This window comes from Mustela nivalis, assembly GCF_964662115.1.
Source record: "Mustela nivalis genome assembly, chromosome: 14".
NCBI lineage: Eukaryota > Metazoa > Chordata > Mammalia > Carnivora > Mustelidae > Mustela > Mustela nivalis.
In genome coordinates this window covers 82656635-82716246 of record NC_139033.1, presented here as the reverse complement: position 1 = coordinate 82716246, position 59612 = coordinate 82656635, and the positions used below count along the sequence as shown (strand labels likewise).

The 59612-nt window shown below is 46.2% G+C and overlaps 2 protein-coding genes across 14 annotated transcripts; one reads left to right on the top strand and one right to left on the bottom strand.

Annotated features, from left to right (window-relative positions):
* Positions 1–2944: 2944 nt before the first annotated feature.
* VPREB1 (V-set pre-B cell surrogate light chain 1) lies at positions 2945–4025 on the bottom strand. The gene is made up of 2 exons (XM_082697737.1): positions 3642–4025; positions 2945–3557 (listed from the first exon to the last, which is right to left on the bottom strand). Exons 1-2 carry the CDS (start codon positions 3817–3819, stop codon positions 3151–3153), a joined length of 585 nt encoding a protein of 194 aa, XP_082553863.1. The 5' UTR covers positions 3820–4025; the 3' UTR covers positions 2945–3150.
* On the top strand, positions 3008–58310 carry LOC309847437 (melanoma antigen preferentially expressed in tumors-like). 13 transcript variants are annotated; one of them, XM_082697684.1, is made up of 7 exons: positions 3038–3160; positions 11184–11253; positions 18172–19235; positions 21549–21851; positions 22254–22844; positions 23740–24604; positions 26603–27463. In XM_082697684.1, the coding sequence occupies exons 4-6, from the start codon at positions 21562–21564 to the stop codon at positions 24263–24265; spliced, it is 1407 nt and encodes a 468-aa protein (XP_082553810.1). In that variant the 5' UTR covers positions 3038–3160; positions 11184–11253; positions 18172–19235; positions 21549–21561; the 3' UTR covers positions 24266–24604; positions 26603–27463. The 13 variants fall into 13 exon arrangements, with proteins under 13 accessions (XP_082553811.1, XP_082553810.1, XP_082553819.1 ...); XM_082697692.1 differs by having other exon boundaries at positions 3044–3160; positions 18172–18197; XM_082697685.1 differs by lacking the exon at positions 11184–11253 and having other exon boundaries at positions 3008–3160.
* Positions 58311–59612: the final 1302 nt, after the last annotated feature.

Below are 59612 nucleotides of genomic sequence, written 5' to 3'. Positions count from 1 at the left end.
GGATCTGCGCCAAGCAATTCTGTGCACAGGCCACAGTTCTTAGCACCCCCAGGTTCTCAACTTGTGTCACAGCTGGGGGTGCTGTAGATGCTTAGGGGTGGCAGTGGGGGTGAGATGTAGTACCAGATCCCAACAATCTGGGAACCACAACCTTTCTGACATCCCTCTCCTCTGTTACTGATTCAGAAAGTTCCCCCAAATGTTCCCTTCCCTGATTGGCCTAATTTGACCCTTTCCTTCCCACATGCTCCCAGCAGATGTATATCATCACCAGCTTCATATGCAAGGCATCAGAGGGGTGTGTGTGTGTGTGTGTGTGTGTGTGTGTGTGTGTGCGCGTGCATGTGTGTGTGATAGACAGACAGACAGAAGGACAAAATGTGACCAGTCACTGATGTGACATGATTTCCCTTCTTAGGGAATCACAATGACCCCAGCCATCTCCAGGAGTCCCAGAATGGCAGGGTCTTTGGAACTCAGGAATCCCTTTGGTCGTGCCATCAGTTGCTCATTCATCTTTTTGCCCAAATCTGTCAGCTCCTTGTGTTTATCAGACACATCAAACACATGGAATGGATCCTGCCCACCAGGATTTGCAGAATTTGCAGATTAGTTAAGGAGAGAGATTTGCAAAATAAACTTAGATCTGTGTGGTAGGCGCTTAGTTAGGAAACCACAATGTTTACACATGGCAGGAAGCTGGTAACTGCGTTAAGAGGTCAGGGAAATATTATTGCCTGAGGAGGAAGTTTTGAGATCCTCGTAGAACCCTGAACTGGGACGCCAGCTGGAGGACACTGTTAAGGGTCAGGAAGTCCTGCCCATCAATGAACCGCTTGGAAAAAGCGTTGGAGGCAGCCAAGAGGATTAGGTGTCGGATCAATTGCAGATACTTAATGTGGCAGAAACACTTGAGGGGGGCATGTATAAGACATGGGACTTGGGACCAAATCTGGGCCAGCCTCCAAAGACTGCGTCATGATAAAGAGTCTGAATTTCCCCCTTCAATCTGTACTTTCCTGCCCAAGCCACAGGCAGCTGTTGATTACTGGAAATGTGGCCAGTCCAAATTGAGATGAGCCACAAGTTTAAAACACACACTGGATTTTAAGGATTTCATACAGGGAAAAAAAAAATTTAAACCATCATAGCTAATTTTTATATTGACTGCATTCTGCAATGATAGCATTTGGGATGTACTGGCTTAAGTAAAATGCACTATTAAAAATCATTTCAGGGGCGCCTGGGTGGCTCAGTGGGTTAAAGCCTCTGCTTTTGGCTTGGGTCATGATCCCAGGGTCCTGGGATGGAGCCCCGCATCAGGCTCTCTGCTCGGTGAGGAGTCTGCTTTCCCCTCTCTCTCTGCCTGCCTCTCTGCCTACTTGTGATCTCTGTCAACTAAATAAATAAAATCTAAAAAAAAATCATTTCACCTGTTTTTTTAAATCTTTTTAAATAAATGTAGCCAATAGAAAATTAAAAATTACAGATGTGGATTGCATAGGTGACTTTGAAGGTGGGAGACAAGCAAAGGTTAGTTAGAGAGGAGGAGTGCAGGCAAAGCTGGATCTGGGAGTAATGAGGAGGAACAGAGGGTACAGGCTGAGCAGTGGGGACAGGCAGAAAGCCAGATAATGATCGAGGTGAGAAATGACTCAGGCTAAAGGAAAGGACTTGACAAAGAGGAAGGCCAGGCCTGGTGACTGATAAGGAAATAATACAATAATAAGAAGAACACAGTGCATTTGAGGAAGTAGAAACTCAGAGGGTACCTAGGACATGGCATGAGCTGAGGCCATTGTTTTACACTGGTGGAAGGGCCAGTACTGACATGTGCCCACCTCTCTGGGGGACCCCTTGGGAAACGGACGTTCTCACCCATATTTGGGATCATAGGACGGATAGTCTGCCTGGCACCTCTCTGAGTAGGAGGCATGTGCCCCCTAAGTACCTATATAGGGGGTCCCTTCCTGCAGGGTACATCCTGACCTACCACCCAGGGACTCAGGTTGCTGCACAATAGGTCAGGCCTGTAGGCACCCACTGTTTCCTCTTCACCCAGTAAACCTGTTGGTGAGGCCTCTCCCCCTGCCTCCAGGTTTTTCCCCAGGTCTAGAGGTTTCCATAGAGTTATCAGGCAGGAGGACTTGCGGTTGACCTTGATTGCCCCACCAAATGTGTCTTGACTGAGACCCAGCAGCAGCAGAGCTTCTCCAGAGCAGGGGTCAGCAAGGTCTGGTACTATCTGGCGCGGCCCTATGTTTCTGTAAATAAAGTTAAATAGGGACATAGCCATACCTATCCATTTATGTGTTTGTTATCTGTGACCGCTGTCACAGTAATTTGGAAAGCCTGAATTATTTACTATACGGTCTTATATAGAAAATAATTGCCAGCCGCTGCCACTCTCTTGTGCAAAAGAATCCATGCGTTTCTCTCACCTGCATCAGTGGTGTTTAATCAAGGTAATTTTGCCACCTTGGGGACTTTTGGCAATGTCTGGGGACATTATGGTTGTTGTAATTAGGGGTGGGAAGGCGCAGGTCTGGGCATCTGTTGGGTTAGGGGTCAGAGATACTGCTCAACAGGACAGCCTCACCACAGAGAACCGTGTTCGAACGTCAGAGGAACCGGGCTGGAGCACCTGCTCCCGACCTGTCCCTTGGCGCCCACGACCCCCCAGAGGCTTGCTCACCCTGTAACCCCTGCACGATCCAGCATCCCGTCCTCAACAGGCATGTTCCCCAGGTGCAGCCCCTGCCCCCCCAGGACCTCCCAATGCAGAGACTGGGGTCACGTAGACTGTGAGCCACCGGTCTCCTGGGACCTTCACCCTAGGTTGGTTCTTGGGTGCGTCCCATTCCTTCTGACCTTTCACCGAACATCTGGGGCCTCCCCAGGACAGTTCAGCACACCAGGTGCACCAAACTCAGTGGAAAAACTGTGCAAGACACAAGCGAGTTTAATTCCCCCAATCTGGCCTTCCGGGGGCAGAGGGGAGGGGGACAATAAGAATTTGCAGGGTTTCAGCAAAGCTGCCAAACAAGAAAAAGCTGAGCCAGGACTCTTCTCCTCAGCCCTGTGAAGCTCATGGCCGCGGCCCGCCTTGCCCACACGCACCTCTCCCTAAGGATGCGTGCCCGTCTGTCTTTAGATCACGGTATGTGAGTCTTGGGGTGCCTGGGACCCTGGAGCAGCAGGCTCCTTTTCTTCCCTCCTCATCACCCTCACCTTTTCCATGCCCTGGGCCCCCACCGCACAGTAATACATCGCCTCGTCCTCAGGCTGCAGCTCTGCGATGTTCAAATACCCCGTGTTCTTGGCCACATCTTTGGATCCGGAGAAGCGAGGGGGGATCTTGGGGCCCTGGTCATTGTCTGAGTGGGAGAAATATCTCAGCACGAATCTGGGAGGGTGACCGGGCCTCTGCTGGTACCAGTAGATGCTGTAAACATTGACGTCATGGTCTCCGTTCAAGGTGCAAGGCAGGTGGATTGTGGTTCCGAGGGACGAGGACACAGATGGCGGCTGGCTCAGCACTGGCTGGGAGCCACAGCCTGGGGACACAGAAGGCATGAGTATTTGGGGCAGGCGAGGGCAGGGGATGGGGCTGGGGGTGGCAAGCTCTGGGGTGTTCTCACCTATGCAGTGAGCGAGGAGTACCAGCAGGGCAGGAGTCCAGGACATGGTGTAGACGTGCTGGGCTCTGTCTCCTTTGTGCTGCCACGGTTCCTGGGGCCCTCTCAGGGCTGGGCCAGCACCCTCCTGTGCCCTCCCAGGGGTGGAGCCATTGCAGACCTGCTTCCTGGCCGCCACCATCCCGAAATTTCTAGAATTTGCAGTGTCGGTTGGGGAGGGTCCACAGCCACCTCTGTGGCTCTTGCCTTGGCCCCATGGAAGCGTCCGGGGAGGAAGCACCTGCTGGAACCTCACGGGCCAGTGCCCAGGAGGCCAGCCTGCAAGGTTGGGTGTCTGAGGTAGGGTAACCTCAACGTCCTCCTGAGGGAGCTGAACCCCCCAATAATATGATTCTTGTCTGAATTTACATGCCTGGTGAAACAGTAGAGAGAACACAACCTTAGGGTGGTGAAAACACCTGCTTTGTACAGCAGAAAATGCTGTGGCCCTGGGGTGAGTGTGGTACTCTGTCCCCTTCCACATTCCTGCTGCTCCCTTCTGCCAAACCCAGTCCCCTTTCCTCCTAGAATGAAGTAGCTGTGGCTCACAGCTTCTGAGAAAGAAGCACCAGAAGGGACTTGCTGTTGGGGATAGGAGTGCCCAGGTGGGGCCCAGGGCAGGTGGGGGCAGAGGTAGAGCAGCCTTTTCCCCCCCATCGGGTCCTCCAGTGGCCTGGCCCGAGCCTTTCTGACCTCTCTCCTCTTCACAATAGTCTCCCTGGGGAGCAAGTATGTCAGTGTCCCCCTGGTCCTCAGCCTCCTCCTTGGCCAGTCCCTGCTCCTGTAGAGGTTCTGTGTGTCCCATCCCTGCCCCATCCCTGCCCCACCTGCGTTTGACCCCCATCATCGAGTACTTCCAGAAGGCCTGACGCCTACTCTCTGCTCTGTGCTGCCCACAAAACCCTCCCCACAAAGCCCTCAGATGAAGACTAATGTCCCTATGTTAATCAGAAGCTCTCCAGAGAAATAGAACCAATAGGAGATATATGTAAGAAGAGATTTATTATGAGAACTTGCCTCACTCAAGTATGGAGATTGGGAAGTCCCGTGATCTGCCAGATGTCTGCAAGATGGTGGACCCAGCGATCCATGACCCACCATCTTGCAGACCTGGGAAAGTCAGTGGTGTCACTCAGTCTGAGTCTAGAGGCCTGAGAATCAGGGGAGCCGGTGGTGGAAAGCCCAGTCCAAGGGCAGAGGAACACCAATGTCCCAGCTCAGCAGGAGACGGGAAGCAGAAAGGGACCAATTCCTCCTTCCTTCTGCTTTCTGTTCTAGTCAGGCCCTCGATGAACTGGAAGATGCCCACCCACATTGGGGAGGGTCTCCTGCTTCAGTGAATACACTGGTTCAAACGTTAATCTCATTTAGAGATGCCTTCACAGACACACCTAGAAATAATGTTGAATCTGGGCATCCTTTGGATGAGTCCAACTGACACATGAAATCAACCATCACGCTTTACCATCCCTTCTCTCCTCGTCTCATTCTAGAACTTTCTCAGCAAGACATAGCCACAGAGGGAAGTCAAGGAAGTGAAGTGGGTCCTCAGTTCTCATGGGACTCTTTTTTTTTTTTTTTAAGATTTTATTTATTTATTTATTTGAGAGAGAGAGAGTGCACAAGCAGGGGGCTTGTGAGGGAGAAGCAGACTCCCCACTGAGCTTGGAGCCCGATGTGAGATCATGACCTGAGCCCAAGGCAGACGCTTAACCTACTGAGCCAACCAGGCACCCTCTCAGGGGGCTCTAAGGCAAGGTCTCTCTTCTGGTGGAGGTAAAAGAAAGAAAAGAAAAAAAAAAGAAAAAGAAAAAGGGTTACTTCAGGGGGTGGGTCACCTGAGCTGTTGTTTCTCCTCAAAAGGCATAAGTAGGACCAGCCCCTGAGATGAGAACACTTGCTGAATTCTAGAGGGGGTTGCAAGGTGTTCCACGCCTGGAATAATTTTCAGGGCAGAGGGCAGAAAAACTCCTGACTCTGAATTAGTTCCCCATGGGACTGGCAGTCTGCTAGCTGGCTCCTTCTGGTGTCCATGCTGAAGGTCTTCTGGGTCATACTGACAGTGGGGACCAAGAGAGCTCCCAGCCAGAGGGAAAGAAATCCTCTCCCAGGGCAGGAAAAGAAGCAACGGGGTTCCCCACCAGTAATGTGCCTACCCACACCCTGCAGTTACAGGTGTGGTTGTCTGGGGTTTATTATGAATAACAAAGACACCTCTAGAGCTCTCATCTCCTAAGAAACTCCAGGCAGACAGTGTCTCCTTTGCTGTCGTGCCCTCTGCTCCCTTGTGGTGCATTCAATATATTTCTATTTCCGAGAGAGAGAGAGAACGAAAGAAAGAAAGGGAGAGAGAATGAAAGAAAAGGGAAGGGTGGGGGACAGAGGAAGGAAGAAGGGAAGGAAGGAGCTCCAAAAGTTTCAGGAGCTCTGTGCCAGGAACTGGAAGAAGATCAAATATATATTTCTTATCATAAATCACTGTATCACCGGCTGGTGCTCCTAACTAGGGAAGCTTTATTTACTGCTATTTTAGGAGAAATTGGGATATGGGTTTTTATTTGACCCCTTCTTCCAGGTAGACTCTTCTTTGCGAGTCTTTGGTCAAGAGCAGCCACTGTGAATATCCATGGTCTCTGTCCCCGTGGAACTTAGAGTCTAGTAGGGAATCAGCAAATACAGTTGACCCTTGAATGACTCTGATTTGAACTGTGTGGGTCTACTGATATGTGAATTTTTAAAAAAGATTTTATTTATTCATTTTTTAAAAAGATTTTATTTGTTTATTTGACAGATAGAGATCGTAAGTAGGCAGAGAGAGAGGAGGAAGCGGGCTCCCTGCTGAGCAGAGAGCCTGATGCAGGGCTCCATCCCAGGACCCCAGGATCATGACCTGAGCCAACGGCAAAGGCTTTAGCCCACTGAGCCACCCAGGCACCCCTTATTTTCCATTTGAGAGAAGAGAGAAAGGAGCATGAGTGAGGGATGAGGGAGAAGAAGGGGAGGGGGGGAGGGAGAAACAGATTTCCTGCTGAGCAGGGAGCCTTGTGGGGATCCCTCCTGGGCCCCAAGATCTCGACTTGAGCCAAAGGCAGACACCAAACTGACAGCCACCCAGGCACCCCAAATGTGGATTTTTAAAATAAATAATAATAATAAAAGAAATAATAAATAAAAATAAATAAATAATAAATAAATAGGACAGTACTATAAATGTGTTTTCTCTCCCTTATGATTTTCTTAAAAACCCCTTCTTTTCTCTAGCTTACTTTATTTTTTACTTTTTGAGATAAGAAAACACATTTATAACAACTCTGTATTGAAAAGAAAACCCCAAATTGTGCACAAACCTTGTTCGAGACCCAAAACTTTACACTTCGAAAATGACGTGAAGTCCAAGGATGCTTTGCTTATGGATGAAGAACACTGGGCCTGGTTGGGAGAGCAGGAGAGACAAGAAAACCTGCTGGGTGAGCTTGACAGTAACCCAGAGGCAGGGGTCACATATGGAGAGGAAAAAGATCATATCTCAGATGAGACTATGGGCTCCTTTGTTCAGAAAAGTTTTTACAAGGAGATTTCCCAGTGCAAGGTCAAAGACAAGGTCAAGAGAATGATATTGAGCATCACCAGTACCTGCACCTTGCTGATGATGGTGGTTCCGGAGATGACGATGAATCTTCTTCAACAATTTATTTTTCCCACGACACTGAACCAAAGAACGTCCACAAAAATACAGGAGAAGAAAAAAAAAAAACCCACCCACAGTGTTACTTTTGTAGTGAATGGAAAATAGGAATCAGACATAGCCTTGGAGACCGCCAGTTTGCCCTGGAGCACTCAGGGATCAGAACACCAGAAGATACTTACAGAATATTTGTCGATGCTGCAAATGGAGGAGCCGGGGGCACAGCCCTCAGATGTTCCTCCTGAAGCTGAGATGCAGAAAGACTCTTTGATGTGGTGGTGGTGGTAGAGAAAGTTAAGCTGCTCGGCATTACGACCCATGGTTTGTAAGGAATTCTGGCTATGAAGAAGCCGTTTGCAGAGAGGCCAACAAGGTCTCTTTGGAGAAGAAAAATGAGGAAATCCTCAGCAAGAGCTCTCAGCCTCACCTGGAACAGCATTTTCCTGGCATTATGGCCAAAAAAGAATTTTTACCCTCTTCCTTGACATCACATCCAGCTGCTTCAGCGCAGGTATCTCCCGTCTGTCCAGAGAAAAGAGACCCCACCTCAGAAAGGCTGGGGGAAACTCCAAAGACGGTTTACAAGTTCAAGGCTGCCAGACTAAGTTGGAGACACTAAGAGAAATGCAACTGGGTCTGCGAAGCCTGGGGTGTTTGCTCAGAGCATGCAATCCATGCAGGTTTTAATGATGCCTGCAAGGAGACTCCTGGATCAACCAATCACAAAACTACCTGCTTCTCATCAGTGCTATGAAAAGAGCACAAACACATTTTATAATATTCCCATCCTTGTCTTCTCCTCAGATGGAACTGCAATATTCGTAGTATTTTTCAAGGGAGTTTGATCTCAATCCTCATTTTTGTCTTTTAATCCAATAAAATCTTTTTAAAGTTTTTAAAAATAATCTTTTTAAAGTTTTTATTATATTTTTTTCTTTAACTTTGATTTCTTTAAGTAATCTCTATACTCACCCTGGGGTTCAAACTCACAACCCCAAGATCAAGAGTCACATGTTCTTCCAACTGAGCCATCCAGGTGCTCCAAGGCTTTTTTGAAAAACAGTAGTTACTTTGCTAATCTTTACTCAGTATTGATCATTTTAGAGAAAATCTTAAAGCCGAAGTTTCTATATGTTGCACAATTACATTTCACTGTTTGCCAACATTTTAAAGATGTTTCCCAATGTACTATTACAGTTTTTGCAACTTAAAAATCCAAGTAATCACTTCAAACCATGGTGAGCTCGAAGAAGAAAGCTGGTACAGTATGGTGACTAGAGCTGAGGATACTATATATTTGCAAGTTCCCAAGAGAGTAGGTCTTCAAAGTTCTCAACACAAGAAAAAAATTTGTAACTAGGTAGGGTGATGGATAGTACCTAGACTTATTGTGATCATTTCACAATATATGCAAGCATTCAATCAGTATGTTGTACACACAAAACTAGTATGTCAATTATACATTAAAAATTTTTTTTTAATTTTTATTTATTTATTTAATTGATAGTGAGAGAGACAGCGAGAGAGGGAACATAAGCAGGAGAGTGGGAGAGGGAGAAGCAGGCTTCCCACCAAGCAGGGAGTCTGATGTAGGATTCGATCCCAGAACCCTGAGATTATGACCTGAGCCGAAGGCAGATCCTTAACAACTGAGCCACCCAGGTGTCCCCCCCCAAAATAATTTTTTTTAAAAAAAGCTGGGTCTCAGTGCGCCTGGGTGGTTCAGTGGGTTAAGCGTTAAGCATCCAACTCTTTTCTTTTTTTCCCAAAGATTTTTATTTATTCATTTGAGATGGACAGAATGAGTGAGAGCACGAGCAGAGGGGAGGGTCAGAGGGATAGGGAAAAGCAGACTCCCTGCTGACCTCAATCCCAGGACCCCAAGATAATGACCTGAGCACAGGCATTTGCTTAACTGACTTAACCTGCCCAGGTGCCCCTAAGGGTCCAACACTAGATCTTAGTTCAGGTCTTGATCTCAGGGTCATGCATTCAGACCCCGCCATAATTAATTAATTAGTTAATTAATTAATATTAAAAAAATTAAAATCTGGGTCTCTAAAGAACTACTCTTATTTAGAAGTAAGAATATACACAAAGCTTAAGATATCACTAAGGTTTATACTGAATTTAAGCTATGAAATAAAGGGAAAAAGAAAAGAATCTGGGGACACCTGGGTGGCTCAGTTGGTTAAGCGGCTGGCAATACATCACTTAATCAAGAATTTGGTCCATGATGAGATAAGGAAAACCCTGCACCAGGACATATAGTAAAATTAAGGGTTAAAAAAAGAATAAAATCTAAAAGTTTCAAGAGAGAAAAAGATCACCTACAAAGGAAAAAGAACCAGGCTGACTGCATACATGCTTTTGTATGCAAGAAAAAAATGGAGGAATATTTTCAGTGTAATGAACAGGGGGAAGTTCAGCCTAGCATTCTATATCCAGCCAAATTTTATGAACAAGAGAGCATAATATTATTGCATAATAGAATCCGTCTACATCCTAAAAGCCTCAGAAATGTTGACACCCTTGTCCTGAAGGAAGAAACAATTGGCATGTAAGTGGGCTAAATTTCTCATCTAGTTAAGGGAGAGATGTAGAAATCAATTTTAAAAAATTGAGATAAAATCCACACAGCATAAAATTCACCATCTTACGTTCCCACCAGCAATGCACAAGGGTTCCCATTTCTCTATAACCTCATTCATCTTTGTTATTGTCTAACTTTTTGACTCTAGTCATCCCACTGAAGAAGTGGCATCTCCTTGTGGAATGGCTAGTGATGTTGAACATCTTTTCATGTGCTCATTAGTCATTTGGCTATCTTCTTTGGGGAACTGTTTATGCTAGTCCTCTGACCACTTTTAAGTTGGGTTGCTTGTCTTTTTTATTGCTGGGTTCTAGGGATTCTTTACATATGTTAGACAATAGACTCTTACGAGATTTGCAAATATTCTCTCCCATGCTGTGAATTTTATTCTCACTTTCTGGACAGTGTCCTCTGATGCACATGGGCTTTAGTTTTCATGAACCCCATTGATCTGTCTCATTGTTGCATGTGGTTTTGGGGTCGTGTTTAAGAAATAGATTTAAGGCCACAAAGATTTGCTCCTATGTTTCCTTCTAAAGGTTTACAGCTTTAGCTTTAGGTTTTGATCCAACCGAGTGCCATTTTGTACATGTTGTGGGAGGTTCGTCCATGCAGAATACTGTGCCAAACTTCGTGTCAAGCTCTGATTTTATCAAGTAGATGGTGACCATGTGTCTCAGAACCACTGTCACTGAGACTGGCTGGGTCAGCATTAACTGGGTCCAGGGCCCTGGAGGGAGGGAGACTCAGAGACCAGTCCGGTCTTCCTGAGCTGAGAGCCACACTAAACGCAGAGGAAGGCAAGAGAGAAGCCCAGGGTCTGTTTCTTGAGACTCCATCTGCAGGTCACGTGGGCAAAGAGAGAGGAAGGTGAGGAGGAGCAGAGAGGTCAGGCCCTGGTGGAGGTACCACACAGCTCTGGCTCACAGTCCACAGCAGGGGCTGGTCTCTCGGATCCAACTAAAACTTACTAACACCTAAGTGGGGACAGAGATGCCGAAAGATGCTGCTTCCTGATTGGCCAGTCTGAGCATGGTCTGGGGGAGGGGCTTGGCTTCCTGGAGCCGCCTCAGTAGGGGTGGAGGGCAGGGCAGGTGCTCCTGGCCCCATTAGGACCCCGTTGGTCCTGGCATGGCACAGCTGCAATCAGTCACACAAAGACTATGTTGGTTCAACTACCTTAGAGTCCCCTGAGAGGTCCCCTGATGGGAGGCGGTATTCTTTTCAGGACGGCTGCACGGCGCCCCCTGTCGACCAAGATGAGCGCGCACCAGCACCAGGCTTCAACGGGGCTTGAGGTAGGTAGAATTCTGCGGGCTGTGCACTTGGGAGGGTTAGATTGTATACTTTTATTACAACTCACCTCTCCCTAAAATTTAGCAGTTCCTTCCGTGGCGAATGTAGGCATGAGACCAAGGCAGTCTTGGCAATACCTATTTATCGCCAAGGGAAATTGCAGTAACGTTCACATCATGTTATAGTTAGTTGTTGACCAACTTCCAAACACAGTTTACACTTATCCATAAGGTTAAATTCTGGTAATTATTAGATTAGGCCTGCTGCTATAGTCTCATATATTTGTTCATTCTAATATCGTGGTAACTGTGCTTCGATTACGATTAGATTTATTTGTGATCCTGGGTACTCATCAATGTTCTCCAGACAAAGACCTCAAGCATATACCTGTAGCCAGACAAGGCTGGATTTATTGACTTGTTGGAACGTCGGACACTGGATATCCTGGGAAACGGTGGGGTGGCTCAGTTAGAGGGTGTTAGGAAAGAATTATAGGATTTGGGTTTGCTTTCGGGAATTTTGGAGAGGATTCAAGGAAGAAGGACTTTGTTGGGTGGCTGGATGCTGTCAGGAAGGCAGGGTGATTCTATCATTGAAGAGTGTCCTAATTCTAACCTGAGAGGAGGAGCATAAGACATGTATGAATCTAGAGCAGGCACTCATAGGAGCCAACCAAGGTGGGCGTATGGTCATTTTGTGGTTTGAACAATAACTCATGTTTTGTCTGTGTTCAGATATCACTGCAGTATGATCTTGTTTTGTCTTGATCCATCACTGACCTTGTCTGACGCTGGTGTTCTGTGAAATTGTTTATGTTCTTGAGTGCTGCAGGGCTGGGCCAACTCCCAGCAGCCCAAGACCTGGCTGATAGGACCAGGCAGGGTCCCAGCTGTCAGGAGCTCACTCCCTTTCTCTTGCTCACATATATATCTAGGGGAAAAGGGGGCATGAGGGTAGCTCAGTTGGTTAAGCATCTGACTCTTGATTTTGGCTCAGGTTATGATCTCAGGGTTATGAGATTGAGCCCTGAGTTAGGCTCAAGATTCTCTCTCTCCCTCTGCCCCTCCACCCCTGCTCAAGTGGGCTCTCTCCCCTCTCTAAAAAAGGAAAAAGATAGTGGTTTTATGAGTATTTTAAATTTGCATCAAAGTTATTGTTATGCAGTGCCCAGCCAATCTGTCACTTTTTTTTTTTTTTAACTCTACCGTACGTGTAGAGATCTATGTTTACGGCTATCTAGTACTCCATTAACAGGATAACTGGGTCTCACCCATACCTATTACACTGGAACATCTGGGGGTTGAAGCCAGGCATCAATGTTTTTTAAAGATCCCTGGTGACTTCAAGACACCACGAAGTTTGGAAACCCCTGCCCTGTGTAATACTTCTAGAAATCTTACTGCTTGTTAGAATCACATGGGAGTTTCTCTTAAAAATCTGATGCCTAAGAAATGGAACCATGGTCACATTCTAATTCTTTATCTGAGTGTTAGTCACACAGCAGAGTTCAGTTGGTGAGAACCCATCAAGATGTACACTTGTTTTCCATTTGCTTGTCTGTAGGCGAAACTTCAGTATTTTCAGTATTTCAGTACTCAGAAATTTTCAGCATTGTTATTACCATGAAGGCGTGCTTTTGGCCTTTACCCTTTAGCCTTCTGGGAGCTGCCCATGTATATGTCTGTATGTTTCCATGAGATCCATTTTCCCTCTCTTGATTGTGGTTTTCTCATTTCCCAGACCTTAATCAACTGCCTTAAAAATTTATTGTCCCAGTTTATAATCTGGCATTTACAATTGTCTCTTTGATCTTTTTGGATGGAAAATTTTAGTTTGATATTCACTGACTTGCTTCCCCTTTGCTTAGTGCCATGCTCAAGCAGCACCTCCAGGTTACAGAAAAAAATGTTCGCCTGCAGATTACTCATTATCTTTATAGCTTTACTCTAATCCCCTTTGGGTTTCTTTCTTAATGCCGTGTGGTACAGAGTCTGTCTTAATTTTCCTCCCTACGGAGAACCAATTTTAACAATAGCATCAATTAATCATTTTCCTCCCACTGGTTTTCAGTTTTTTTGTTTTTGTTTTGCCTTATACACCAAGTGTATACTTGAAGTCTCTTTTCCAGCAGGTCTCTGAAACTTGAAGTCTCTTTTCCAACTCCCTGACCTTGATCATGTGCCAAGTTCATGCCACAGTTGGTGCCTGAAATCCCGAGGTACCTAGATTAGGAAAAGTGTCTGAAATTTAGTAAGTCCAGGGGAAATCAAAGACCTTAGTTCCCCCATCCCCCATATCTTGCTGGGCAGAGACTGATAGGCTTTGGACTAAAAATTGAGAGGAAAAGCTGCATTGGAACTTAAGGTCATGAGAAAATCAGTGTGGCAGGTAAAATGGCATGCTATTTACAACATCCACCTCAACTGGAAGAGGTGCATCTGAGAGGCTCCTGCTGGTGCTGAGTGGGGAGATCATTTAGAGTTTTTCCTTTTTTGTTTTGTTTTTTAAGATTTTATTTATTTGACAGAGAGGGAGAGAGTGCAGCAGAGGGAGAAGCAGACTCTCTGCTTCTCTTGTTGAGCAGGGAACCCTATTTGGGACGCGATCCCAGGACTCTGGGATTGTGATCTGAGCTGAAGGCAGACACTTAACCAGCTGAGCCACCCAGGCGTCCCTAATTTGGAGTTTCTTTTGGGAGAATCTAGAGATGTGAATGGCTCCTGCCAATAAAGGAGCATGTCCAGGCTGACAGGCTGGGGAAAGGAAGGGGAGATTGGCTCATGGAGCACTAGTGGAATGAGGTTTCGCTCACTGCCATTACCCTGGGAACTTCTCCTCTGTCCCCTGTGAAGACAGAATACATTATACCTGCAGACTATTGAAGTTGGATTTATTCTGGTGAAGGAGAGAGGTTTGGGGTTCTGGGTAAGAGCCAAGGTCAGAGGAGGGTGCCCAGCCTCAGCTGCTGCAAATTATTTTAGTTGAGGTTTTTTGGTTTATAAGAGGTAACCACGAGGATGCCCACAGAAGGAACATCTCTTGGGTTCTGCAGGGAGCTGGACAGGTACTCAAGAAGGGTGCTTCTATATCTTCACCCAAGGTGCTTCTTATCATCTAATGTTTAAACATTTTCTTTCTCCATGTCCTCAAAGGCCACAGTTGGGGCTCCAGTGAGCTCAGTGGGAAAGGGGATGTTCGCTTTGAAACAAAATGATTCAGAACGTCTAAGGCCATCAAGAAACCAAAATAAAACCCAGGGGTGATGGTTCTAACAGAGACACTCAGGCCTACAAAAAGGAGGGGTCCCTGACATAGGGAAGTAAGGAGTGTCCTGGTCCTGGTCCTGGTCCCAGATCCTGGGAGCAGCAGAGTCTGTGCAACCTAATTCTAGAAACCTAGAGGATGTAAGAACAGGTCTGAGAACTCACAGATGGGGGTACAGGTGCCCCTACTGTCATCTCTCCCCCACTGGGGGTGAGAGTGTAGCCTCCAGGCTAATCTCTCTGATCCCTGATTTCAGTCCTGCCTCAAGCCCAGGTCAAGGCCACAGCTGGGGTTAAGCTGGAAGAGAACATGAAAGCATCATCTTCACAAAAATGAATGAAAAAGTGAGTGATTCCTTTGTAATCTATTGACCACATCATTAAGAATGCCCAGAAGGGCACCTGGTGTCCTCATGATCCTCAATAGGTCACTGTAGGGTGGATCTGTGCACCCCTATTTCCTGGGACCCTATCTCACTCAGCCCTCCAGGTTTCCAAGCCCCAACTGGTGATATGACCCGCAGACTGCAGTCCGAGGCTACTTCTCGGCCCTTCCCAGCACACTCGCCAACCAGGAGACAAGGGGTGAGCCGAGCAGGACCTAACCGCCACCGCACATGTGATCCCAAATGACAAAACGAGGTCCCGCCCACGTGAGCAGGATGAAGCGATCAGGCCCCAAGATCCCTTTAAGGGAGCAGGCCCCGCCCCATCTCCCAAGTTCCCCTTAGCAGGAAGCAGGACCCACCCTGACCACGTGACCCATAGAAGGCGTGGGGAGCTGGGCCGGCCCTGCTTCTCCCGTGATCCAGCGTGAGGGGGAGGGGGCCCTGCCCACGTGACCTATGTGAGGCCGCCAACCCTCTTCTCAGCCCATGCCCCACGTGACTCAGGAAGCCTTCCGCGCCCTTGTGACTCAGAAAGCTGCCCGCGCCTCAGGAAACTTCGAGAGATGCAGTTAGGCTCCGAGTATTGCCTTCCGGTCCTTTGAGAGTGCTTTCAATCCCCAGGTCGCCCTTTTCAGCTGTCTAGTAGGCTCTGGGGTCTGTGGGGCGTCAAAATGTGGAACAGGAGCCCAGGGCTCCCGCGCCAAGGAGGCCTCAGGAAGCCGGAATGTGATGCTGCCTGGGCCCCGGGCTTCCTACGTTCTCCTGCGGTTGAGGTGGCTGCGCAGGATGCGGGACGCTTCCTGTGTCCTTTGCTTGATGGGGGATCTGGAGAGGTTCCAAAGGAAAGTCGAGTGGGCGGACTTCCAGGTGGGTGCAGACTTCTTATCCCAGGGCCAAGGTAGCAGTTCTTTCTTGCTGTAACCACTTGCGCTGCCTCTTACCCTTGACCAAAGAACGCCACGGGTTGGGCGGGGGGGGGTGCCTTCCGGAGACTGCCCCCAACGCAGTGGAACAGAGTGCACCCGAGAGGCCCAGTTTCCACCATTGGGACCTACAAGGGTGGGCTGACCCTGACACCTGGCCATGCCCTGCCTCTGGACGCAGCTCACCACCTGCTGGCATTAGGAGCCGTCACTGGTGGAAGGGGGTGGAGCTCAGGTAGCCCAGGCACAAGATGGCGGCCCCAAAGTTAGAGCTTGAACTGGTGGTGAATTGGGATAGGATGCCCACAGAAGGGAGTGCACTAGGCAGCGCACTAGGTGAATCATTTCGGAAAGCATGACCAGTTAGTAATTAGGAAAAGAGAACTGTGGGATTGAATGAATGGTTAGTGCTAGGCAGGGTTGACGCCATAGGGAAGGATAGAGGCAGAGAGCCAATTGGCAATTGGAAGCCACCCTCAGGATCTCCTTGGTAGCAAACAAAGAGGCCTTCATCTTGGGGGGTGGAGGGGGAAGGATGTGGAGGGGGGGGCGGGGGGCGGAGCTAAGGGTCTGGCTGGGATTTAATCTGCAGGGAAGTAGAGTTCCAAAGGAGGTTGAATTCCCAATCAGGGCAGGTCTGCTATACCAAAATCATCCTGGCTGGGAAGGAATGGCACCCTGGCCTATTGATAGAGTTACCTGCATTGAAGACCCATGATCTGAAATTCACAGATTCTCCTTAACGCTCTGATAGGAAGTAAGTGAGCCAACCCACCCTATTAAAAACTAAAATATTGAGGTGCCTGGGTGGCTCAGTTATCTGGTTAAGCGTCCCACTTTGTCTCCGCCCTGGTCTTGATCTCAGGGTGGTGAATTCAGGCCCCATGCTGGGTGTGGAGCCTACCTGAAAAAAAAAGTCCCCCCCTAAAAAAAAATCCCACTAAATCTTCTATTTGAATACATTGCAGGGGCATTTTCACTAAGACAAAATATGCTTTTCTTGCTGTCTTTCCCACTTTCCCTCCTGGCATGTAAGTGGGGCTTGTCCCAGCATAACACAGCAGGAGATGTGCTTAGGCTAAGAAGGGAGATAAAGGAACCACACCTTAAAGGACCACAAAAGTCTATGGCAAGGGGACTCAATATTTTCTCAAGGGAATTTATACACGTTTACTCAGTATTTTAGTTACCTGATGGTGTGCAATAAGTAAGCCCCAAATTTTGCAGCCTAATTCATTATTTTTGTTCTTATCTCACATGGTTTCTGTGGCTTAGCTGGATAGTGCTGGCTCATTGGTGTGTCTGAGGACTGGGGCTGCAGTCATTTGAAGGTTCAGTTGGGCCTGGATACCCACTTTCAAGGCAGCTCCCTCACATGCCCAGTCAGTTTTTGACAAAAGCCCTTCATTACTTGCCACATGGGCCTTTCCATAGTGCCATTTGGGTGTCTCTGTGACACGAAAGCAAGTGATCCAGGGGGAAGCACGGTGGAAGTCACAGTGCCTTTTATGACCTAATTTTGGAAGTCACACACTGTAATTTCTACAGATGATCACAGGTCTGCTTTATTCAGTGCGGCGGGGGCCTTCACAAGGGCATGAATGGATACCAGGAGGCAAGAATCATTGTCATTTTGGGCGATTCTTTCTTACCACACATGGGTAAATGTAAACAAGGGGAACTGGAATATACAAGCAGTTTGAGGAACAGACCAGGGAGAGGGGCAATATATAAATAAATTATGTATTTTTGGACATAGAGTCAGAGTCAATATTACTGTCTGGATGTGCAAAACATAATTGTGCCCCACTGTTAGAATTGGGGGGGGGGTGGCTCTAGAGAGCCAGATAATAAATAGAATTCTGGGTCAGGATCCAGCTCACAGTGGTAACCCTGTGTCATTGCCCAGTTTGCAAACACCTGATTGGAATAGAATATTTGGAAGTCAATGCAGCACCCAGATTGGGTCTTTTATCTGTGAGATAAGAACTATCGTGAAAGGAGAGGCCAAGTGGAGGTCTCTGTACCTGTTTCCATTCCTGGTCAAGATAGTTAACAGTATCACATGGTGGGAGGAATGACAGATAATTTTGTCATTCTTAAGGATGCAAAGGGCTGGAGTGGTGGACCTTGTCATATTTTCATTTAATTCAGCAGTCTGTCCCTGCAGAAAGCAGGTTTATCCTGGAAGTTGGCCAAGATTTTTGTAAAGTCACACAGATAGTAGCCCCAGCTGAAGCTGCTGCTCCAGATAGGCTTGCCTTGCTTGAGCCGGATTAATGAAATCTCGGGTATATGGTATACAAATGTTAAATGGCAAATGTGTTCATTTCTGTCCCTGTCAGGTACCATCTGCTTTCACATGGAACAGGTGAGAGTCTATGTTTAATTTTGCCCCAAGATTATGCCCTTCCTGCCTCTGTCAGGAAGAGAGATCTGGACAACCTACAACCGGGCATCCACAGAACATCACACCAGTTCACCACTCTGACTTGCATGCCATTCAAGCGAGATTAGTGAGAAATGGCTGGCATGTTGGAAGCCTTGATAAGAAACATGCATTGCATCCTTGGAGACGTGCCTTTGAAGATTCAGGGATCTGCTGCACGAGAAGAGCTTGGAGTGCCCCAGGACATGCTGGGTCATACCATCCAAAGGAAAAGATGAATTATCACAACTTGCACCTCCCGTGGCAAAGAAGGAAGCATGACACCTGGTAGGATTCTTCAGGTTTTAGAGACAACATATTCCATATTGGAACACTTTTTTGGCCTGTATTCCAGACACAAAAGACTGCCCCATTTTTTTAAGGTGTATTGGAGAGTGCGCTTGTGTACATGAGCAAGGGAATTGGGAGGGGCAGAGGGAGAAGCTGACTCCCCTCTAAGCATGGAGCCGGACACTGGGCTGGATCCTCGGACCTGGAGATCATGACCTGAGCTGAAGTTAGACACTTAACTGACTGAGCCACCAATGGGCCCAAAAAGACTGTGACTTCGAGTGTATCCCAGACTAGGAACGTTCTCCGCAGAGGAGCAAAGTCTAAGCTGACGTGAAAGCAGCCATTGTGCTTGGGCCACAAGATGGCGCCAATCTGAGGGGACTGGGGGTACCAGTGGTAGGAAAAGGTACCTTCTTAGGGGTCTGGAGCCAGGCCACGAAGTCTGCAGAGGTGACTCATGCTTATAAAGCAGTTCCTGTAGTGCTAGTGGGCCTGGCAGAGGGCCATCAGACACGACATGACCCTATGGCCAGAACTGCTTGTCATGAGGGAAGTTCTGTCAAACCCACGAAGTCATAAAGTTGGTTGGGTTCAGCCACCGTCCATTGTGAAGCGGAAGATCCTGCTGGGTTAGAAGCTGTAGCTGTGCCTGAACACTTTATCCTCTTTGTGTCCAGCACCCAACTGGTAAGAAAAAGGAGCCCCCGTCTTGGTGGGAGTAATTGACCCAGATTAGGAGAGATAGAGCTGCTTTTAAACCAGGGGATAGAGAGGAATAAATTTGACTCCCAAGGGATCCATTTAGGGGCTCAGTACTCCCTTGCCTCATTGTGCCACAGCCCTCTCTGCAAGAGGCACAGGGTGCAGGGGCTCAGACGCTTCGGAGATGGGGTGTGAGCCAGGCCACCTGGCATGCTAGCAAGGACAGCAGAGTGGTAGGGACCTTGAAGGGAATCTACAATGAATAATGAAGAAAAGACAAGATGAGGAGAATCGATGCATTGGAACCTAGGAGAAGGCTTTAAGAAAATCAGTGTGACACGTTGAATATGTGTTTATAGCATCTTTCTCCAGTATAGAGGGAAGTTGGTGAAGGTCCTTCAGGAGGGCGCAGCAGGGAGATGCTTAGGGGCTTCAGTGGGGAGAAGCTGGAGGTGTGAACGGCTTCTCCCAGGGAAGCCATTTGGCAGGAAGGCTGACAGGCTTAGGGGAGGGGAAGGGAGATTGAGAGCATGAGGAGTTTTCACTGCCTGAGTTCTGGGGAATCTCTTCTCTGTGTCTTGTGCAGATGTCAGTAGAATATACACCCCCCTTGAAGGGTTTGGTATTTGGACTTAGTCTTAACCAAGTGAGAGGGTCATGAAGGAGGGGCAAGGGCAGAGATGCCCTGAGGGTCCCAGACATGGTTTCTCTTGGAATGTTCCTTCAAAGAAGTGGGCCATTTCAGAAGCATGGGAGGAGGCTTTAGACATAGCTACTTCTGCAGCCAGGGCCCTGCCTCCTTCAGACGAGCTCTGCCTTCAGAACAATTAGTGGATTGTGACAGGGGCCTGGTGCTGCCTACTGGGCCTCAGCTCTGAGCAGGTACCCCTTCTCACACATACATAGGCGGAAAATGCTCAGTCGGGTCATAGTCCAGAGTTTTGATGGTTAAAATCATCATTTACCAAACCAGCTCTCTCACAGTCCCCTCGTTCCCTTGGGAAGAGCAGCCTGCTGTAGAGCGAGGGCTGAGAGAGGCTCCAGGGAGTGGCAGAGCACAGTCAGGGTGGGAACTAGAGAGAGGTGGGGCCCAGGTGTGGATTGCTGACTGTGCTGGGGTGGAGGGAAATGCATATGTTCCTTATGTTTGTAGAGACTGTTACCACAGGGCTGGCCAAGCGCTCTGGCCCTTGCCCAGGGCCCTGCTTGTGGGTGTCATTCCTGAGGCCTTTGTGGGTTCTGCAATTGATTTCTGACTTCACCATCCACACAGGCTGAGGTTTTAGCTTCTGTAGTCCAAACACTGGTTCCTCTGATCCACCTTTTTCTAGATTCCAAAACTTGCCTTTTTCTTAAAGAGCAGGGGTGTCTAACTTCTCTCTGACCTGGTTTTAGCTCTTCCTTTCTTTCTTTTTTTTTTTTTTCTTTTTTTTTTTTTCTTCTTCTTCCTTTATTTCATTTGGGTTTTCAAGTGGCAGCTCAGAGCACTCATGTTCAGTCATCCAAGTGTAATCAGAGGTTCACTAATAGATTCTCCAGTGTGTCACTCCCCTTTTGTTCCTGGAAGAAATGCTCTGTGATTCTGCTTGGTTATGAGATACTGCTTCGTTCTGTTTAGTAGTAGTTTATTCAGGACTGTTGTATCTACTTACACTTGGAATGGTGCTTTAATTTTCCTTTCTCTTACCTTTCTCTGACATTTTGGGTCAAATTTTTACTAGCACCATAAGAGGAGTTTTAGATCTTTCTGATTTTTTGAAAATAATTTTCTTGTCTCTGATTTGCATTGAAGCCTGGTGGATTGTGAGTAGGAATGCACTGTATAGAGCAGAAAGGAATCCATATCTGAACATGTGGAAAGTTGCCATTACCGTTTTAGTAAGGCCTGCTTGCCAGAGAAGGCAAACAAAAGCTCAGGACCTGACCTCTTGCCACTGGACTAGGGAAAGAGATGGTTGTCCAGTCCTTAAAATCATGTTGGAGATGGTGGTGATCTTGGGGAAGGTTTGAGAAACTAACTTTGGAAAAATTTATGCTCTGTGAAGCTCAGTAAGGAACAGAGATAAAGCCTAATTACTCTCCTTTCAGCAGCTGGGATCAGGGTAAGGGACACCGGTGCCACTAGCAGAGAGAGAGAGCATGCTCCAGATTTAGAACTAGAAGTGGTAGGATGGAAGGAGGGTAGGGGACCTCCGGGGATCTCACTAAGAAGGGTGGTGGAGGCTGGGTTGTCCTGGCCCAAAAGAGGGAGGGCTGAGCACCATGAAAATACACTGAGGATTTTCCCTTACCTTGCAGCAGGTCAGTGGAGATGAGTGGACAAGACCCTCTCAGCCTCTTGGATCTTGCAGCACAGAGCCTCCTGAATGATGAGGACTCAGCTGTCCGTGCCCTGGAGAAGCTCCCTGTGGGCCTCTTCCCAACACTGTCCACAGCAGCTTTTGATGGGGGACACACGAAGACTGTGACAGCAATGGTGCAGGCCTGGCCCTTCCCCTGCCTCCGTCTTGGATCGTTAAGAGATCAGTCAATAACTCAAGACCTCTTGGAAGCTGTCCTAGATGGGCTGGAATTGGTTCCTACCAGTGCTGCTTGCCCCAGGTAACTGGAGAGACAGGGTGCTGATAGTGGCGCAGTGACTGAGGAAGTGGGAGTTGGATTCAGGGATGTGGGGCCCAGGCATGTGCCACCAGGTACAGTGTCAATCATTGGGAAGCCTTGAGCCATTGCTCAGGGTCCCTCTGAGAAGAGAGCCCTGGTGCAGTTCAGAGCCGATCACGCTGCTGAGGTGGTTAAGGGGGTGGCTAGGTTTCCGGGGAGTATCCCCAGAGTGTATAAAAAGGTGGGCACTGAGGAGGGCCCTTTGAACGCATGGTGCAGAGCAGCAGGCAGGGCTGCTGGCTGGCCCAGCGGCCCTTCCCAGGGTTCACTGCTGCTGGTCTCCCAGCCCTGCTGTACTGGCCTGAAAGTCCCAGTCTCTACTATCCTTCTCATTCCCTGCAGGAGATCGAAGCTGAAGGTGCTGGATTTTACCCATGACTTTGAGCACTCCAACTGGGAGGAGTGCTCTGAGACGACTCCTGCCCCCTTTGTCATCACTCACATGCTGGAAGAGCCGGAGGCAGACCCGCTGGCGCCCAATTCCAAAGAACAACCTCCGCATCACCGAGAACCTGTGGAAATCCACACAGACCTTTTCCTCGGCGGTTTGTTCGGCTTCTTCCACCTGTCGGGGTTCCCCTCATACATACTGCAGAGAGTTGAGAAGAGCCATGGCTGTCTGCGCCTCCGCTGTCGGACCCTGGTCATCAACCAGGTGCCGTTGCGCAGCCTCGTCGAGATCCTGGGAATGCTGGAGCTGGAGACCATCCGAGAGGTGAGGCTTCATCACAGGAGCAGGTTCTGCTTCCGCTCGGACCTGATCCAGTTCTTCACCCATGTAGGGCAGATGAGCAACCTGGGCCACCTCATCATGAACGACATCCCCTGGGATTTCCCTGCAGACTGTTTCTCCTTGCTGAGTCCACTGGGCCACCTCCAGAAGCTCCATCTCATCTTTGGCTGTCTCTCAGGCCAGCTACAGAAGATGCTGAGGTGAGTGTGCGGCAAGTCCTCTGAAGGTACCAGGCCAGGGCTCCTGGACGCCGCTCTGGGCATTGCTGCATTGGAGCAGAGACAAGCCTGGGCTTCCCTTCTGTGAGTCCATAGAGTTGCTGCTGGACCCAGACTCCAGGGCCGTGGTCCTGGGCCAGCAAGGGGCTGGTGGCTGCTATAGAAGAGAAAGAGGCAGGTCTGAAATTGTCATCTCATCCACTCATTCATTCGCTTACTCCATTCATTCATTCATTCATGCGGTTAGTCTGTGCCAAGCAGTTAGCTAAGAATGGATATGCAACCTTGAAAAAAACCTGTCTAGAGTTTATGTAGAGAAGGTGAATAAGGATGGTAAGTTGTGAGAGGGTGGTGTTTGAGGGAGGAAACTGCCCCCCACAACATCTAAGCTGAGCTGATTTGGTGAACTGACTCTCCTCATAAATGTCTCTCAGATTTCTCTGTGGTATACCCTGGAATAGGCAGCTGTTCTCCTGGGGCACAGGTCTTTGAGTAAATAGAAGTATGGGGAACCATCTTCCTGAACCTTCTACCGAGTAGAATCTAGGCCTTAGCATGAGTAGGAGTTACATCTAAATTTCATTAATTCTACATTTTATGGAGCATGAGTGATAACTGTGTTGAGGTGGCTTGTTAGGAAGCTTAGAGGGGTGCCTGACACCATACTCTGAAAATAGAGAGGTCCTGTGGGGAATGGAGAAATGTTTCACTCCATGCTCTGTGTTCTTAACTGCTGCGGAAGATGGCTCCCACCATTTGCATCCAGACTGAGGTAGGCGTAGTGCAAATTTCTCAGGCCAGATTTCTGGATCTTTTCCAAATACATCTAGTGTACACTCCAATTTCCAAGCAGTAAATAGTGTTTGTCTCTCCACAGTGGCCTGCAAAAACCACTAGAGACACTGGTGATTAATGGATGTAGGCTTACTGAGAATGACATCACTTACTTATCCCAGAGCATTCATGCCACCCACCTGAAGGAGTTGGTCCTCTGTGGCAATAATCTATCCCAAATGGTTCCTGGGCCCCTCGAGGTTCTGCTGGGGGAGGTGTCAGGCACTCTGCAGCACCTGAACTTGAGAAGCTGCCGGTTGAAGGAAGCCCAGCTCCGAGCCCTGCTGCCTGCCCTGTGCTGCTGCTCTCGCCTCCGCTCTCTGGTGTTCTACGACAATGTCATCTCCACCTCAGGCATCATGAACGTGCTGCAGCGCTTAGCGGGGCTGAAGGAGCTGAAGCGTGTGCAGTACCCTGTCCCTGCTGAGTGTGTTGTGTACTTGGATGAATACAGGTGGGGGAACCTCAACAGAGTGGAGCTCGCCCGTGTGCATGCCAAGTTGCAGGAAATGTTGCAGGCACTACAGCGGGCCGACATGGAGTTGACGAACGCGACCTCAGTGGCCTGACTTATGAGAATGCACAGCTGACCTGATGGGAAAGAGGGGCAGCAGTGGATCCTGGAGCTGTGGCAGTGGATTTCCTGAGGATGGTGTGGCTTTGAAGAAAACTAGGAAAACAAGATAAAATGACAAACACTGTGGTGGGGACTCCTATTTCTGGATCCAACTGGGGCTCCCTTACTCATTACGTCGACAAGCACTGTGGTCAAAAATCGATCCTGGAGGTGCTGTTTTGGTGCTGGATATAAAAAGAGAGAGTCTCCCAGCACTTTTCCTTCTGGTCTGTTTACCCAGTTTCCCTTTCATTTTGCTTCAGCATTCCCACTTTGAACACCACGCAGTTGGGTGAGTTTCTTTTCAAAACACTTTTTTTAAAATAAGGTGGGATCACTGACATTTTCGTCAAGGGAATAGATGAATGTAGGTGCTCAGTACATAGTTTTTGTTCACCTCTTTGTTCAGATATTTGTCGACTTCCTGTTCCGAAGCTGCTCTTATTGAGGAAGAGTGTAAACATTCAAGGTGTCTGCTTTCAAAGAACTTAGCTTTGAAAGGGATGGGTACCACTAAACAGGTCACCAAACCCCTAAGAAAGCTGCTTTCAGAGGAGTGCCATGAGAATACCAGTATGGCGAGGGGTTACCAGAGTCAGGGGACTGGGATGGTTGAGCATATGTATTGGTCTGTCCTCAGCTCCTGACGCAGAGCTTCTGAAAGCAGTGTCATTTCCTAATAACAACTCTAGAAGTATCCTTTGTCCCAACATTTGGCCTTTGACCCCTACCCCTGACACAGGGCTCTTGAAACCCTAGTACATGCATTCCTAAGTGAAAAGAATACTAGGATCATTTTTTGTTCTAATGACACGCTTTAGGCTGGGCAATCAGATGGCTCCCAGGTGGGGCTGGTCCCCTGAAAGACCAAACCATGATTAGCTTGGAATTTTCAGCCCCTGCCTCATTTTCCAGAGGGGGAAGAGGGACTGGAAACGGGAGTGAGTTGATACACCTACATGAGGAAACCTCCATACAACCCCAGTAGTAGGGGTATGGAGAGATGTACCCCAACGCCGCAAGAACAGAAGCTCCTGCACTTGGATCCTCTCCCTTCAGACCTCACCATATGTATCTCTTCATCTGGCTCTTCATCCATCCTATTTATCATCTTTTCATAAACTGGTAATAGTAAGTGTTTCTGTGAGATCTGTGAGCCACTCCAGCAAATTAATCCAACTTGAGGGAGGGGGTCATGGGAGCGCCTCTGATTTGTAGCCAGATCAGACAAGTGGTGAGTAAGCTGGGGGCTTAACTACTTGCTCTTGGGCATCTGAAGTAGGGCGGGGGCAGTCTTGTGGGACTGATCTCTTCAGCTGGGATCCGCCATTCTCTCCAGGTGCATGGTATTGGAGATACGGTGTGACTTAGTTTTTGTTGCTGGGACGAATCCCCACACATTTTGGTGACCAGAAGTGTTAGAAGTGCAGTGTTTTCTGTGAGGCGTATAGGAGACCCAGGAGAAAGACTCCCAGCAGCAAAGAACTGGGTTTTTCCCCATGAGGGAGGTAGAACTGGGGTTTTCCTTAACAGTGGCTGGTTTTTTTGTTTTTGTTTTTGTTTTTGCTTTGAGGGAGTTGGTGAGGGGAGATGCAGGAATTGAGGATTCTCTGTAAATATACCAGTAGCTGATAGGTGTGTGTGGAAAAGCATCCAGATATCAGAAGAGCTAGGGAAGCCCCCACTCCAGGCAGAGAAATGAGAGGAGAAATGTGAGAAGGAATCAAGGAGAGACAGAGGATGAAGGATACGTTAAACCCTTTGATGGTGAAAAGGGAGAATCCTTTCTCATGGAGTAGCCTTTTGCTTAGAGTCCCCTGGAGGAAAAGCAACTGAGCTGGAGCAAAGTTGATTAAGGTGGAGGGCAGCATAGTGGAGAGGAATTGTTCCAATTTTTTCTTCATAATAAATGGTGACACCTAAGCACATGTCTCCTCTCCACCCAACTCCCTGTCCCAGATTACTTCCCAAGAACTGCCTTTAACTTTCTGGGCCCACTTCATTTCCTTCTGTTATTTCTAATAATTTATACTTTTGTGTTTTCTCTGTCTCTAATCGCAGCAGTTTGATTTGCTAATTTCAGATTCTGTTTCTCTGTTAAGATTGTCATTCCTTATCCCCCTGCCTAGGACCTCCAATGCCATGATGAGCGAGAGTGGGTGTCCTTGTCTCATTCCTGGTGGTGTAAGCTGTGCCTTCAGCATATGGCAGTTTGAAATGATGCTGCTTTATTCAGGGTGATGTTTCAGTGTGTCCCACTTCTGTGGTTTTGTTTTTTTCCTATATACAGGTGTGCCCCGCTTTTTGAAAATTTGTGTGATGCCACTTGTGCAAAAGACCTCCATTTGTCCCTGTTTCCGCTAAGCAAAAGAAATTCGAAGAGGATTTTCACTTTTATGTAAAAAGCGAAAATAGCATTCAGCGTTTGTTTTGCAGCAGGTCATCATAGAGGCAGCGCACACCCCAGGTTGCGAGAGTGGCCCTGCCGAGTGCACCCCCCTCCACCCCACCCTGGAACTCTGCTCCACATCTCGTCAAGCCACCATAGCTGTGAACCATGTCTGTGAGTGTGTGTGCTTTTTCTTGGTTTATTTTGTGCTTTTGTTAGCAAGGTGTGTGCTGAGATGTCAGACAAGCCTAGGAGAGGTTACTTTTTGGGTCTGGGAACACTAAAATGTTTTCCATATAAATTAATGGCAGCTGCTTTGCTTTACACAAACATTTCAGCTTATGAAAGTTTTCATAATGCTCTACTTTTCAAAGATCAGGGTACCAGGGTGTCTCAGTTGGTTAGGCATCTGCCTTCGGCTCAGGTTGTGGTCCCAGGGTCCTAGGCTCGAGCCCCATGTTGGGGGGCCTGCTTCTCCCTCTGCCCACTGCTCCCCCCACTTGTGCACACACACTCAGTCTCTCAAATAAATAAAATCTTTTTTTTTTAAAGATTTTATTTATTTATTTGACAGAGATCACAAGTAGGCAGAGAGGCAGGCAGAGGAAGGGGGAAAACAGGCTCCCTGCTCAGCAGAGAGCCCGATGTGGGGCTCCATCCCAGGACCCTGAAATCATGACCTGAGCCGAAGGCAGAAGCTTAACCCACTGAGCCACCCAGGCGCCCCTCAAATAAATAAAATCTTTAAAAAAAAAAAAAAAAGAATGCTCTACTTTCAGATAGCAAAGGAAATCTATAGCCTCTGAAAGCCTTGAAGTTTAGTAAGATTCCGTGTGGAACTCTCTGGGCTTGGTGCTTCGTGTATAACTTTTTCTATTGAAAAAGTTCTAACTGATAACTTTTTCTATTCCGTCTATGGAAATTAACCTGTTTTAGGTGTATAATTCAATGGCATGTTACATCCACAGTGTTTTTTGCAACCAGAACCACTATTTTCCAAAACTTCTTCACTCCAGATAGTCTCTGTACAGTAATTTCCCATTCCCCCTCTGCCATAATGAAGTGGCTTAAAATAACAAATTTTATTCTTTCACAGTTTTGGAGACTAGAATTGTGAAATCAAGGTATTGGCAGGGTTATGCTCTCTCTGAAATCTCTAGCATATGTTCCTTCCTTGCCTCTTAGACCTTTTGGTAGCAGCAGCGTGACTACAGTCTTTACTGTCATCTCACATGGTTGGCCTTCCTCCTTGCCTGTGTCCAGATTTTGATTAGGACACCAGTCATACAGCATTAGGGGCCAGTGTAATCATGTATGATCTCCTATTAATGGATTGCATCTGTAAAGACTTATTTCCAAATAGCGTCACATCCACAAGTACCAGGAATTCGGCTGCCAAGTAATCTTTCTGAGGGACACAGTTCAACTTCTAATGTAATATGGTCATCTTGATATGAAGTTCTCTGGTTCATGAACATAGCATATCTATTTCTGTAGGTCTTCTTTAGTTTATTCCTGTTTTATAATTTTGTAGTTTCCAGTGTACAGATCTATCACCTCCATGGTTCATTTTATTCCAAAGTATTTATTGTTTTTGATGCTATTGTAAATGGAAGTGTTTTTTAAATTTTTTTGGTGGTTCATGATCAGTGTATAGAAATAAAACAGATTTTTGTATCCTACAACTTTACAAGGAGATAGAACTTTATTTCTTCCTTTTATTTTATATTTTTATTGGGCTAACCGTACGGTCTTGAATTTCTAGTACAGTGTTGTGTAGAAGTATTGAAAGCAGACATGCTTGTCTTATTCCTGATCTTAGGGGAAAAGCTTTCAGTCTTTCACCATTGAGTTCAACGTTACATGTGGTATTTCCTTATGGGTGTTTATTACATTGAGGTAGTCTGTTTCTAGTCCTAGTTTATTGACTGTTTCTTTTTATCATGAAAGGGTATTAGATTTTGTTAGATACACATCAGTTGAAATGATCATTTGAGCTTTACCTCTTCATGATACTAATGTGGGTTGCATTTATTAATTGTTGAATGTTGAAACATCCTTGCTTTCTGGGGATAAATTCCATTTGGTTATGATGTATAATCATTTTTAAATGTTGTTAAATTGAATTTGCTAGTATTTTATTGATTTTAGAATCATTATTCTTGAAGGACATTGGTCTGTAGTTTCAATTTTTTTTTAAAGATTTTATTTATTTATTGGACAGACAGAGATTACAAGTAGAGAGGGAGCAGAGAGGCTGAGCAGAGAGCCCGATGCGGGGCTCAAACCCAGGACCCTGGGATCATGACCTGAGCCGAAGGCAAAGTCTTTAACCCACTGGGCCACCCCTGTAGTTTCAGTTTTGTAGTGTCTGTCCTTAAGTGTCAGGGTAATGCTTGCCTTATAGCATGAGTTGGGAAGTTTTCCTTTCTTTTCAATTTTTGGGAAGCATTTATGAAACATTGGTGTCAGTTCTTTAAATGCTTGGTAGAATTTACCAGTGAAACCAACTGGTCCTGGGTTTTTCTTTGCTGGAAGCTTTCTGATGGTTTCAGTCTCCTTAAAAGTTCTAGATCTATTCAGAACTTCAGTTTCTTCATGATTTAGTCTTAGTAGGTTTTATGTTTGCAGGAATTTGTCCATTTTTTTCTAGGTTATCTAATTTGTTGGCATATAGTTGTCCATGGTGCTTTTTTATAATCCTTTAGTGTTTCTTAAAACAGCTTTATTGGGATGATTTTGGCATATAAAAATTGCATATATTTAAGTTATACATTTGGCATTTGCAATATGTGGGTATATTGTGAAATGATCACCACAGTCAAGCTAATTAATACACATGTTACTTAGGTAGTGTGTGTATTTAGGGAGAACATTTAGGATGTGTCCTCTTAGCAAATTACATGCATAAAATAACAGTATTGTTAACTATTGGCACCATGAGGTACATACATTAGATCTCCAGAAATTATTCATCTTGTATAGTTGAAACTTTGTATTCTGACCAACATCTTCACATTTCCCCCCTCCCCACTCCCAGCCACCACCATTCTACTCTTCATTCTATGAAGTTGAATATTTTATTTTATTTTTAAAAATATTTTTATTTGAGAGAGAGAAAGAGCATGTGCATGTACAAGTTGGGGAGAAGGAAAAGTAGACCCCCGCCAAGCTGGGAGCCCGATGCAGGACTCGAGCCCAGGACCTCAGGACCCCAAGCCAAGGGCAGACCCTTAACTGACTGAGCTACTCAGGTGCCCCAAATTTAGAATATTTTAGACTCCACATGTGAAATCATGCAGTGTATTTCTCTTCTGTGTCTTGTTCATTTTGCTTAGCATACTGTCCTCCAGCTCCATTCGTTTTGTCACAAATGGCAGGATTTCCTATTTAAGGAAACATACATAAATAAATAAAAACATACTTACATGAATGGATAAAGGAAACATGATAATCTTTATCCTTTCATCCACTGAGAGATATTTAGGTTATTTCTATAGTTTAAATAGTGCTGCAAAGAATACGAGAGTGCAGCTATCAACTCTTTTGAAATATTTACCTAGAAATGGGATTACTAGATCACTTGATAGTTCTTTTAATTTTTTGCGGAATCTCCATACTGTTTTCAGTGTTTGTACTAATTCGTATTCCCATCAGCAGTGTATGAGGGCTCCCTTTTTCCAGATCTTGACAAACTATTTTTGTCTTTTTGATAGTACCCAACTGAGCAGGCGTGATGTGAAACCTCACTGTGGTTTTGACTTACATTTCCCTGATGAGAGATGTTGAGAACTTTTTCAAGTCCCTGTAAGCCATTTGAATTTCTTCTTTAAAGAAGTGACATTTAGGTATTTTGCCCATTTTAAATCAGGTTATTTATATTTTTAGTGTTGAGTTATAGGAGTTCCTCATATATTTTGAATATTAATGCCTTATTGGATATATGGTTTGCAAACATTTTTTCCCATTGAATGGGTTGCCTTTTCACATGGTGGTTTCCTGTGATATGCAGAATCTTTTTAATTTCATGTAGTCCCATTTGTCGGTTTCTGCTTTTGCTGCCTGTAATTTGGTGTCCCATCTAAGAAGTTATGGCCAAGACGAATATCAAGATGTTTTTCCCATTTCCTTTTAGGAGTTTTGTAGTTTCAGGCCTGAGGTTTAATTCTTTAACTCATTTGAGGTGATTTTTGTGTATGGTGTGGGATAGGGATATAATTTCATTCTTTTGAATGTGGATATCCAGTTTTCTCAAAACCATTTGTTGAAGAGTGTCCTATCTCCATTGTGTGTTCTTAGCATCCTTGCGGAACATCAGTTGGCTATAAATGTGTGGACTTATTTCTGGATTCTCTCTTCTGTTCCATTGGTTTGTCTGCTTTTATGTGGTTTGGTTGTTATGTAATGTAATTTCAGACCAGAAAGCATTATGTCTCCAGTTTTATTGTTCTCAAGATTACTTTGGTATTTGTGGTATTTCATGGTTCCATACGAATTCTATTTCAATTTTTCCATATGTGTAAAAGGTGTCATTAGAAAGATTTTGGTAAGGGTTACAATAAATATGTACATTGCTTTGAGTGTTATGGACATATTAACGATATTTTTCCAGTCTACAAACATTATAAAACATTGATGAAGGAAATTTTCAAAAACACATAAATGGAAAGATAGTTAATAATTTAATAAATTTAATGTCTTTCCACTCATTTGTGTCTTTGAAAATGTCTTTCCATTTATTTGTGTCTTTGAAAATGTTCATCAATGTTTTATAATGTTCAACACATAGAAGTCTTATACTTCTTTTATTATTTCCTATGTATTTTATTCTGTTGTTGTTTATTCTTGTTATTGTAAATGTAATTGTTTTCTTAATTTCCTTTTTTGATAGTTCATTCCTTAGTCTTTTTTTTTTTTTTTTTAAAGATTTTATTTATTTATTTGACAGAGAGAGATTACAAGTAGGCAGAGAGGCAGGCAGAGAGAGAGAGGAGGAAGCAGGCTCCCTTCTGATCAGAGAGCCTGATGCGGGACTCGATCCCAGGACCCTGAGATCATGACCTGAGCCGAAGGCAGCGGCTTAACCCACTGAGCCACCCAGGCGCCCCTCCTTAGTCTTTTTTTTTTAAAGATTTTATTTATTTATTTGACAGACAGAGATCACAACTAGGCAGAGAGGAAGGCAGAGAAAGAGAAGGAAGCAGGCTCCCTGCTGAGCAGAGAGCCCAATGCAGGCCTCAATTCCAGGAGCCTGGGATCATGACCTGAGCCAAAGGCAGAGGCTATAACCCATTGAGCCACCCAGGTGCTCCAGTTCATTCCTTAGTCTTTAGAAATGAGAATTTTTGTATGTTGATATCATATCCTGTAAGTTTACTGAATTTGTTTTAGTAGATTTTTGTGGAGTCTTTATGGTTTTCTATATATGTGATGATCCTACTTGCAAATAGATAATCTTTTTGCATTTTATTTTATTTTTAATTTTTTATTAACATTTAATGTATTATTAGCCCCAGGGATACAGATCTGAGTCCTCAGTCTTACATACTTCATAACATGCACCATAGCACATACCCTTCCCAGTGTCCATAACTCAACCACCTCTCCCCTTTCCCCGGCAACCCTCAGTTTGTTTTGTGAGATTAAGAGTCTCTTACGGTTTGTCTGTCTCCCCAATCCCATCTTGTTTCATTTTTTCCTTCCCTAACCCCCAAACCTATCACTTGCAAGTAGATAATTTTACTTCTTTATAATTTCTATACCTTGTATTTCTGTTTCTTGCCTGATTGCTCTGGCTAGGACTTCCAGGAGAGTGTTGAATAGCAGTAGTGAGAATGGGGATTGTTGCCCTTGTTCTGGATCTTAGAGGAAGATCTTCCAGTTGTAACTCATTGTTTATGATATTAGCTGTGAATTTTTCATAGATGGCCTTTCTCGTGTAGAAATTTGAGAGATTTTATCACGATTGGATATAGAATTTTGTCAGTGTTTTCTACACCTTTTGAGATGATGATGTAATGTTTGTCTTGCATTTTGCTTGTATTGTGTATCACATTGATTAGTTTCTTTTTAATTTTTTATTTTTTATAAATATATATTTTTATCCCCAGGGGTACAGGTCTGTGAATCGCCAGGTTTACACACTTCACAGCACTCACCAAAGCACATACCCTCCCCAATGTCCATAACTCCACCCCCCTTCTCCCAACCCTCCTCCCCCCAGCAACCCTCAGTTTGTTTTGTGAGATTAAGAGTCACTTATGGTTTGTCTCCCTCCCAATCCCATCTTGTTTCATTGATTCTTCTCCTACCCACTTAAGCCCCCATGTTGCATCACCACTTTCTCATATCAGGGAGATCATATGATAGTTGTCTTTCTCCGCTTGACTTATTTCGCTAAGCATGATACGCTCTAGTTCCATCCATGTTGTCGCAAATGGCAAGATTTCATTTCTTTTGATGGCTGCATAGTTTTCCATTGTGTATATATACCACATCTTCTTGATCCATTCATCTGTTGATGGACATCTAGGTTCTTTCCATAGTTTGGCTGTTGTGGACATTGCTGCTATAAACATTCGGGTGCATGTGCCCCTTTGGATCACTACATTTGTATCTTTAGGGTAAATACCCAGGAGTGCAATTGCTGGGTCATAGGGTTCCTCAACATTTTGAGGAACCTCCATGCTGTTTTCCAGAGTGGTTGCACCAGCTTGCATTCCCACCAACAGTGTAGGAGGGTTCCCCTTTCTCCACATCCTCGCCAGCATCTGTCATTTCCTGACTTGTTGATTTCAGCCATTCTGACTGGTGTGAGGGGATATCTCATTGTGGTTTTGATTTGTATTTCCCTGATGCCGAGTGATATGGAGCACTTTTTCATGTGTCTGTTGGCCATCTGGATGTCTTCTTTGCAAAAATGTCTGTTCATGTCCTCTGCCCATTTCTTGATTGGATTATTTGTTCTTTGGGTGTTGAGTTTGCTAAGTTCTTTATAGATTTTGGACACTAGTCCTTTATCTGATATGTCGTTTGCAAATATCTTCTCCCATTCTGTCAGTTGTGTTTTGATTTTGTTAACTGTTTCCTTTGCTGTGCAAAAGCTTTTGATCTTGATGAAATCCCAGTAGTTCATTTTTGCCCTTGCTTCCCTTGCCTTTGGCGATGTTCCTAGGAAGATGTTGCTGCCTGTGTTCTCCTCAAGGATTTTGATGGATTCCTTTCGCACATTGAGGTCCTTCATCCATTTTGAGTCTATTTTCGTGTGTGGTGTAAGGAAATGGTCCAATTTCATTTTTCTGCATGTGGCTGTCCAATTTTCCCAACACTATTTATTGAAGAGGCTGTCTTTTTTCCATTGGACATTCTTTCCTGCTTTGTCGAAGATTAGTTGACCGTAGAGTTGAGGGTCTATTTCTGGGCTCTCTATTCTGTTCCATTGATCTATGTGTCTGTTTTTGTGCCAGTACCATGCTGTCTTGATGATGACAGCTTTGTAATAGAGCTTGAAGTCCGGAATTGTGATGCCACCAACTTTGGCTTTCTTTTTCAATATCCCTTTGGCTATTCTAGGTCTTTTCTGGTTCCATATAAATTTTAGAATTATTTGTTCCATTTCTTTGAAAAAGATGGATGGTACTTTGATAGGAATTGCATTAAATGTGTAGATTGCTTTAGGTAGCATAGACATTTTCACAATATTTATTCTTCCAATCCAGGAGCATGAAACATTTTTCCATTTCTTTGTGTCTTCCTCAATTTCTTTCATGAGTACTTTATAGTTTTCTGAGTATAGATTCTGTGCCTCTTTGGTTAGGTTTATTCCTGGGTATCTTCACATTGATTAGTTTGCATGTGTTGGACTAACTGTGCATCCCAAAGATAAATCCCACTTGGTCACGGTATATGACTCTTTTGATGTGCTATTGAATTTAGTTTGACAGTGCTGTTGAGCCTTGAACAGCAGGGGGTTAGGAGCACCAATCCCCTACATAGACAGAAATCTAACTTTTGACTCCCCTCAAACTTAATTACTAATAGCCTACTGTTGATCACAAACCTTACCAATACAATTAACATATATTTTAGATGTTAAATGTATTGTGCACTATTTTCGTATAATAGAGTAGAAAAAAGAAAACCATAAAGAAGAGAAAACGGGCACCTGGGTGACTTAGTTGGTTAAGTGTTCGACTGTTGATCTCCGCTCAGGGTCTTGCTCTTGAGCCTCATGTCAGACTCCACGCTGGGCATGGAGCCTGCTTAAGATTCTCTCTCCCTCTTCCCCTCCCCACCCCCACTTGTGCACCCACTCTAAGAGAAAAAAGAGTGAGATAATTCATTTATAGTATTATATACATAGTTACTGAAAAATTTTGCATATAGGTGGTGGCAGTGGCAGGCCTGGCCCTGGGATGGCAATGTTCTGCAGCCTGTAGCCTCAGCTCAGCAGTGGCAGCTGCTGGGTGCGCGCAGAGGTGCAGTATAGCTGCTCCCCCATCTGCCTACAGGGGTACCATCAGCCATGATCGATAGCCACCATGGCCAAGCTTGAGTAGGCTGGTCGCCAGGTGGCCGTGGAGCCAGGGCACTACTACAGGAAGGAGTCCACACCCAGTCCAGGGGGACCCAAGGCCTGCAGTGACCCCAGCACAGTCCTAGAGTCCTGTGCATGGAGGACTTGTGGGGGATGGGGGCACCAAGGGTGTGGGGCTCCCTTTGCAGCACTTTCTCTGCCCTATGGGTACTTTCTTCTACTTGAGCCCAGCCTCCTGCCTGCTAGCCCCAAGAGTTCAACCCAGACACCCCAGTAGTATGGTTACCTGCACCCTGCCCAGTCCTGGGTTCCCCTGGGGGGGGGGGGGGATGATGGCAGCCTCATTAAGCCTCTCTAGGTACTCAGAGCCTGACCTCTGTGCCAGAGGCCTTCAGTTTGATCTTATGCTGTGGTAAATAAATGGCTTGTGGCTTTTGCTGTCAGCACTTTAAAAAACCACATGTAAGTGGACCCAGACAGTTCAAACCTGTGGTGTCCAAGGATCAACTGTGTGTTTTTTCTTAAACATACGTACCTATGATAAAGGTTACTTTATAAATTAGGTACAGTGAGAGATCAACAACAAAGCTAATAATAAAACAAAAAATTTAACAGTATACTTTGTGACCAAAGGAATGAGACTGACACAAAATGAAAATCAAGCAAAGCTTTATTTCACGCCAAGCATCAAAAATCAAACTGACCCGTCGGGGCCATCTCTTATGAAGAGGCGACGATGACGAGGACGCCGCTCCTGATGACAAAGAGGCGATGACAATGAGGACGACAACGCCGCTCCAGCGAGGCCGCTCCCCTGCAAGGCCACTCCCCGGACGAGGCCGCTCTGGATGACAAAGAGACAACGATGACGATGAGGACGACAACCCCAATGACACAGACTCTGCTCCCCATGATGCCACTCTGACAAGGCAGCGCCCCAGACCATGCCGCTCCAGAGGAGGCCGCTCCGGATGAGGTCACCAGGCCAATCCCCAGACCAGGCCACTCCAGATGAGGCCACACGCTGATGAGGCTGCTCCCCGGAATGACGCCGCTCCGGCGGGGCTGCGGATTAGAGCAGCAAGGCTGCTTGCTGCGGTGCTGCTCCTGACTATTACTCCAATGACTCCCCCAACAGTTGTTCTAACGGCTACTCTAACAGCTATCCCAACGGCTATTCTAACTCCTCCTGCTACTCTCCCCCGCCCCAGCCTCACAGACTAACCTTTAGAGAGGTTATTGAGCCTGGCCCACACACAGGTGGCCAATGAAATTTCAACTCACCACAGTAAATATATGCGCACCCCACTGATTGGATGTCTCCATCTGGCCATGTTAGGGTCTGTGATCAAAGGAATGAGACTGACACAAAACAAAAATCAAACAAAGCGTTGTTTCGCGCCAAGCATTAAAAATCAAATTGGTAGGGGTCATCTCTTACGAAGAGACGATGACGTTGACTTCGACAAGGCCACTCCCGATGAGGCCACTCCGCACGAGGCCACTCCTCCATGAGGCGGTTAGGGTCCGTGATCAAAGGAATGAGACTGATAACAAAGCGAAGGTCAAGCAAAGCTTTATTTCGCGCCAAGCATCAAGAATCACACTGACTGGTCAGGGCTGTCTCTTACAAAAGGGTGACAACAATGACCCTGGCAAGTCTGCTCCCAATGTGGCTGCTCTGGACGAGGCCTCTCCACAGATGAGGCCACTCACAGGATGAGACCGTTGCTAATGAGATCGCTCCCTGGACAGGGCTGCTCCCCGGACAGGGGCTGCTCCGGCAAGGCCGCTCCCCATACAAGGTGGCTCCCAAAAGAGACCACTCTGGAGGAAGCCTCTTCCCCGATGATGCTGCTCCCACAGGGCCGCTCACCGAGGAGGCCTCTTCCCAGACGAACCCGCTCCCTGGAATGATGCAGCTCCGACGAGGCTGTGGCTCAGGATGACAAGGCTGCTTGTGGCTCGGGATGGCAAGATCGTTCGCAGTGAGGTTGCTGGCTCTCCGGGCCGCTGACAGCTGGAAGCCACTGACGGCTCGCCTCGGGGCTGATGGAGGCAGTTATAGCTCTTATAAGAGCTGTTACAGCCTTTATAGCTCTTACAAGAGCTGTTACTGCTCTTCTGCTTCCGCGGACTCTTCCTTCTACTCCCTTCTCCTTCCTCCTTCTTCCTCCGACAGCTCTCCTACTTCTTCCCCCAACAGCCTCGCAAACCAACCTTTATGGGAGGTGGTTGAGCCCCACCCCTACACAGGCAGCCAATTGAATCCCAATTCCCCCAGTGGATATATGCACGCCCCACCGATTGGACATCTCCACCCGGCCTGCCCCGCCCCTATATCCGGGGTCCACAAGCAAGTTCCTCTGGGAGGGGCAGGCCCTTACATTCCCCCCTTTTCTTTGGAATTTAGTCAATCCTTGACTTTTCAGCTAGTTCTATGTTATATTTAGCATATAAGATTAACATTTTATCACTCCAATTTTCTTTAGTACAGCAACAATAAACTTACAGGTTTTTTTAGTCTTAGTTTTAGTCCATGATCAGTGGGGTCTGTTGGCTGCAGCTCCCATCTCTGGGGGGCGTCCTTACTCTGGGCTTGTTTGACGTGACCCGCATGAATCCAGGCCTTAATGCCTTCTACTTTTACTGCCGTGGGGGTGGTTAGGATAACAGTAAACGGTCCCTTCCAGCGAGGCTCCAAATTCCCCACTTGATAGCGACATATTCAAACCAAGTCCCTGGGTTGGTAAGGATGTGGTTCCACCACCATCTCCGTCCCCGTGTGGGCAATTTGGATCCCTGCGTGGGCTTTTTTAAAGACAGACTGTAATGCCTTCAGTGACTGGAGTACAGACTGATCAGTCATTTCTGCTAGGGCAACCTCCTATAGCCGAGGACAGAGCGGGGGGTGGGGGGTGGGGTCTCCCATACATTTCAAATGGGGCCACCTTGCTTAAATAGGGTGTACATCGGGCCCTGAGTAGGGCAAAAGGAAGGAGATCTACCCATCCACCACCAGTTTCCAGAATTAGTTTTGTCAAGGTCCGTTTAAGAGTCTAGTTCATTCTCTCTACTTGCTTGGAACTCTGAGGCCGATAGGCACAATGTAGTTTCCAATTTGTGCCCACAGCCTTGGCCAATGCCTGTGAGACTAAACTCGCAAATGCAGGGCCATTGTCTCGTTAGGGTCCGTGAGCAAAGGAACGCGACTGATACAAAGCGAAGGTCAAGCAAAGCTTTATTTCGCGCCAAGCATCAAGAATCACACTGACCGGTCAGGGTTTTCTTTATAAAAAGGAGACAACGTTGACCCCGGCGAGCCCACTCCCAACGTGGCTGTTCTGGACAAGGCTACTAGCAAGTCATCAACATACTGTAACAGAGTAACTCCTGGGTTGGAGGTTCTGTACTCATGCAAATCCTTGTGTAGGGCCTCGTCAAAAATGGTGGGTGAATTCTTGAATCCTTGGGGAGGTCTTGTCCAGGTGAGCTGGCCTTGAAACCCTTTCTGTGGGTCAGACCACTCAAAAGCAAAAAGGGGTTGAGATTCCCTTGCTAAAGATATTTAGAAAAATGCATCCTTGAGATCTAAGACAGTATATACAGTTTTTTGGGGGGCCCAGGAGGGAGAGTAGGGTATAGGGGTTAGGCACCGTCGGGTGGATATCTTCAACCCATTTGTTAACTTCCCGCAAGTCCTGAACGGGTTGGTACTCCCCAGTCTTGGCCTTTTTGACGGGCAGCAAAGGTATGTTCCATGGAGATTTGCAAGGAACTAGGATCCCGTCTCCTCGGAGGCGGTTAATTTGTATTCTGATCCTTTCCTTTGCTTCCTGGGGAAGGGGGTACTGCCGAATGTGAATAGCTGTAGCTGTCACCTTTAATTGTACCACCACTGGAGGTTGTACTTGGCCAAGCCAGGGGGCTTCCCTTCTGCCCATACCTGGGGAAACTCATCCTGTAGGATTTGGAGAAGGCTCCCCCACTTTGTCTCTGGTTTTGAGACTGGCTTGTAAAGGAGATATTCATCTACTGCTGCCATAAGCACTTGTACAGTGGGCTGTCTCAGCTATAGTCCTGTCTCCTTCCAAGAACTGGATGCCAACTCTTAACTTATGGATGAGATCTCTTCCCATCAAGTTATATGGGGCATTAGGGAGGACCAAAAATCGATGTTTAACTACTCCCGAGGCCAAATTTAAAGTCCTTTCTGTTGTCCATTTATGGCTCTCTGTGCCCTTTGCTCCTTGTACCCAAACTTCCTCTCCAGATAGTTTTCCCATAGGTTTAAGTAATGATGAAAATTGGGCTCCCATATCCACCAGAAAATCAACTGATTTCCCCTCCACTTCAATTTTTACCCGAGGTTCGGGGAGGGTCTCCGAACCATGGCCCCTTCAGTCTCTGGTGGCAAGCATTGCTGTCTTCCTTTTGAGGTACTCCCTGGCCCAATGTCCTTTTTCCTTACAATAAGCGCATTGATCTGAATCTAAGTCTTCCCGCTGCCTTCTCTGTGCTTAGGCTTTTCCTTCCATTTATTATCCCCTACCCGTCTCCTCCCCGCCTCATGTAATGCCAAAACCGTAACCAGTTTTTTTGGTCTGTTTTTCATCCTCTTGTGCATCCCTGTTGTTAAACACCTTTTCTGCTATTCCCACTAACTCAGTCAGATTCTTCCCTTCAAGTCCTTCAACTTTCTGAAGTTTCCTCCTTATATGTGGAGCTGACTGACTGGCAAAAGCAAGATTCATTGCCCTCTGATTTTGGGGTGCCTCAGGATCGATCGGGCTATACATTTTATAGGCTTCAAATAGCCTTTCTATGAAAGCTCCTGGAGACTCATTCTTACCTTGAGTCACTGTACTAATTTTAGATAAATATATGGGTCTCCTTGCAGCTACACGGAGGCCTCCCAGTAGAGCCTGGTGGTAGAAACGTAAGCTCTCCTTACCTTCATCAGAGTTTGGATCCCAGTCGGGGGGCTCCCTCGGGCAGTAGTCCTCCATTCGGTGGGGATTGAGGTCCCTACCAAGTCTCTCGCTTATCACCTTATGGGTTTCTTGCATGATGCGATCCTGTTCTTCCCCATTAAAGAGCGCTATAAGGAGCTGTTGAACATCCACCCAGGTAGGTTGATGAGTAAGAAAGACAGTCTCCAAGAGGCTAATTAAATCCTGAGGGTGGTCAGAACAAGATTTGTGTTGGGTCTTCCAGTTATAGATGTCAGAAGAGGAGAAAGGGATATAGCTTAGGTAGGGCCGTCCTCTCCCATTGGTAGAACAACCTCACGAAGAGGCAGCATTGGCACGGACAGTACCGGTGAGGTAAAGGGCGGCTGAAGGGAATAGAGGAAAGGGGAAGGATCAGGGCGGTCTCTCAGCTTGGTGGTCCCATAGGTGGACCCCAACTGTGTATGAGGTGGACTGGAAAAGGCATTTTGAGACTGAGAGTCAAATTTAGAGGACAAATGGCGGGGGGGGGGGAATTCCGCATCCTCCATATCCAATGGAGGTAGAACGGTCTTCTTCCCTGGGTCCCCCTCATCTGTCTTCTGGTTTTGGTGGTGCTCTGACCTGCCTTAGAGGGAGAAAAATGGTTTCGTTAGCAGGGAGAAGGTGGGACATGAGCCATGACGGCAGCTCTTCTATCAGATATCACCAGGCCACAATATACGGTATTTGGTCTCAATGTAGATCAAAGACCTCACTCAGGGTAGAATAGATCTGAGTCAAGGCAAACGTTCCTTCTGGTGGCCACCCTGTGGAGAAAGTGGGCCACTCTAATTGGCAGAGTGTTTTTAGTTTTCCCGGGTAAACCTTGTCACCTGACTGAGTGGCTTTACCTTGAAAATCCTTGAAATGTTCAAGAACAAGATCTAGGGGTGTCACAGGCCCCTCACTCCCCGTTTGTCTCATCTCTCCAAATACAACAAACAGCACAACAGACCAAAAAAAACAAGGCGAAGACAACCGCAGACCCAGCGATCCCCATCCAGAGCCTGCTGCTGGTGGGGACTCTCTTGGTCCCCTGCAAATACAACAAACCACACAACAGACAACAAAAGAAAAAACAGGCAAAGACAACTGCAGACCCAACAATTCTTACCCAGAACCTGCCACTGGTGGGGGCTTTCTTTATCCCCCAACCGCCTAGGGGACTCAAACCCCTCAACTGTCTAGGGGGACTCAAACCCCCCGACCGCCCAGGGGAATCTGAAACCCCTGTCAATCTACCAGCAGAGGGATGGGGCGTCCCCGCATCCACTCCAGCCCTGGGGAGCATGGCTGCGTCCAGCTTCTCCCCGGTGGGCTATACCCTGGAGCTCCAAACAGATAGGATCCCAATACCCAAGATCCCAATACCTCTGGAGGCTTTTCCCAAAAATTTCGATGCTGGCTCAGTTCTCGTCATTTGATCGCAGACGAGCCCCCAGTGTTAGGCTCCGTGATCAAAGGAATGAGACTGATATAAAGCAAAAATCTAACAAAGCTTTATTTCATGCCAGGTATCAAAAATCAAACTGACTGGTAATGATGCAGGTCCAGCGAGGCTCCTCACGGCAGGGCTGCGGCTCAGGGGTGGCGAGGGGGGAATTCCGCATCCTCCATATCCAATGGAGGTAGAACGGTCTTCTTCCCTGGGTCCCCCTCATCTGTCTTCGGCCACTGCCGAGGGCCGCGGTTCCGGGCGTCGGGGCCACTGGCAATGGGGCCGCTGGCGTCGGGGCCACTGGCGTCAGGGCTGCCAGTGGCTCAGTGGTGGCAAGGCTGTCGACGGCTAGGCCATTCCCTGCGGCACCACTGCCGAGGGCCGTGGTTCCGGGCGTCGGGGCCGCTGGCATTGGGGCTGCTGGCTGCTTGGTGGTGGCGAGGCTACCGGCAGCTAGGCTGTTCCCTGTGGCGCCGCTGCCGAGGGCCGCAGTTCCTGGCGGCAGGGCCACTGGCGTCTCTTACAGTTCTGACAAGAGCTGTCATAACTCTTACAGCTCTTACAAGAGCTCTTCCTTCTTCTGCCCCCGACAGCCTCACAGACCGACCTTTTATGGGGGTGGTTGAGCCCCGCCCACACACAGGTGGCCAGTTGAATTTCAGTTCACCCTAGTGGATGTACGCGCGCCCCACTGATTGGATGTCTTCATCCGGCCTGCCCTGCCCCTACATCCTGGGTTTATAAGCAAGTTCCTCTGGAAGGGGCAGGCCCTTATAGTTTCCACCTGACCCAACCCACCCTTGTATTTGGGTGGTTACCTGGGACTGGTTTCCCAGACTTGCTTTTAAGTAAGTTCCCCTGGGAGGGTGGGGCAAAGTCAATATAAGATTTACTGCATAAACAACAATATGGAAGTTCAACCGGGGCCGCTCTGGCTGAATAGCCCCTTACACTATGTTACTGATATCTAACTTCACCCCACTGTAGTCAGATAAGGTACCTTCTATATCCATCTCTTAAAATCTATTAAGTCTTGTTTTGTGGTCAGGCCTGATGAATATCCCATGTGTGTTAGAGAAGGAATGCAGTTGTGAATGCAGTTGTGTTCTATATATTTCTGTTAGATCAGGTTGGTTTATTATGTGCACATGGTCCATTTTCTTTTTTTTTCCCTGATTGTTACTGATTTCATTTGTCCTGTTTCCAAGTCCACGGATTCTTCTACATGTTCAAATCTGTTTTTCAATCTCTTCAGTGAATATCTCTTTTCAGTTACTGCACTTCCTAAGATTTCCTTTTGGTTTTGTTTTATGTTTTAGGAAACATTGCAGTTATTTCTACTTTGTTCATATATTTTCTGGATGTTCACTGTTCCTTTAGCTCTTTAAGCAGTCTTCACGATGGTTGTTTCATCTAGTATATCCACCATGTAGTTGTCTCGGAAACAGTGTCTGTTGGGTTTTTTTTTTTCCCCCTTTGAATTGGACTTTCCTTCCCATTTCTTTGTAAATCTTGTAATTTTGGTGTTGTTGTTTTTGAAAACTAGGCATTTGAATCTTACAATATGGGAACTCCATAAATCAGATTCTTACCTTTCCCCCAGGTTTCCTGGGTTGGGTTTGTTGTTGTTGTTGTTTTAGGAAATCTCTTTGCTGGGGATCACATCACCTGAGATAGACATTTTAAGGAGTTCTTTGTTCTTTTCTGAGCCTACATCTTTTCAGGATATATGCAGCGATTTTCTAAAGTTTTTGAAACTGTTGATTTTGAATACCTAAATCCTTCAATATTTAGCTCCCAAAAGGGGAAAATGGGGGGGAAAGTAGCCAGTATCTTTTTAAACTCCTTGGAAGCTGCTTTGGCCCATGGTTATTACAACAGTATTGGCCTGCACGTGTCTGATCAAGAGCATTCAAAACATAGATTCCTGATTTTTGGAGGACAAAGTCCTCATTAACCATCCTGATTCTATTACCCAACAAATGCAGGCTGCTCTTTGGTGAATTATAGACAGAGACTATGCCACGTGGAGTTGCCTCACAAAGTCATCTTTATTTGCAGCAAATAAGGAAATCACAGGAACTCTTTTCCAAAGCTGTAACTTCCCCAGCCAGGGGTAAGTAGGGTTCTTCTGTTAGGGTTAGGATGAATATTCAGAGGTGGAGGCCTTGTCATTACAGGTGCACATGTGCACTCAGCATTCATACTGTATGTCATGCTAATGAGTTTTATGACCCTTCCAGGGATTTTAACATAATGGAACTGAGGTAGCTGTTAGGCTCTTTAGGATTCATTTGCGTAGGCATCATCCTGGGGGCCTGTTCTAACAATTTGTTAGTTTCTTTTTTTCTTTAATTCCTTTATTTGAGAGAGAAGACAGAGAAAGAGTGTGAGTTGGGGGGAGGAGCAGAGGGAGAGGGACAAGCAGGCACCCCTTGCTGAGCAGGGAGCCTGTTACAGGGCTCGATCCTACAACCATGAGATCATGACCTGAGCTAAAACCAAGAGCTGGACACACAGCCACTTGAGTCACCCAGACACCCCAATTTGCTAATTCTAAAAGATTAAATTGATAGTAGCATAGAAGCTTCTAGGAGTTTCCAGAGTTTTAGGGAGTCTCCCTGGTGATAGTCCCCACAAGCTACATGAGGAACACCAGCCCAGCTGCCTGCCACCGGGGTTGGGGGGAGAGAGTGGGTAGCTTACCAGCCAAACCTTCCCCTGGAAACTGCAAACCTTCTAATAGACTTCAGAGTTCTAAAATAGCTCCTTCATACAGAGTATGCCCGTGTCAAATGTTTATGTGAAGCAACAAGTCCCTACTGCGTTCTGCACAGTCCTCTCCATTCTTCCTCTCGTTTTTTTGTTAAAATTCCAATATCTTTATTGGTACTCTCATTTTGTTCATACATTGTTTTTTCTGGCTGGCTTTAGGTTTGTGGGGTTTTGTTTTTTGTTTTTGTAGACAGTGAATGTGTGGGTCAGGGGGAGGGGCAGGAGAGGGGAAGAGAGAATCTTAAGCAGGCTCACAACCACCTTGGAGCCCAACATGGGGCTCCATCTCACCATGCTAAGCTCATGATGGGAGCTGAAATCAAGAGTTGCACACTTAATTGAAGAGTCACCCAGGAACCCCTGGTTTGAGGTTTCTATTCATGGTTTTCCTTGTCGCTCTCGCCAGCAAGAATGACCAGGAGACCTCAGAGAAGCAAGCTTTATTTCTGCGTAGCTGTTGGGATCTCCCTCTCCCCCGCCAGTGCATGTCTATATATACCAAGATTGCACAACCAATCACTTGCAGCCACATAGATACAAAATCCTAAGTTCCGCCTACTGGCTCGCATCCAGCCACCATCTTAATGGCGTGTTTACTTTTGGGCACCGAAAGTCGTGCGGTGCCTGAGGCCCCCCGCGGGCCCAGCTGGAGCAGCTCTGCACCGTCGCCACGCGGCGGCGGCGGCGGCGGCTTGAGGCAGCGGCGGCCGAGGCAACGAGCGGGCACGGCGCAGCCCAGAAGCATCACTGTGCATGCGCTACAAGCCGCTCGGGCACCGACATCTCCCCCTTTTCTTTTATATTAGGCATGCAAGGCAGGAGATCGTGCCTGTCTTAGGTTGTCAGCTGCCATGAACATGCTTACCCGTCATCGGATAATTCCTCCAGGTTGGAGAACTCCTGGCTTAGGTTGCTATGTGCATGCAGTCAATCTTACCCGTCATTGACTACCGATCTAGCGCTGCCAGCCAGATTTGGGGAAATGTACCAGCTTCCAGTGCCATGCAAGCTTGTACTAGCGCCAACTGTTGCCTACATTGTTGTTTACGTAATGATGCAAAACGGCGGAACATAAGGATTTACAATAGATACCCAATCCTGTAAAGGAGCTATGTCAATCTTATCTGCTTAACTCTTTCGACAGATTAGCAGCAATAGAAAGGTCATTATAGGCCACGGAGGTTATGCAAAGTCCAGAAAGTGATTGGATGCATCCAGTCGTCAATAGTTTCTGGAGAATGTCCACTTGTTACAGATGTGGTGAGAGCTACAGCCGCTGCAGTTGCTGCAGATGTGGAGGCTGCTACAGCCGCAATAATGGCTGCAGTGATCCCAAAGTCTCTTTTATGTCTTGAGAGCAATACAGGCGAATTGTTAGGATTTACAGAAACGGGCATGGGAATGAAAGTAGGTATACAGGAGGGAGGATGGCGGACTCATTCGTCAGTGGCATGGGGAACGGCCAGGCTTTCACTATTGCCCATTGGTGCATCTGTTGAAGGGATGCTGGTGTCGCCAGGATCGCTATCAGGCCGAGCATCAGGACAGGGCGGGCCATGTTGATCGATTCTTCTAATCAGTCGCTCCGGGACCCAGATAGGCACTTGGGCATCCTGTGGAAAAAGACAAACAGAACCTCGGTGCCATCTTAGGACCGGGTCAGGGCCTCTCTGTTGGCCCGTGAGTATATCCTTCCACTTTGCCTGGGCTAGAGTGCATTCGGTAACCGCCGCATGCCTGTCCGCTGCAGATGTACCATTATGGTCCAAGGACAAAAAATTTAAAATGTAAAGGGTGAGAGATGTAAGATCATGGGGTGACTTGTAGTCATCCCCTATTCCCCCTTTTCTTATTTTTTGTAAGCATCGTTTGAAGGTGCCATTGGCGCGTTCAATTATTCCTTGACCTTGTGGATTGTAAGGTATACCTGTAGTATGGACTATAATAGGTCCTTAGACTTCCAAGGGCGGATAGCCTCTTTACACCATTTATTTGCTTGTTCATAGGCTAATTGTTTAACAAGGGGCATTGCTTGGTCCACATCCCCAAATATGCACCTTGCTACTTGGAGCAGACGATCTACAAAGTCAGCATAGGGGTCATTAGGCCCCTGCAACACCTTGGAAAGTTGTCCCTGCAAATCGCCAGAACCCTGTATGGTCTTCCAAGCCCTAGTGGCTGCAGCTGCTATCTGTACATACACCCCTGGAGGGTAACCAATCTGATTGTGTTGTCCCACAAATTGACCTCCTCCCATGAGCATGTCAATATTCCAGTGGGGATTCCCTGACGTGGCGTTATGCTGGGCAGTTTCTGAGCTACACTCTTGCCAAGCAGTTTTCCATATTGTCCACCAGACAGAGTTGCTTTTGCCATGTTAGTCCAATCGTCTGGGTAAGGTTCATGCTACCGACTGCTTCCAAAAGTGAAAGTGTATAAGCAGCCTGTGGCCCATAAGTAGTGACTGCTTCCTTAAACTGTTTAATAAGTTTGAAGTCTAGTGGTTGATGAAACCTCTGTTGATTTTGATCTTCTAACACTGGGTATGCAAGAGGGGAGGGTTTAGTAAAGTCCGTAATGTCCCTCCATCCTGCATTTCTACATTCTGGACAACCGCATGCCCCTCGGGAGCATGAAGTGTTATATGGTGGCGGCCATTCTGCAGGTGGTGCTATAGGCCTACATTCAGGGGTAGGAATTCTTGACCTTCTGACAGAGGGCGCTAGGGAGTCATATTTTTTCCCGGCTTCTTTGTATGTCTTTCCCTTTAAAGGTTCGTTAGGGACTTCCTCTTTTAATTTTAAGTGTGTCATGGCTTCCCCAAGCTCATCTTCAGAGGAGCTCTCCTCTGAATTTTCTCCCCCTCTGCTAGATCCTGCCTTAGAGGCTTCTCTGACCTGCTCCTTGATAACATTTTTAACCGTTTTATGGTTAGAGTCTAGCGGAGTGCCGTTAGCCTTGAGCACCTCCTTCAGTAATCCTCCCATCTTAGTAAACTTTGATCCCATTATTTCTTTTCCTATGCCTAGGAACCCTTTTACTTCTCGTCCTATACTTAGGAACTTTCTTATCTGAAATTTTGTGCACACTTACAGGATCGTTGCGTTCACTGAGAACTCCTCAGTGTAGGTTTCGGGTTTCCCGGGTTTCAGCACCACTTGTGGCTCTCGCCAGCAAGAACGATCAGGAGACCTCAGCGAAGCAAGCTTTATTTCTGCGTAGCTGTTGGGATCTCCCTCTCCCCCGCCCGTGCATGTCTATATATACCAAGGTTGCACAACCAATCACTCGCAGCCACATAGATACAAAATCCTAAGTTCCGCCTACTGGCTCACATCCAGCCACCATCTTAATGGCGTGTTTACTTTCGGGCACCGAAAAAGTCGTGGGGCGCCCGGGGCCCCCCCTCCGCGGGCCCCGCCGGAGCAGCTCCGCATCGTCGCCACCCGGCAGCGGCGACAGCTTGAGGCAGTGGTGGCTGAGGCAACGAGTGGGCAGGGCGGAGCCCAGAAGCATCGCCACGCATGCGCTACAAGCCCCTTGGGCACCGACATTTCCTAGCTCAGTGAGCATTACTGTCAACTTGTTGAGAACCAGATGTGCTGAGTATTTAACTGTGCTAACTCTAGAGACCTCATTCTTCTGCCTTTCAGAGAGATTGTTGATTTTTATTTGTTTTGGACTGGAAATACCCATTTTAGGCTTTTCCAAGCTCTTCCTGCAATGTGTATTCCATGTTGCATGGGGTCACTGAAGTTCCTATTCCATTATCTCTGGGGTCATTCAGTGATTTGACGAGGAATTTCAGTAATGTCCAAAAACCAGAAGAAAAAATAATTGTCCCTTTCAATGTCCCGATAGATGCCACTGGGGGAAACCAGTGTAGCTGAGGAAGCCAAAATAAGAAGAACTCTTCCTGAGGTGTTTTGGGTAGGAGCATTGCAAGTGGCGTGATTGGTTGGGGCTGCATGTCTGGCTCATTTAAAAAGATCAAGGAAATGCTATAGAGCCAGAATTGGCTGGGTGTTTGGGGACTGGCTAACTGGATAGTACCGCATTTCTGATCAATTAGAGTATTTACAGGAACACAAAAACTTGGTTTGCTGACATGGCATCCCAAGCAGGAGTGGCTCCATCTTGGCCCTAGAAATTTATCTGAACATTTTCTACTGTTTCAGCACAGCTCTTACTGGTTTTGCATTCACCTGGGTGCTACAATGTCTTACATGGCATCTCGACTTCTCACAAAGGCACTTTGGTTCATGTATCTTTAAGTCAGTGTCTTTTGTGGGGAAATGAGGGTCTGAGGCTGTGTGTTCTGCCATTTCGCTGATGTCACCTATCGAGAATTTGGGCTCAATGGATATTGGTCTTTCGCTTTCTTTTCTTGTAATATGTTTGGCATTGGTATGAGGGTAACACCTCATAGAATGAGTTAGAAAGTATTTTCTCATCTTCAGTATTTGGGGACAGTTTGAGAAGCACCACTGTTATCCAGATGTTTGGTAGAATTCCCCAGTAAAGTTGTCAGGTCCAAGGCTTTTCTTTATCAGGCTATTTTTTGAATAGTGACTTAATTTTCTTACTATTTTAGGTCTGTTCAGATTTTCTATTTCTTCCTGATGCAGTTTGGGTAGGTCTTGTGTTTCTTCTTTTTTTTTTTTTTTTAAGATTTATTTATTTGAGGGGTGCTTGGGTGGCTCAGTGTGTTAAAGCCTCTGCCTTCGGCTCAGGTCATGATTCTGGGGTCCTGGGATTGAGCCCCACATTGGGCTTTCTACTCAATGGGGAGCCTGCTTCCTCCTCTCTCTCGGCCTGTCTCCCTGCCTACTTGTGAACTGTCAAGTAAATAAATAAAATCTTTAAAAAAAATCATTTATTTGAGAGAGAGAGAGAATGTGAGCAGGGGAAGGGACAGAAGAAAGAGGGAGAGAGAATCTTCAAGCAGACTCCCCACTGAGTGAAGAGCCTGACACAGGGCTCAATTTCATGACCGTGAGTTCATGACCTGAGCTGAAATCAAGGGTAGGGTACTTAACTGACTCAGCCACCCAGGTGCCCCAAGTTTTGTGTTTCTAGGAATTTATCCATTTTGTTGGCATACAGTTGTTCATAGTACAGGCTTATCTTTCAACTGGACAGTTTAATCCATTCACATTTGAAGTAATTACTGAGAGGGGAACCTGGGTGGCTCAGTGGGTTAAAGCCTCTGCCTTCAGCTCAGGTCATGATTCCAGGGTCCTGGGATTGAGCCCCACATTGGGCTCTCTGCTCCGAGGAGAGCCTGCTTTCTCCTCTCTCTCTCTGCCTGCCTCTCTGCCTACTTGTGATCTCTGTCTGTCAAATAAATAAATAAAATCTTTTTAAAAATTTTTAAAAAGTAATTACTGATAAGGGGGTTATGTTTTCTACATACTTATACTTTTTCCCTTTATTTTCTGCACTAGTGTCTCCTTTTGTGTTTAGTTTATTCTTGTAAGGAAATGTTTTAATTCTCTTAGCATTTCCTTTCGCATATATTCTATAGCCATCATCTGTGTGGTTGCAATAGGGATTGTGTTTAACATTTTAAAGTTACAACATCTTGGGGCACCTGGGTGGCTCAATGGGTTAAAGCCTCTGCCTTCCGCTCAGGTCGTGTCCTGGGGTCCTGGGATCAAGTCCTGCATTGTGCTTTCTGCTCAGTGGAGAGCCTGCTTCCCGCGCCCTCCACCCCCGCTGCCTGCCTCTCTGCCTGCTTGTGATCTCTGTCAAATAAATAAATAAATAAGATCTTAAAAATAATACAAAGTTACAATATCCTTATTTGAATTTATACCAGCTTAATTTCTATGATGTACAGAAACTCTCCTCCTAGTAAGTTCTTTCCCAACCCTCTTTCAAAGTCTTGATTTTGCAAAATTACATCTTTATACACCATCAAAAAATAGACCATTCCTTTTTTTTAATGCATTAGTCTCTCTTAAATCACTTAGAAAGCAAAATGTAGAGTTACAAACCAAAGTTGCAATAAACTAGTTTTTATAAAAACTACCCAATTTTTTACTTTTACTGAGACCTTTATTTCTTTATACAGCTTTGACTTAGGGCAGGTCTAGTGGTAACAAAGTCCTTATCCTTTTGTTTATCCGGGATGTCTTAATATCTCTCTCTTTTGAAGGACAGTTTTGCTGGATATAGGATCCTTGGTTGACATTTATTTTTATTCATCACTTTGAATAAATTAACCCACTGCCTCCTGGCCCAGTAAGTAGTCAGCATTTGCCACCCTAAAGGTGTATAATATAGGGCCAAGGAGGATAACTTCTTGCATTAGAAGCCCTTTGTCACCTTAAGGGCATCTTAGGTGGTCTGAAAACTCCAGGAGGGAAGCCTCTACAGTAACAGAGTCCCTGAAGTCCCCAGCAGGATTGCCTGCTGATTCCAGTTTGGACAGATTCCACAGCCTTTAAATTGGAGGGATTGCCATTCCATGTAGGTAGATTTGCAAGTAAGAGCACCAGTAAAATTAAGTAAAATTTGTAAATAGGGAATATGTTGCCTTTCAAGAACCCAAAAGGACTAAAAGATTTTCAACTTCTGTTAACATTATGGATGCTGAGAAGGTTAGTAACTGTTTCCTAATCATGCCAGGGATGGTTTACCAAATAATTGACTTACCAAATAATTTTCAGGATTTATTTTTAAAGATTATTCTTGTGAGGAAGCGGGGAGGGCAGAGGGAGAAGCAGATTCTGCACTGAGCAGAGAGCCCCATGTGGGACTTGATCGCAGGACCCTGGAAACGTGAGCTGAAGGCAAATGCTTAACCAGCTGAGGCACCCAGGAGCCAAATTTTCAAGATTTTTAAGTGAAGTGGTGGGACATTGTATTATATGAGGGACATTTGTGACCCATCCTCCTTTTGTGAGCTCTAGTATTTGTCTCATTAATGAGTGTGTCAAATGAATCTTTTTGGAGGAGGGATATCATCAATATAATGTCATATTTGTGCTTCTTGAGAAAGTTGCATACAAGTAAGTGCTTGCCCTCAAAGATACCCCATGGGTAATCTGGTGAAGGTGTATTATAGTCCTTGGGAGATGAAGACAGACTGTGGCAAAGAGGCATTGAAATAGGCAATGAACAGAACATACTACCCAAATCTATAATAGTAGACTTTTTATTGGTTAATGATTGGATGTTATTAGTAATTTCAATAATATTGAGTATTGGGGACTTGTGGGATGGGTCCACAGAATTGAGGTACCTGCCTTCTTTCCAAGTTTAAGTACAAGCAAAATTGGGCAATAGTGGGTATAGTCACTTTTTCACTCATTAGATCCTCTCTAAGTTTCAATTCTTGAAGTACATCTATTTTTTTTCCAAGTGGGGCTTGAACCCACAACCCTGAGACCAAGACCTAAACCCTGAGCTAAAATCAAGAGTCAGACACTCAACTGACTGAGCCACCCTGGTGCCCGAAGGAAGGCCTATTTTAATTTACATTGGGCTATATTAACTATTTTAGTGGAGGAGGGGTACCTATGGGGGTTCAGTTTTGTCAAGACAATTTGTTATTGTTAAAGTCTTTTCTTTATTGTTCTTTTTCTTTAAGTAAGCTCCATGCTCAGCATGGGGCTCAAACTCAAGACCCTGAGATCCAGAGTCGCTGTACCAAGTGAGCTATCCAGGCATCCATGTAATTGACAAAGTCTTAATTTTAACATATTACTCACTTGGACAGAGCTTTCTTACCCAGCAGGGGATATTTTGGGGCAACAGGTGCTATGACTGTGAAGATTTTAGGCAAGACAGTAATAGTTCCAGTGGTCAAGATAAGGCCTACCTATTTGTCCCCCACTTTATATTCAGTTACTTCCTTAAAGGATTATAAGGAGTAGGGTGGTTAAATTTATCAGTATTTTATCTTATTTTACTTTATCAGTATTAAGGCCATTTACTACCTAACACATTTAAGCAGAAATTAAAGTTAATTCAGAACCTATGTTACAGAGGCACAAGGCCGATCTGTACCTTTTTGTTACTGTATAAAATTTTTTGATTTTGAATTTCCAGTTGGGTCAAGTTTTGGGCCCTTATTTTAGCCTTTGTTACAGTTGTCACTGCATCCAGGTTTCTTTCTCCTTCCAGTCACTCAGCATATACTTCAGCGGGGTCTCCTATATTTCTCCTCATCTGTATGAATTTCTTCCTCCAAAGGTCCTCCAGTTGGCACCCTCAAGGTTAGGGGCCTCCCTCATGGTATGGTTGCTTTATAGTGCTTAAGGATCCTGGATTTAAGTTTAGTTTGGTTTTTTTTTTTAAAGATTTTATTTATTTATTTGACAGAGATCACAAGTAGGCAGAGAATCAGGCAGAGAGAGAAGAGGAAGCAGGCTCCCTGCTGAGCAGAGAGCCTGATGCGGGACTTGATCCCAGGATCCTGGGATCACGACCTGAGTGGAAGGCAGAGGCTTTAACCCACTAAGCCACCCAGGCACCTCTAAGTTATTTTGAATTAACCCCTTCACTGTGCTACAGGGGTGCCACGAGTGTTTTGCCCTGTCACCTTGACAATAGGGATCTTTGTTACAGCAGAGGCACAGGTGACAAAAGGGGGCCGGACTCAACCCAAAGGTCAGTGGATCAAAACCATCCTGTGTTACAGTCCTACCTTTTCTGGCATGCCACTCTTTCTTCTCCTTTCTCTTTGTACAAAGAATATATTGAGTCTAGCCACATAAAGTCATAGCTTTAAGTTTCTGTCTCTGTCCAGTCATTCCTACTGCATATCTTCTGGGAAGTTATGGTCAAGTTCAGGAACCCAACGGCCAGGCTCGTGAGTGGCTGTTTCTTCCTCCAGGGAGTGCCAGTCATTCTCCCCCGTATGGTGGTTCACATCCAGTGTAGTAAGGTCATTTTGTCTATGGCGTATTTACAAAGCACTTAATGCTGTTACTTTCTTTCTAAGCACTGATCTAGCTGCATCCCATGGATGGCGAAATATGGCACAGCAGACTCTTGAACAACACATTTGAACTTCAAGGGTCCACTTATACCTGGATTTTTAAAACTTTTTTACAAATACAGTACAATACTAATATGTATTTTTTCTTGTGGTTTTATTTTCTCTAGCTTTATTGTAACAATACATTATGTAATACATATAACCTACAAAATGTGTGTTACTTGAACTGTTTATGTTATCCTAAGACTTCCAATCAATAGTAGGCTATTAATAGTTAAGTTTTGGGGCCGTAGGGGGTGCTCGGGGCACCTGGATGGCTCAGTCATTAAGTGTCTGCCTTTCAGCTCAGGTCATGATCGCGGAGTCCTGGGATCAAGCCCTTCATCAGGCTCCCTGCTCAGCAGGAAGCCTGCTTTTCTCCCTCTCCCACTCCCCCTGCTTTTGTTCTCTCTCTCGCTGTGTCTCTGTCAAATAATTAAATAAAATCTTCAAAAAAGTTTTGGGGGAGTCAAATTTATATGCAGATTTTTGCCTCTGTGAAGGTTTGTTGCCCCTAATCCCTGCACTGTTCAAGGGTTAGCTGTATTTTTACTTTCTCTCTATTCATAATATTTTAAAATTTCTCCTGGCTTCCTGTTGACTTTCCTTAATCTTTAATTTGGAGATTTTATAGGTACCTTTGTTTGATTTCTAATTTAATTTTATTTTGTTCAAAAACCTGTGTTGTATGATTTTCAACTTTCTTCAGTTTGTTTTGTAGCCTAGGATATAGTCTCTTGATGCTTAGAAAATGTGAATTCTGCTGTTGGGTAGAGAGTTCTATAGATGTCAAGTTTGTTGATATTATATCACTGTATTTAAAGTAGGTTTCCTGTAGATAGCATATGGCTGGATCTTTTTTAAAATAAAATCTGAGAGTCTCTGCCTCTTAATGTGTTTAAGCCATATGTATTTAATGTAATTACCAGTATGTTGGGATTTATGTCTGTGTGATACAAGAAATAAACATTATCTGGGTCCTTGGCACAGAATTTCTAAAACTCTTGAAGTTTACTGTCTTTTTTATGTTAATGAGATAACTCCGGGGGTGGGGGGTGCCTAGATAGTTTCAGGATGTGGGCTGGTGGCCAGAAAAACCAACCATGCCAAGTGTTATATGCCACTAATGAAGTACTAAACTACATCAAAAACTAATGATGTACTGTATGTTGGCCATTGAATTTAAATTTAAAAAGAAACAAAAGAAAACCAACCACACAATTAGAGGATTAAAATTTTCAGCTTCCCCAACCTTCTGGGAGGGGAGAGGTGTCAGAACTTGAGCCCAGTCACCATGCCCAGTGATTCTATCAGTCATGCCTATGTAATGAAACTTCCATAAAAACTCAAAACAACAAGTTCTAGAGAGCTTTTGGGTTGGTGAACATACGGATATGTTGGTAGGAGAAGGCATGGAAGTTCTCCTCTACCCTGTGTCCTGTACATCTCTTCCATGTGGCTGTTACTGAGGGGTACTGAACCTTTATAACCAGTACTTGTAAGTAAAGTGCATTCCTGAGTTCTGAGTCTAATCAAACCTGAGGGGGTAGAGGGAACCCCCAAATTTGTAGTCACCCAGGTAGAAGTGTGGGTCGCTTGGGCACCCCATTTGGGGCTGGCATCTGAACTGGAGATGGTCTTATGGGACTGAGCCATTTAACTTGTGGAATCTGATACTTGCTAACTCCAGGTAGAATGTGTCATTATTGAATTGAATTTTTAGACACCTGGTTAATGTCAGAATTGGTTGATAGGGAAAACAACACAGATTTGGTATCAGAGGAAAAGCCCCACACATTCTTCTCCTCTTACTGTTTTTCTTCTGTTTTCCCTTTCCTGCCATCTTTTCCTTTCCTGGGCTCACTGTTACAGGCACCACCTGCCCAGGATGGGGAAGGGGCAGAAGGGTGAGTTGGCTGAGGTCTTGGGCATCAGAGAAGCTGATTTCCCTGTTCCGGTTCTTCAGATTCTCCCTCTCTCCCCTGCAATCCCGGAACCCTTCTCCCCACAGTGCCGCATCGTAGGCTCTTCTGTGGACTTCCCCAGACCTTCTGACTCCATGAACCTCCTCATTCTGAACAATCCCTGGAAGGTTTTCTTCCCGCCTAACTGATGCTATTAAGTTCAATTCCTAGAAATTACTTCTACCTCTGCCTGGATTAATTTCACATTTTTTGAGGACCTGACCTATAAGTGACCATCTCCCTGTGACACGCTGCGAGTGTTAAGTCTGCAGAGACCTGCTCCCTGCACCACTGAGAACAGTCAGCAACACTGCAAGCCCCATTGGTCTTTTTTTTTTTTTTTAAAGTTTTATTTGAGAGAGCATGAGCTGGGGGAGGGACAGAGGGAGACGGAGAAACAGACTCCCCACTGAGCAGGGAGCTTGACAAGGGGCTCCATCCCAGGACCCTGGATCATAACTGAGCCAGAGGCAGATGCTTAACCGACTGAGGCACCCAGGTCCCACGCCCATTAGTCATCGGTAGTGCCACTGGTTCCTCCACCTACTGCGCGTTTATGCATGAAATCTTTATCTTAGGAGGGTCAATAGAAAAACAGGAATGCCTGGGAGGGTCAGTTAAGTGTCTGATTCTTTTTTTTTTTTTTTTAAGATTTTATTTATTTATTTGACAGAGATCACAAGTTGGGGGGTGGGAAGCAGGCTCCCCACTGAGCAGAGAGCCCGACGCGGGGCTCGATCCCAGGACCCTGAGATCATGACCTGAGCCGAAGGCAGAGGCTTAACCCACTGAGCCACCCAGGCACCCCTAAGTGTCTGATTCTTGATTGCAGCTGAGGTCATGAGACTGAGCCCCATGTGGAGCTCCGAGCTGGGTGTGAAGCCTGTTTAGAATTCTTGGTCTCCCTCTGCCCCTTGCCCATGCTTGCTTACTTGCTCGCTCTCAAAAACAAAAACTGAGGGCAGGGCCATCCTATTTGGATAGATGGAGTTATTTTTAAGTTTTCATTCCAATCTGGTAATGACCCACCTCTGCATTTTTTGGAACATAAGCTGTTTCTGGGGGTCATAAAGTAGGTCACTGTGTAGACAAGCCTCCGCTCCTGTGGCTTCGTGGGATAGCATGGAACTTTGAACCAGGTTTTAGATGCCATTACCACCCTGATGTCAGGAGCATCCTGACGTCAGCACACTCCCCTAAAAGGACTGCAGACAATCAGAGCAGCTGGGAACAACACAGAACAGGATGCAGAAGAAACACAAAGTAGAACTATGAAAGAACGGGATGATCGTGTGAAAACAAGTGTTGGTGAGCTTCATTTCCATACCTCATGTGTTGAAATAAGACTGGAAATAAGACTTCAGGGGAGCCTGGGTGGCTTAGTCCATTAAGCACCTGACTTCAGCTCAGGTTATGATCCCAGTCCTGGGAGGGAGCAACTGTGGGGCTCAGTGCTCAGTGGGGAGTCTGCTTCTCCTTAAAACAAAAACAAAAACTGGAGCACTCTATTTCAGGGTGGTCTTGAGCTAAATTAGCCTTTTGAGTTCTCAAACATATTTAATGGGAAGATAGGAGGGGGGGAGACTTAATGACCATAAGCACAAATTCACTTCCGATTGCTGTTCCCATAAATTAGGATCGTAACAAAGGCTATTCTAACAGACAAGAAGGATCACAGTACTGAGAATCTGTGAATCCCAGCCTCTCGTTGTTGCAGTGAGGAGACAATTGGGTCAGAACTGGTTAGAGTCAGAAGCAAAGGTCAGGCACCAGCATCTTTAGGTCCAGAACAGCTGCTGGGGACCCAAAGCCTGAGGCTTCCTTGAGTCTGAAGACAGGGCTAAGAGAAACGGAGAGGGCTCCCTGGTTTCTGCTTATACCAGGACATCCTGTAGCCACCAACCCAGAAGCCGTGGCTCAGGGTGCAGGTGGGTGTGGCCGGTTCATGGGGAGATGGAGAGATGATAGCGGACTTAGCACAGGCTGGGAGAGCAGACACATGGATTTCTGGAGTGGGCCAGGGTGCACCTGCTCTGGGCTCTGAGCCAGGGGGGGCTGACTCCTTCTGGGGAGCAGCCCCCAGGTGTCTGAGGACCATCCCCACCCACACAAGGAGAGGAGCGCAGGAGGAGACTAGGTAGGCTGTAGGAGATGCAGTGGGGCTGGACTACCCTAGGTCTTTCTTCCCCTTCACTGACCTACAGGTTCCTCACATAAGCTGGTCCCACCCAGTGCCTTCTCCAGTCTGTCCCTGAGCACTGCTTCAGGCCTGGGCTGAGATCTATAAAAAGAGGGGGGCTGAGAGGACTGTGTATGCCAGTAGTTACTTCAGAAATTCTACAAGTGCATAAGTAAATGACCACTTATGCCCAAAGAAGGGTGTCGGTGCTTTGGTGGATTTTCTGCCATTCATTTGACTGAGACCATTCTGCAACTGAGAGTAAATTACTTCCCAAACACGACAATAACATACTACAGGGCAAAGGAATGGATGAAGGCCAGACTGGGATCCCATCAGCTCCAAATAGCTAAGGGGGGCAGGCAGTGAATGAACCATAGGGTTGGAGAGCGCCAGAAGGAAAAACCCAAAACAATTAACGTCTAATCTGCACCTTTTGCTTCTCAGGAGAAGCAGAATCCGGGGGAGACTCTCAGACTGTAACTGCCCGGCTCTGTGGGTTTGGCGGTAGAAGGAAGGGAAGGCGACTTCCCTGAGATCAGACAGCCTCCACTTGCTCAAAGCTCAGCACCAGCCAAGCCTTGGGCGACGGCTCTGGTTCTGGACCAGACTGCGTGTGGTTCAAAGTGTGGGTTTGTGGGTAGTGTCTCTCCGGGCAATGAAACTACAGCAGTTCCCTACCTATCCTGGCCTCTGACCGGCAAGCTGTTGACAATATCAAACTTCACCTGAGCCCTGTGCACCCAGAAAATTGCCATGATGAAGAAATTGTCCCCAATCCTCTGTTTCCTGAAAAGCTGTGTTCTAGGAATCAGCTTACCTTAAAGAATTACCTTTCCCCAAATGACCTCGATAAGATTCACTCCCCACTCTTTCTCAGGACTCCCTTGTTTACCTGAGGCAAGGCCAGACACAGACCCTGAAGCTGGTGAGATTAGAAATGTTTGTCCCCTGCAATGAACCACAAAGAAAAGCTTTTGCTGCTCAGACCTCTGAGCCTTCCCCTACTTGCCGACAATCTCTGCAGCTCGTTTCCCTCTCTATGTATAAGTGGGAAGCTGAGCCTTTGCTGAGACTCTCAGATCTTTGGATCTGGAGTGTTCTCCCTGTTGCAACAGCCTACATAAAACCTCCTTACCTGTCCAGTGGATTTTGTCTTTGACCCTGGGCTACCTCCCTCCAGCTCCAGACCAAAGCCACCATGCCACACATCGCCATTCCAAACCACCTGCTCTTTACCCCATCACCATACTTTTCTCCACTTTCCCTCTCTGACCCTACCAAGTTGATCTTGGAAGTTCACAACTTGATTAGTCTCAGCTCAAACAGAAAAAAGAAAAAAAATTAACATCCAGTCATCAGACCAGCTCTTGCTAAGCTGATCACCCTGAATAAATCAGTTTAGAAGAGAATACTCTTTAAAAATAAATGCCATACCTCTCTCTCAGCCTCCTCGTCTCAAAGAGAAAGGTTCTGGAAAATCACTATCGGAAGGGGCCATGGGTCGAGCATGTTTCAGTTTTTGCTCCCAGAAAAGTTTTCCATGCCCTCATGAAGTTTCATTCTAATGATGGGCAGGTGAAGAAACTGTACACCACATACGTAGTATGTAACATGACAGATATTAAATATCATGAAGGAAAATGGGAAGGGGGAGGCCACAGTGCTTGTAGGCAGGCTAAGACTAAGTCTCTTCCTTACACTTTTTAAAAGATTAAATCTATAGGGGTGCCTGGGTGGCTCAGTGGGTTGAGCCTCTGCCTTCGGCTCAGGTCGTGATCTCAGGGTCCTGGGATTGAGCCCCGCGTCGGGGCTTCCCCCTTCTCTCTGCCTGCCTCTCTGCCTACTTGTGATCTCTCTCTCTGTCAAATAAATAAATAAAATTTTAAAAAAAGATTAAATCTATAGGGGAAAAAAGACTATGGATTTAAAAAGCATGAAAAGATACATCATCCAGTCATCATGTGGACTTTTCTCTGGATCCTGATTTAAGTCAACCACTTATGGGATGATTGGAAATTTGAGTACCAACTACA

What these genes read in the sequence shown, in the direction of transcription:
- VPREB1 (XM_082697737.1), bottom strand. Translation starts at nt 3,819, where the DNA reads ATGGTGGCGGCCAGGAAGCAGGTCTGCAATGGCTCCACCCCTGGGAGG. An exon ending in ACTCCTCGCTCACTGCATAG is followed by an intron (nt 3,558 to 3,641) that starts GTGAGAACACCC and finishes CTGTGTCCCCAG; the next exon opens with GCTGTGGCTCCCAGCCAGTG.
- LOC309847437 (XM_082697693.1), top strand. Translation starts at nt 18,208, where the DNA reads ATGTTTAATTTTGCCCCAAGATTATGCCCTTCCTGCCTCTGTCAGGAA. An exon ending in AGAAGGAAGCATGACACCTG is followed by an intron (nt 18,543 to 21,548) that starts GTAGGATTCTTC and finishes CTTACCTTGCAG; the next exon opens with CAGGTCAGTGGAGATGAGTG. An exon ending in CAGCTACAGAAGATGCTGAG is followed by an intron (nt 22,845 to 23,739) that starts GTGAGTGTGCGG and finishes GTCTCTCCACAG; the next exon opens with TGGCCTGCAAAAACCACTAG.